This window comes from Nicotiana tomentosiformis, chromosome 4 (genome assembly GCF_000390325.3).
Source record: "Nicotiana tomentosiformis chromosome 4, ASM39032v3, whole genome shotgun sequence".
NCBI classification, from domain to species: Eukaryota; Viridiplantae; Streptophyta; class Magnoliopsida; order Solanales; family Solanaceae; genus Nicotiana; species Nicotiana tomentosiformis.
The window spans coordinates 61061317-61133405 of NC_090815.1; the positions used below are offsets into that span (position 1 = coordinate 61061317).

Here is a 72089-nt window from a genome sequence, read left to right on the forward strand (position 1 = left end):
GGTGCGCAAGGTCTGCTGTTAAGTGGGTTTCGCAAAAAAGAGGTTTTATCCGAAAAAGCGGGAGTGCAGGTGCGAGCCCAGGCTTCGCAGGTGCGGCAATGCCTGGGCAGTGTTTAAATTCAAAGGTTTCCGATATTTTTATCATTTTTGGACATTTGAAGCTTGGTTGGAGACGATTTTTGAGAGGAATTTCACTAGATTTCTTGAGGTAACTCACTTTTGATCATTTTTACTCAATAATATTGAATACCCATTGATATTCCTCCATAGATTTGGTGTTTTTGAATTGAAAAATTGGGGATTTTGACCCATGTATTGGAGAGTGAAAATTGGAGGTTTAAGTGGCGATTTGGTGTCGGAATTTGGTAATTTTGGTATAGATGGACTCGTGGTTGAATGGGTGTTCGAATTTTATAACTTTTGTTAGATTTTGAGATGTGGGATCGGGTTGACGTTTTGAGTTGACTTTTTGACTTTTGATTAAGAACTTAGCATTTTCATATGGAATTGATTCCGATAGCCTGTGTTGATTGTATCGAGTTGTTTATCGTTAGATTCATGGCTTTCGGAGGCTGATTCGTGAGGCAAGGGCTTGCTAGCGAAGTGATTCGATTTGCTTGAGGTAAGTATCGTATTTAAACCCGGTTGAGGCACCAGTTGCCTGAATTGTTGTGATAGCCACGTGCTATTGGGTGCGCACATGCATGGGGATGAGCCCATGTGCAAGTACCGAGGTCATATATTCCTGTTCAGCTTTAAGTTATGATATCTCACATGTTGTAACAACTTATGTGATCTATTTGAGCCATGATGAGGCTACATAGAGGTTTAATCCCTGAACGAACTTGATAAATGCTTTTTCAGTGATGAAATTACCGATTTGAGCTACGATAGCACACTTTTCACATGCCTACATTTTAGCATGTCATTTATACCATTCCAGGAGCATGAGAATCTTATTTCATTCACCATATACATGTATACTTGTTTAATTTCTTTTGTATGATATGTTTGGACTGGAGGCCTGTGACTATGCTGGGCGGATTATGTTATTGGTATGTGAGTTGTCCATGCAGTACGTGAGTTGCCCATGCGGATCCATATATAGATATTATTGGCACGTGAGTTGTCCGTGCGGATTCATATATTGATATTATTGACACTTGAGTTGTCCGTGTCGCACGTGAGTTGTCCGTGCAGGTTCTATTGTTAGCATGTGAGTTGTCTGTGCAACATGTTGAATTTGCATTCTCTTGATCATTTATCTGATTTAATTGTTTCCTTCCTCTACATGCCATGATATTGTCTGAGCAGGGTATTTTAGAAACTGTGCACTTGCACACACGGGTATTCTTCTCACGAAACTTGATGAGTTAGTTTTAAATATTGTTCTGTGCTAGTTTAAAAAGGCAAAACTGCACCAGAATAGATAGTATCCTCAATAATTTAAGCTTCTCTTACCTTGCCTTGTTGATTTACGATACTTATTGAGTTGGTTGTACTCACACTACACTCTGCACCTCGTGTGCAGATTTAAGTATTTCTGGGCATGGTGGTTACTGATCTTGGAGTTTTTACCCGTTTGGAGATTATCGAGGTAGTTGCTTTGGTGTCCACAGACCTTGACTCTCTCCTCCTCTATCTCTCAGACAGTGTTTCATACTATGTTATTGTATAGATGCTCATGTACTCAGTGACATTCGGATTTTGGGAAAGTCTGTATTCGAGTCGCAGTTGCCCATTTCGGCTATTTATGAAAGTTATTGCTATTAAACATGCTTCATCTTATATTTAATAATAAAATGCCTAGTCTTATTGTGATTGTCGGCTTGCCTAGTTCTGTGATAGGCGGCATCACGACATGTTGATGCTTGGAACGTGAAAAGTTGGTATCAAAGCCTAGGTTACATAGGTCTCACGAGTCATGAGCAGGTTTAGTAGAGTCTTGCGGATCGGTACGGAGATGCCTATACTTATCCTCGAGTGGTTGCCGAATCCTTAGTAAAACTTCACATTCTTGTATTCTTGTCGTGGTAATTTGTTGATTCCATAAACTAAACTTCTGTTATTCTATTCTCACACAGATGGTGAGTACACGTTCTACCGGATCAGGCGGACGACCACCAGTACCACCAGCTAGGGCCACGAGAGGCTGGGGCTGCGGTAGAAGCAGAGGTGCAGCTTGTACAGTAGCTAGAGTAGCACCTGTAGACCCACCAATTGCTTCAGCTCAGGAGCAGGTTCCAGATATGGTTGAGTCGATGGGACCAGCTCAGGCACCAGCTGCGCCTATTGTGATTCCAGGCCTTCAGGAGGCTTTGGCCCAGATATGGACTTTTTGCACTAGCCTTACTTAGGCGGTTTCAGTTCAGGCCGCACCAGCCACTTCTCAGGCCGGAGGTACTCAGACTCCCGCAGCCCGTACTCCAGAGCAGGTAGTGCAGGGACTCCAGACATCGGGGGTACAACCAGCCCAGCCGGTTGCAGTTACTCAGGCCTAGGTGGGTCCCGTTATAAGTGATGAAGAGCAGAAGAGACTAGAGAGGTTTGGGAGGCTCAAGCCTCCAACATTCAGTGGGGCTGAGTCAGAGGATGCTCAGGACTTCTTGGATAGGTGCCAGTAGATTCTTCGCACGGCGGGTATTCTGGAGACTAGTGGGATCTCATTTACTACTTTTCAGCTGATAGGGCGGCCTTCAGATGGTGGGAGACCTATGAGCGGGGTAGGACAGCCGGTGCTGCACCACTTTCATGGCACGAGTTCTCCGTTCTCTTTTTGGAGAAGTTTGTACCACCGACCTACCGGGAGGAGTTGCATAGGAAGTTTGAGCAGCTACGCTATGAGGGTATGTTTGTGACTGAGTATGAGATGAGATTTTCAAAGTTGGCTCATCACACGATCTAGTTGGTTCCCACAGAGAGAAAAAGGATTAGGAGGTTCATTGATGGCCTCAGCTATCAGTTGCATTTTGTTATGAATTGGGAGAATGCATCAGGTGCTAGGTTTGACGAGGTGGTTGATATTGCTCGGTGACTAGAGTTAGTCCACAGTTAGGAGTGTACGGAGAGAGAGGGCAAGAGACCTCGTGGTTCGGGTGGTTCCATCGATGTTTCCTCTGGGAGTCAGTCCCACCACAGCAGGGGTCGTCCTTATAGGCCCACTCAGATGGCTCATCCAGTTCATCGTGGTGCATCAATTAGCCATGACTCTTACAGTTCTCATTCGGGTCAGTCATCATTCAGGGTATAACCAACGCGGAGTTCTTACCATGCCTCGTCTTCTCAGGTTTCTATAGGCAGTTCCTCGGATTATCAGGAGCACTAGCTCCATCAGAGGAGGGGTTGTTTCTAGTGCGGGGAATTGAGTCATCTCAAGAGGGATTGCCCTAGACTGTTAAGTGGGGTTCCACAGTAGATTTCTCGGACGATGATAACAGCACCAGCAGCTACACCACTCGCTCAGCCAGCTCGGGGTGGGGCTCAGGCAGCTAGAGGTCGCCCTAGAGGAGGAGGCTGATCAGGTGGTGGTCAAGCTCGATTCTATGCCATTCCTACCGGGCTAGAGGCCGTCACTTCAGACATAGTGATCACATGTATTGTTTTGGTGTGCCACATGGATGCTTCCACATTATTTCACCCTGGTTCTACATATTCCTATGTATCATCTTATTTTACTCATTATTTGGATATGCTCCGTGAGTCCTTAGTTTCACCTGTTCATGTATATATGCCGGTGGGCGATACTATTATTGTGGATTGTGTGTATCGATCGTGTGTGGGGACTATTAGGGGATTGGAGACTAGAGTTGATCTCTTATGGCTTAGTATGGTTGATTTCGACATGATTTTGGGTATGGATTGGTTGTCTCCATGTCATGCTATTCTGAATTGTCACGCAAAGACCGTGACGTTGGCGATGTCGAGGTTGCCGAGGATTGAGTGGAGAGGTTCTCTAGATTATGTTCCCAGTAGGGTGATTTCTTATCTGAAGGCCCAACGGATGGTTGGGAAGGAATATTTGTCGTATTTGGCTTTTTGTGAGGGATGTTGGTGCTGATACTCATACTATTGATTCTGTTCTGGTAGTGCGAGACTTTCTGGATGTGTTTCCTACAGACCTGCCGGGCATGCCACCCGACAGGGATATTGATTTTGGTATTGACTTGGTGCCAGGCACTCAGCCCATGTCTATTCCTCTGTATCGTATGGCATCAACAGAGTTGAAGGAATTGAAAGATTAGCTTTAGGAGCTTCTTGATAAGGGGTTTATTAGGCCTAGTGTGTTACCTTGGGGTGCACTGTTCTATTCATAAAGAAGAAGGATAGTACTATGCGGATGTGCATCGACTATAGGCAGTTGAATAAAGTTACAATCAAAACCAAATATCCTTTGCAGCGCATTGATGATCTATTTGACCAACTTCTGGGAGCGAGGGTATTCTCTAAGATTGATTTGAGGTCTGGGTATCACCAGTTGAAAATTTGGGACAAAGATAGTCTGAAGATGGCATTCAGGACCCACTACGGTCAATATGAGTTCCTTGTGATGTCAGTTAGGATGACCAACGCTTAGCGACATTCATGCATCTAATCAATAATGTATTTTATCCATATCTTGATTCGTTTGTCATCATATTCATTGATGATATCCTGGTGTACTCACGTAGCCAGCAGGAGCATGCCCAGTATTTGAGGATTGTACTACAGAGGTTGAGGGAGGAGAAGCTTTATTGCAAGTTCTCCAAGTGTGAGTTTTGACTCAAATCGGTGGTATTCTAGGGGCACGTGGTGTCTAGTGAGGGGATTAAGGTGGATCCAAAGAAGCTAGAGGCGGTTCAGAGTTGGCCTAGACCGTCTTCAGCTACTGAGATTCGGAGTTTTCTAGGTTGGCCGGATATTATCGCCATTGCAGCACCTTTGACCAGGTTGACCCAGAAGGGTGCGCCATTCAGGTGGTCGGATGAGTGTGAGGAGAGCTTTTAGAAGCTCAAGACTACCTTGACCACAGCTCCAGTTCTAGTTTTTCCTTAGGCATCTGGTTCGTATACAGTGTATTGTGATGCTTTTCAGATTGGTATTGGGTGTGTCTTGATGAAGGAGGGTAGAGTAATAGATTATGGTTCGTGCCAGTTGAAGCCCCATGAGAAGAACTACCATGTTCATGATTTGGAGTGGGTAACCATCGTTCATACATTGAAGATTTGGAAGCATTATCTCTACGGTGTGTCTTGTGAGGTATTTACGGATCATCGAAGTATCCAGCACTTATTCAAACAAAAGGATCTAAATTTGAGGAAGCGAAGATGGTTGGAGCTGCTAAAGGACTATGATATTACCATTATGTATCATCTCGGGAAGGCCAATATGGTGGATGATGCCTTGAGTAAGAAGGCGGTGAGTATGGGAAGTCTTGCATTTATTCTGGCAGGTGAGAGACCGCTTGCATCAGATATTCAGGCCTTGACCAATCCGTTCGGGAGATTAGATGTTTCGGAGCCCAGTCGGGTTCTAGCTTGTGTGGTATCTCAGTCTTCCTTATATGATCGAATCAGAGGCTGTCAGTATGATGATCCCCATTTGCTTGTCCTTAAGGACACGGTTCAGCACAGTGATGCCAAGGATGGTATTATTGGAGATGATACGGAGTTGCGGATGTAGGGTCGGATTTGTGTGCCCAATGTGGATGGGCTACGTGAGTTGATTCTTCAAGAGGCCCACAGTTTGTGGTTTTCCATTCATCCGGGTGCCGCAAAGATGTATTAGGACTTGAGGCAACACTATTGGTGGAGGATGAAGAAGGATATAGTGGATTTTGTAGCTCGGTGCCGAAATTATCAGCAGGTGAAGTATGAGTATTAGAGATCGGCCGGACTACTTCAGAGGCTTGAGATTCCAGAGTGAAAATGGGAGCGTATCACCATGGATTTTATAGTTGGGCTCCCACGGACTTCGAGGAAGTTTGATGTTATTTGGGTGATTGTGGATCGGTTGACCAAGTCTCCGCATTCCATCCCAGTTGGGACTACTTATTCTTCGGAGCGGTTGGCTGAGATCTACATCTGTGAGATTGTTCTCCTTCACGGTATGCCGTTGTCAATCATTTCAGATCAGGGCACATAGTTTACAATGCAGGTTTGGAGAGCAGTGCAGTGAGAGTTAGGCACACGGGATGAGTTGAGTACAGCATTCCACCCTCAGACGGACGAACAGTCCAAGCGCACTATTCAGATATTGGAGGATATGTTATGCGCTTGTGTCATAGATTTCGGGGGTTCTTGGGATTAATTTTTACCGCTTGCAGAGTTTGCCTACAACAACAACTACCAATCAAGTATTCAGATGGCTCTGTATGAGGCTTTGTATGAGAGACGGTGTCGGTCTCTGGTGGGTTGGTTTGAGCTGGGTGAGGCTAGGCTATTGGGTACTGATTTGGTTCAGGATACTTTGGACAAGTTTAAATTGATTCGGGATTGGCTTCACACGGCGCATTCTGGACAGAAGAGTTATACCTGTCAAAAGGTTCGTGATGTTGCTTACATGGTGGAGGAGAAGGTACTACTCAGAGTTTCACCCATGAAGGGTGTCATGAGGTTCGGGAAGAAGGGAAAGTTGAGCCCTCGTTATATTGGGCTTTTAAGGTACTTGAGAGGATTGGGGAGGTGGCTTACAAGCTTGCATTTTCGCCTAGTCTATCGAGTGTTCACTAGTATTTCATGTTTCCATGCTTCGGAAGTACATCGGCGATCCATCTCATTTTTTGGATTTCAGCACGGTTCAGTTGGATGGCGATTTGACTTATGATGTAGAGCCGGTGGCCATTTTGGATCAGCAGGTTCGAAAGTTGAGGTCAAAGAACATAGCTTCAGTAAAGGTGCAGTGGAGAGGTCAGCCAGTCGAGGAGGCTACTTGGGAGACTGAGCAGGAGATGCGGAGCAGATATCCATGCCTATTTGAGACTCCATGTATGATTCTAGACCCGTTCGAGTACGAACATTTGTTTGGGAGGGGGGGGATGTAACGACCCGGCCATTTGTTTTGATTGTTATAGCTTTGTTCCCTCATTTACTACTTATTCCATGCTCAATTGTTGTTATATGACTCGCCATGGTGGTTGGTTTGGTTCCCGGGATATTTCAGAATGAATTGGGATACTTAGTCCCATGGTTGGAAGTCTAAGTTGAAAGAGTTGACCGGATGTTGACTTATGTGTAAATGGCTTCGAAATAGAGTTTTGACGGTTCCGATAACTCCATAGGGTTATTTGTTACTTAGGAATGTGTCCAGATAGTGATTTGGCGGTTCGTAGGTGATTTTGACTTGAAATGGCGAAAGCTGGAAATTAGAAGTTTAGAGAGTTGAGAAGTTTAACCGAGAGTTGACTTTGTGATTACCGGGCTTGAATTTTTATTTCAAAAGTTAGATAGGTCTATGTTGTGATTTATGACTTGTGTGCAAAGTTTGAGGTTAATCGGAGTTGATTTGATAGGTTTCGGCATCGATTGTGGAAGTTGGAATTCACTAGTTTTCATTAGGCTTGAATTGGGGTGCGATTCATATTTTTGATACTGTTTGATGTGATTTAAGGCCTTGACTAAGTTCGTATCGTGTTTTAGGACCTATTGGTATGTTTGGTTGAGGTCCCAGGGGCCTCGGGTGGATTTTAAATGGTTAAAGGATCGAATTTGGCTCAAGTGTTATACTGAGGTGCTTCATATCTGGTGTCATCGCACCTGCGGTGGGATTAGCGGCAGGTGCGGAGCCGCAGAAGTAGCTAAGTTTGCGCAGCTGCAAAGAGGAGGAAGGAAACTGGGGGTCGCAGGTATGGAAGGGTTTTCGCAGATGCGGATGCGCATCTATGCATGATCAACCGTAGAAGCGGATTTGGGCAGGCAGCGTTGGAGTCGCAGAAGCGAGGGGTGGTTCGCAGATGCGGTCCCACAGGTTCGAAGCTGTGGGTTTCGTAGAAGCGACGGTTTCTCCGCATAAGCGGGAGCGCAGGTGCGAGCCCAGGCTTCGCTAGTGCGGAAATGCCTGGGCAGTGTTTAAATTCGAGGGTTCCGAGATTTTTATCATTTTTGGACTTTTGAAGCTCGGTTAGAGACAATTTTTGAGAGGTATTTCATGATATTTTCTTGAGGTAAGCCACCTTTGATTATTTTTACTCGATAATATTGAATACCCATTGAATTTCCCTCATAGATTTGGTGTTTTTGAAGTGAAAAATTGGGGATTTTGACCCATGTATTAGAGAGTGAAAATTGGAGGTTTGAGTGGCGATTTGGAGTTGGAATTTGGTAATTTTGGTATGGTTGGACTCGTGGTTCAATGGGTGTTCGGATTTTGTAACTTTTGTTGGATTTTGAGACATGGGCTCGGGGTTAACTTTTTGAGTTGACTTTTTGACTTTTGATTAAGAACTTAGCATTTTCATATGGAATTGATTCCGATAGCTTGTGTTGATTGTATCGAGTTATTTGTGGTTAGATTCGAGGCGTTCAGAGGCCGATTCGCGAGGCAAGGGCTTGCTAGAGGAGTAATGCGATTTGCTTGAGGTAAGTATCGTATTTAAACCCGGTTGAGTCACCAGTTTCCTGAATTGTTGTGATAGCCATGTGCTATATTGGGTGCGCACATGCGTGGGGATGAGCCCATGTGCGGTCATCGGGGTTATATTTTCATGTTCGGGTTGTGCTCGGGCTCTTATAAGCGTAGCATTGGCTGTTAAGCTTTAAGCTATGATATCTCACATGTTGTTACAGTTTATGTGATCTATTTGAGCCATGCTGAGGCTAAATAGAGGTTTAATCCCTGAACGAACTAGATAAATGCTTTTTCAGTGATGAAATTGCCGATTTAAGCTACGATAGCATACTTTGCATATGCCTATACTTTAGCATGTCATTTATACTAGTCTAGGAGTATGAGAATCTTATTTCATTCACCATATACATGTATACTTGTTTAATTGCTTCTGTATGATATGTTTGGACTGGAGGCCTGTGACTATGCCGGGCGGATTATGTTATTGGCACATGAAACATTGACACTTGCACTAATAAGTCGAACCTTAGGAGAAGCAGAAACTAGATATCCAAACTTAGAAACATTGACACTTGCACTAATAAGCGCTTCTAGAAAGTTAAGACGGTACTTTAAATGTCACCCAGAATGCGTATTAACCACTTACCCACTTCGTAATATTTTGTACAAGCCCGAACTGTCGGGCTGATTGGCCAATTGCGCCGTCGAACTTAGTGGGTACGACATCGAATATCAACCCCGGACGGCCATCAAGTCTCAAATTTTAGCGGACTTTGTGGCCGATTTCACGCCAACCCTCGTACCCGAATTTGAAAAGGAAATATTGTTAAAATCGGGTACGTCATCGGGGGTATGGACCCTTTTCACAAACGGTGCTTCAAATGTGAAGGGGTCCGGGCTAGGCATCGTTTTGAAGGTGCCCACGGGTAGCACTATTAGGCAATCTATCAAAACTTCTAGGTTGACTAACAATGAGGCCGAGTACGAGGCCATGATTGCAGGTCACGAGCTAGATAAAATCTTAGGGAAAGAAGTCATTGAAGCCAAGTGTAACTCTTTACTGGTGGTGAACCAAGTAAACAAAACCTTCGAAATTCGAGAGAATAGAATGCAAAGGTATTTGGACAAGCTGCATGTAACTTTGCACCGTTTCAAGGAATGGACTTCACTATATGTACCTCGAGAACAAAACAGTGAGGCCGATGCACTTGCAAACTTGGGGTCATCGGTCGAGGAATATGAGGTCAGCTCGGGGACTGTCATTCAACTCTCGAGATCTGTGATCGAGGAAGGTCATGCCGAGATAAACTCTACAAGCTTAACCTGGGATAGGAGGAATAAATATATTGAATACTTGAAGAATGGAAAGCTCCCATCGGACCCTAAAGAGTCGAGGACCCTACGACCCAAAGTTGCTCGATTCACATTGGTTGAAGATGGAACATTATGCAGAAGAACATTCGATGGACCATTGGCAGTGTGCTTAGGACCAGGAGGCACCGATTATGTTTTACGAGAGGTCCATGAAGGCACTTGTGGGAACCACTCCGGCGCCGAATCACTGATTCACAAAATCATTAGAACAGGATATTACTGGGATAGCATAGAAAAAGATACTAAGGAGTTTGTTCGAAAATGTGATAAATGTCAAAGGTTTGCACCGTTGATCCATCATCCCGGAGAACAACTTCATTCAATCCTATCCTCATGGCCATTCATGAAATGGGGGATGGATATCGTCGGCCCTCTTCCATCGGCCCCAGGTAAAGCTAAGTTCATTTTATTTATGACTGACAATTTCTCTAAATGGGTTGAAGCACAGGCGTTCGAGAAAGTGAGAGAAAAAGAGGTTATAGACTTCATTTGGGATCACATCGTGTGTCGATTTGGGATACCCGCAGAAATAGTATGTGACAATGGTAAACAATTTATCGGCAGTAAAGTGACAAAATTTCTCGAAGACCATAAAATAAAAAGGATATTATCAACACTGTATCACCCTAGTGGGAACGGACAGGCCGAATCGACGAACAAGACTATCATCCAAAACCTGAAGAAAAGGTTGAACGAAGCTAAAGGGAAATGGAGAGAAATTCTACCCGAAGTCCTTTGGGCATATCAAACAACATCGAAGTCCAGTACAGGGGAAACTCCGTTTTCCTTAGTGTATGGCTCTGAAGCCTTAATTCCAGTCGAAGTCGGAGTACCCAGCGCAAGGTTTTGACATGCATCGGATGAATCGAACCACGAGGATATAAATACTAGCCTCGAATTATTAGATGAAAAATGAGAAGCGACACTCGTTTGAATGGTTTCACAAAAGCAACGAATCGAAAGGTACTACAATAGAAGAACCAACCTTCGCCACTTCAAGGTTGGGAACTTGGTCCTAAGGAAGGTCACCATCAACACTCGAGATCCTAATGAAGGGAAGCTCGGCCCGAATTGGGAAGGACCCTATCAAGTCCTTGATATAGTCGGAAAAGGGTCTTATAAATTCGGAACGATGGACGGCGAACCACTGCCAAACAACTGGAACATATCACTTCTCAAACGATATTATTATTAAGTATGACTTTCTCTCTTTTTCGTTTATATATATTCGACGCTAACTCATTGCAGGAGTTCGACCAAAGACATCGAGACCTCAGGTTTTAAAGTACATGTTGCACTCTACCTGAGGACAATTCAATAGTATCGAAGGCTTCTTTGCAATCAACCTCGAATATTGGAGGGCATCACCCTCGGATAATGTATTCTCGAGAATAGTATTTCATATCAAAGGGCCTCTATATGGAAGCTTTGTAATAGGCCAAATGGTCAAGTAAACAGTGTCCATATAGATTACTCGAGCCCCGATGGCAAAACATGTGCGCATGTATAAATTATTCAAAGAAGCATTCTCTCTTCATTAAACATTTCGTGTCTCGAAGAACATTTTCTACTATACAAACCTCATGCCTATGATATTGTGAGAAACGGCTCAAGAGCCAAAGTGCAAATATATACTCGGGGACTGCCATCGATGATAGGCATATTCGAGTTATCTAAACTCAAAGTCATATGACCTCAAAGAGGCACCCCTTGATCTATAGGCCAAGGCCACCATTCTTGGGGACTGACATTTCAAACAAATTCGAAATGTTATTGGGAAATAAGCCCAAGAGGCATACCCGAAGGCTACGGCCAAACTAAAGGCTACGGCCAAAATACATACCTAAAGGCTACGACCAAACTAAAGGCTACGGCCTAAATAACGCGGCTCAGAGATGTCCGAATTCCTCAATAATGATAGGCCTTCAAATTCTATGAAAAACCGGTTTAAAAAGGCTACCCTACCTCGGCAAATAATCAAAAGGGTTTCGATAAAAATAGCCCTCGAAAAACCTTAAGAGGTATCAAATTATCTTAACACAAACATGCTAAGGCACAAAAAGAAAAAGGGTTTCAACCAACATCGAACCCTCAAAAAACCCAATGGGTAAAAAGGCATAAAGAAATTTTTACTATGTCTTTTAAGCCGAAAGGGAGAAATAATAGCCATCTTTTAGAGGCCATATGGGCCCAACCTAAAAGGGCCTAAGGGCCAATACATTTAGAGTTCGAGACCTTATTCTCACTCAACTCGGACCTAAGGGTTCCACGATTCCAAGTTCAAATAAAGCTGACTTGAATTTAGCTCAAAGATCCGCCATAAAACCTTAAGGGATATGTTACTGTAAGTTCGAAAATTACCCATTATTTGATAAAAACCCTAAGGGTTTGTTCTATTCTAAGTTTGAAACTTACTCAAACTTAGATATAAAAATAGTGCAGTCATGGCATCGATCAAGCCATCCGAAATCTCGAACATATTATTGAGCTCGGGGACTCGCCCTTGCGTGTCTAAAAAACCTAATGGTTTGTTTTAAGTTCGAGTTAGTGTTCACTCGATTACAGAGGCTGCAACAACAAAATTTTCACAAGGCAAAAGCACAAAATATGTTTGAACATAAAACTGAGAAGACATGCAAAAGAAGTTTTTCTATTATATATTGGTAAAAAGGGTTATGTACAAGAGACCGATCAAGGTCTTACAAAAAGAGAAACTAAGTCCTAACTACGGCCGGTTTCGACCTCTTCTCCGGGAGCAACTTCTCCTTCAGACCCCTCATCGGATCTACCTCGACTGCCTTCTTTATCATCGTCTTTGTCATCAAAGGAGGCAAGATGCCTGGCTTCAGCTTCAAGCACCTTGGCTCGGGCTATCTCCTTGGAGAGGTCAAAACCTCGAGCATGGATTTCCTCGAGGGTTTCCCTCAGGGATTAACACTTTGCCGAGTCAATAATCAATCGCTCTCAGTTAGAAGCCTCCCAAGCTGCATTTGAGTAGCCTTAGCATCGGCCTGGTACATGGCAATGGACTTGTCCGCCAAGACCTTTGTCTTTTCGATCTACGCCTTGGCCTCAACAAGCCCGGTTTCAAGCTCATCGATCCTCTTGGCTTGGGCCGAACTTTTCTCTTTGATGCCCCGAAGTTGAACGTCGGCCGATGACAGTTTGGCCAAGGTAGTTTCTTTTTCCGCAGCCAGGCGGTCCATATTCTCCTTCCACCGATCACAATCGGCCTTGACCTGATCGACTTCTCCCCGAAGCAGCTTAGTCCTTTCGACCTTTTGCTGCAGCTGAGATAGTGAAGTATTAGCCTCCACAGTTGGGTCGAGTCCATACTCTATCAAAAGGATGGTTACCTGTTTATCTAGCTCGGCCTCTTCCTCACAAACCTTGGCCAAATCCGCTTGAAAGTCCTTTATAGTTTCGTCATTTTGGCCACAAAGAAGCTTCAGAGCGTTCCTCTCCTCCGAGACCTTTTGGAGCTCGGTTTCACACTGGCTAAGGTCAGCTCGAAACTTGGCGAAGTCCTGTACAAAAAAAGGAAAACAAAATTCAGATTTAGAGAAAAAAGAGTACAGAAAAGAAGTACAGTAACTGATTCTTACCCGAGATAAGAGACATTGGGCCTCTTCTAAAAGAATAGAAGCGTCACTGATATCAGACGCATCATCGACTCCAGTAAAGCAATCCCAAAAGGTATCCCCTACACTAGAGCCTCCGCCTATATCAGGGGTCTTCAACTCTCGAGCCTACCTTAGTGCCTCCTCAGAAAAAGTTGAAAGAGAAGGCAAGTGACATATTGTCATGGTCCCGAGCAAGTCCCTCGGGATGCTCTGATCGATCTTCGGGGTCTCAGAACCAGCTCCACCCGGTGTAGTTGCAGATGGCCAAGAAATGATCTCGACCTCTGATGATTCAGCATCCTCACCCGATTTCTTTTTGGAAGCCTCCTCGACACGAGGCTTGATTTTAGCAGCCGTTGTCGGCTCAGAAGGTTTGGTGACCTCGACGGCTTTCCTAGGTCGGACCGTCATTGCCGAGGCATTTTTCTTTTCTTCTTCTTCTTCGTCTCTCAGTCTTTGGACCGAGTCCATCGTGAGAGCGATTACTTTCCTCCTCACCCTTCGAGGTTTGGGCTTGGGATCCTCAGACTGCGCGGCACTCTTCCGCTTCTTGTCTTTCCCTGGCTTCGGAATCGTGGACCTGGTTTCTTCCTCTCCACTCAAGGGCCTCAAAATGGCATCCTTGGTTAGGCCTGCATAAAAGAAAATTAGTGATGAATGAAGTACAAAAAGTTTTTCAGAACATGAAAAAGGAGATCCTTATCGTGGTTCTTGACCTCCCATCTGCCCCTTGCCAAATCACGCCATGCGCGTTCGGCATAAGTGGAAGTTGAGGCTAACATCCGAACCCAATCTTTGAGGTCAGGCACCGCTTGAGGTATCCAAGGAATAGCTGCATGTCGAAAGGGGATATTAGGCGAAGTCGAAGAAGGTACGAAGAAAAAAGTTTAAAACATCACTTACGGTCGAAGTTCCACTCCTCAGGGAACGACATCTTCTCCTCCGGGATAATGTCGCGGGTCCTCACCTGTATAAAATGGCTCATCCAACTCCGATCCTTGTCATCATCGATGCTCGAGAACAAGGCCTTCGTTGCACGGCGTTGGAGCCTAACTAGTCCTCGATAGATTCGAGGCCGCTACAACCGCATGAGGTGATTTAAAGTAAACTCCAGCCCCTCGGCCTTGCTAGAAAAAAAAGCGCATTATGATTACTATGCGCCATAGAGAAGGGTGGATTTGGCCGAGGGTGACCTGATATCTTTTACAGAGATCAATAATCACTGGGTCGAGGGGACCCAATGTGAAGGGGTAAGTGTAAACACTTAGGAACCCCTCCATATAAGCGGTGATGCTCTCTTCGGGAGCAGGAATTTGCACCACGACCTCGGGACCCCAGTTGCAGTACCTCTTCATGGCCTCGAGGTGGCTTTTCGTTATCGAGCACATGTACATCGACACATACTTGCATCAGCCCGAGATCGATGAAGGGTTTTCGACCTTAAAGTCGGATTTTAGACTGCACGGGCCGGGAACGTACTCGTGGGGGAGCGGCTCCACCGGCGCCTTATCGCCGGACGGCCGGGAAGAGGAGCAAGAAGCTTTCTCCTTCTACGGTACGGTCTTTGAGGTTTTTGCCATTGGTATAAGTAAAGAAGGGCAAAGGAAGATGAAAAACTGGTGGTTTCGGTGCTAATAAAGGTGGCTCTACAGACGGCAAAAAGGAGGAGACGAAAAGAGAGAAGACTTAGAGGTTTGATTAGAGCAAAAGTAAAGTTTGATTCAATGAAGGAGCGGGTATTTATAGGCTCACGGCGACGGTTCGGTGGCGCTAGTGGCCGACCGCTAACTAACAGGCATTAATGATTTGGAGAACTGAACCGACAGGACATTTCGGTCACATCCGTCGCTTACGTCATGAGGACGATGTCATGATCGAGGTTTCAGAAAATCGAGGCTCAAACCATTTTTTTTCATTTTATTCCAAGAAACGCGGGGACTATCTGTATACGGTCGAAATTGAGCATGTCCAATTTTATAGGCACGAGGAGCTGCCTCGAGAGTAAGCTCGTAATAGACCAGGCTCGAGCTCAATGGCAGAGTATGGAGCATGAAGATCGAAGTGCTCGCTGAAGATCGAGACCGAGCATAGTAACGGAATGGCGAGATATTAGCAACAGACCGAAGATCTCGACGAAAATTCCGGAACAGATCGAATCAAGCGGTTATTGATACCAATCATGGGATTTGAATAACGTACCTTATTTAGGATTCCTCTACTATATAAAGAGGGACCCCATTCATTTGTAAGGGGGGAGTTTTGACTGATAAGAAAATACACAAATGTTGCTCTCTATTTCACTTACTATCCATTACGGTTCATCATTGTTTATTTTATGTTCTTTACTGTTCTTGTTATCCAACCTCGAGACCATCTCAAATCGAGGTCGAAAGCACTGCTAGAACACTGGTTTGATTTATTTTACTATTCAAATTATTTATTCAATTCCTTGTTTATCAATTGGTATTGGATTAAATCACGTATCCTTAAAATAACTAAATAAGTTTAATTGTTACTCGAATTTCGGGGTAAACAACCATCATGGCCAATTAATGCCGCAGGTAAAAGAAAATGAGAAGTAACGAAGTATTACATGTAAATGAGAAACCACCTTATGCATGTTGCATATCACATATTCCAAACTTTGAAATATCTGTGAAGCCAATTGGCTTATATAAAGATGGATTCGAGAATTTAAATCAGTTAAAATGAAATAGCAATAAAGCCCACTACTTCTGCTGGAAATTGGTCTTAATTGTTGAACACTAATAATATCGGCTGAATGCCATTGCATGCGTTTATCGGTGTCCATTTACATGAGTATGACTTAATAGTACGCTCTCTTATGGTTTTAATTGGATGACATCAAGTGTAGTTAGATATCTACTTTTATATACTTGAACATATGTGTTTTTATGTACTTGATCCATATTGTTTGAATTTGTAATAGATTTCCTATTTAGGAAAATTATTGCTTATCCATATGTAACATAGTTTATAATGAGATTCATTGTGTAACTTGGCTAAGATTATTGCGCTTGATAGTGTAACTTGACCACTAATAAGCGTTGCTACAGTTGAATAATCTAGAGAGAAAGAGCAATCTTTCAACTAAATCAGACTTTTACTTATTTTTTTAATTACCTTACTTCCTAACATTGGAATGAATATTATCTAAATTGACAACCTCTTTCTAGGGGATTAGAACGATGAGATTAAAAATTATAAAGACAATAAGCTAGACTCGGGATTAACACTAAAAGGAAGGAAATGGGTTAAAGAAAATGCTAAAACGGGGCAGATGGCAGCTTCTTATTGGCCAAGAATTGCCTAACTAGTTGTAGAGCTTGCTTTGGCTTGAATGTGGGAACTTGATGTCCAGCTCCTCTTACTGTCACAAAGGATAGTCCATCATAGCCAACTGTCCATCCACCAACCTATTAAGATTTCCCACGTTTAGATTAGTTCTCAATGTTAAGTACAATGTAAATTTAAAGTAAAATGTATACCTGCTTATTGTTAGTGTACCAAGGAGTCCAATCTTCATTGATTTTCAATCCAAGTTTTCTCAAAGTTAATCTTGTAGCAGTAACTGGGATTCTACCATCGGTATCTCCACTGATAAAAATAGATAGAGAAATATAAGATTTTTAAATATTGGTCTTTTACTCTTTTTCCCTCAATTGAAAATCTTCAAAAGAAAATTACATGTATCTATTATCACTTACCTATACACCCAAACGCGCAGACCACCATCGATAAGTTTCTTGATGGTAGGAAGCATAGAAGATGGTGCGTCACTCCAAAACGTAATATTGTCGCTGCAAAATAAGAAGATTATTAGTTACATATAAGATAATAAACCTAATATACACGGAAATTATGAAAATTTTAATTTTACTGTCTATGTAATTTTTCAGGTAACTAGTTCCAGTTATTACAAGCAAAGTTAAACTCATTACATAGAAATGGCAAGTGATTTTTGGAAAACGAAATACTCCAATAAAAAGAAGTTAAAATAACAAAGGGCATTTTGCTGACCTGCAATGAGTCCATCGATAAGGAATTTTAGTGACATTTGCATGGAGTGCAGCTTGAACATCTGGTCTATTCATATACATTTCTGTGTAATCGGACAGACAAGGATCGTACCCTGTTGGTCTTTTGTGCCATCCTTCCTGCATGTTACAATTTTGTATCTTTAGGCCTGAAAATAAAATAAAAAATCCCTCCTATTCCTGTATATAGTAATAAAGCATTGCAAGTATTTTTTTTGCCAATTAAGTAAAAGAGGAGCTAGCAATGATTTCTTAAACGACAAATCTCTCAACTCTTTTTTGGTAGGGAAAAATGTAAAGAAGATGGGAAAATTGAGGGGTAGTTCAGTATCACTTAGCCATAGTTATTTATATACATTCTCACCTCAATATTATCAGTTAGCTAGAGGTAACTAATTCGGCTTGGTGTAATTAAACACCGCGTGTGGCCACATTTTTTCCTGATGAGGAAAGACTTAGCGATACTAGTAATTTGTACACCAACAATATATACATACGTGACATGCATGCCTCTATATAATTTATCACTTAATCATGATTGAAGAATATATCAATTTAACTTAATGTATCACTTAATCATGCTAAACTTATGCGGCTTGATATAAATATCGTTTTACTTACAATTCTGGAGAGGGACTTGGGGGCAACTCCACGAATAGTTGGAAGGAGTCTGGTGCTGCTGCTACTGAAGTTGCTGTTAACACATGTAGGGACATAAAGGCTGTACATGTCTACGATTTTGTAAACAGCAAAGTACTGATTAAGAAGATCGTCGCAGTCATCGCCAGGATGTTCCAAGCTGAAATTGCAAACTCTCTTAATGGAATGGTACAAATGATCTGATATTACCGCATGATCCCACGCATAGTCTATCATTCCCTTTTGGTCTGTCTCGTCGTCCATCAATGCATTGCCTACCTGCAATTTTTCATATTTTCATAATAAAATTAACTCATCATATGAAATAATAACGTTTTTGATAAATTCGAATACAGAATTTACTGGATGGATTAGGATTTAACTTGTGATATTGTACTCCCTCTTTGCCAATTTTTGTGATACTTTTTGCTTTTCGAGATTCAAACTTGTTACTTTTGACTGTGTATTGGAACATAGAATTTGTAAGTTTTTGAATTGGAAACTATGTAAAAAGTATTATAAGTTTCAATACTTAATAATTCAAAATACTTAAAAGACATATGAAAAAAATGATCAAAGAATAATTCGTTTGATTCTAGAAATCCGAAAACTGCCACATAAATTAGGATCGAGAAAGTATCATTTATCTCACTACATGAAATAAAAAAAATAATACTTGTGAGCAGCGGAATTCGTCACAAATTCCGGTGTTGCAAAAATTTTGTGACATGAGGATAAAAATTTCATAAATTGATGATTTTGTCATAAAATCGTCACAAATCCATCACAATTTTGTGACGTACCTGTCCATTAAATATAAGTAATTAGTCACAAATGAGAGCATCTCTTATAGTGTCATTAAATATAAGTGTTTACCCGAAAAATCGGATAATGTTAAATTTAGATATGGTTCTAAGGGTATGCAAATTTCTTTGATACAAAATGACAATACGGGTATTTTTGCTATAAATGGGAATGATGGACGGGAAGACTGAAATGAGTTAGAAAAACAAGCACAATGAAATCTTAATATATCTTGGAGGACCTCCGTCTATTGCAGTCTATCCCCCTTTTTATAGTAGAGGGTCACTGCTTTATCTATAACAACATAATAAAATAATTCATATAGTGGAGGACCCATGATGGTTTGTCTCTTCCTTGATTCTCGCCAAGATTCTCTCCCTCGGTGCGGTTGTAACGGCTCTTGTCTGCGAGCTCGGCACTGGCTCGAGCTCGGTGTTAGATCGAACCCCCAGTCTAGGTTCGAGCTCGGTTCTGCTTTGGGGCATCGATATTCGGGGCATGTGTCGATCGGTGTTGCCCCATAGTCCGATTCGGACACGGGCTTGATAATGATATCGAGTTTTGACGTTGATTGGTCTTATAGCTCGAAGCTCGACGTCCCTACTTCGGAATTCGTCCGAGCTTGTCATGTGGATACCCTTCGATTGAAACGTCATTGTCTCGACCGGTCTTTATGACTGAGAATCGATTTTGACCGTACACAGATAGTCCCCTCGTTTCTCGGAAAGGATGTGGCGAGGAACGATATGATTTCCATGCGGCTCGATCAAATTTATGCTGACGTTTCTATCGAACCCGATCTTGACGTATGTGATAGCTGTCCCATCGGCTCGATTTTACCGAAGCATTTAATGTGTGTCAGATGGTGGTCCGCCACCGCTGATACCGAACCATCATGCCTTAGTCTATAAATAGTCTTTCCATATAACCTTTACCACTTTTGCGCCTTCTCTTCTTCCAAACTTTCTTATTTATCCTCTCTATTTCGCTGCTACGGGGCCGCCCATACCAGAATTTTGGTGTTGTCTATTTCTTCACCTTCCTTTGCACTCTTTCCTTTCATATCAATGGTGAAAACTTCCAAAACCGTACCTCAGAAGGAGAAAGCTTCTTCCTCACGGCCGTCTGATGATAAGGCGCCGGTGGAGCCGTCAGTTCATGACTATGTTCCTGGCCCGTGCATTTTGAAGACCGATTTTAAGGTGGAGAATCCTTCCTTTGTTCCGGGTCGATATGAACACGTATCGATGTATACGTGCTCTATAATGGAGGATCACCTCGAGGCCGTCAGAAAAGACTGCAACTGGGGTTCCGAGGTCGTGTTGCAAATTCCATCTTCCGATGAGAGTGCTACCACTTACGTGGAGGGGTTTTTAAGTGTTTATACTTATCCCTTCACACTGGGACGCGTCGACCCGGTGATTATTAATTTCTGCAAAAGGTATCAAATCACCCTAGGCCAAATTCATCCCTCTTTATGGCGTATAGTGGTCTTATTGCGCTTCTTCTCTATCAAAGCCGGGGGTTGGATTTTTCTCTAAACCACCTCATATGACTGTATCGGCCTCAGATGTTTCGAGGACTAATCAGACTTCATCGTCGGGCATCGAAGGCTTTGATGTCGAGCATCGAATACAATGATCGGGGTTGGATGGGTCGTTATATTCGAGTGAGGACCCGTGATCTCATTCCGGAGGAGAAGATGTCGTTCCCTGAAGAATGGAATTTTGACCGTAAGTGATTTTTGTTCACTTTTCATGTCCTTTTCCGATTTTTTCTGATATCCTTTCCTGATGTTCAGCTGTCCCTTGGATGCCACAAGCGGTGCCTGACCTCGAGGACTGGGTTCGGAAGTTAGCCTCGACCTCCTCTTACGCCGAGCGCGTTTGGCGTGATTTGGCAAAAGGTAGATGGGAGGCCAAGAACCATGGTGAGGTTTGCTTCTTGTTTCCTTCGAAGTATTCTTTGCGTTCTATTCGTTACCGATTTCCTTTTGTGCAGGCGTAACCAGGGATGCCGCTTTGAGACCTTCGAGCGGTGAAGAAAGAAACAAGTCCCTAGTCCCTAAACGTGGGGAAGATAATAAGTGAAGAGCTTCCTCTCGGTCAGAGGACCCCAAGCCCAAAACTCGAAGGGTGAGGAGAAAAGCAATTGCCCTTTCGATTGACTCGGTCCAACGACTGAGAGAAGAAGAAGAAGAAGAAGAAAATAGCTCCTCGGCTTTGGTAGTCCGATCTACGGAGGCCATCGAGGTTGCCAGAGCTCCCGAGCCGATGGCGGCTATGCCTGTCGGGGTTGTTTCCGAAGACCTGAGTCTCGACCGGAGTACTCCGAGTGATTTGCTCGGGGCTATGACAATGGGTCATTCGCCTTCTCTTCCATCTTTTTCTGAGGAGACATTGAAGGAAGCTCGAGATTTGAAGACTCCCGATATCGGCGCAGGCTCTGGTGCAGGGGATCCTTTTAGGGATTGTTTTACTGGAGTCGATGATGGTTTCGATATCGGTGACGCTTCTCTTTTATTAGAGGAGGCTCAGCTTTTCATTACTCGGGTAATGATTCTTCCATACTTGGTTTCTTTGTTCTTTTCCATACTTGACTCGTGTTTCTTACTGTGCAGGCCATTAGTAGGTTTCGAGTCGATCTTAGCAAGTGTGAGGCCGAGCTCCGTAAGGTCTCAGGTGAGAGAGATGCCCTACGGCTTCTTTGCAGCCAAAAGGACGGGGCTATAAAAGACCTCCAAGCGGATTTGGCTAAGGTCCGTGAAGAAGGGGTCGAGCTCGATAAGCAGGTAAGCCTCGTTCTGTTAAAGTATGGGTCTGACTCAACCGTGAAAGTTAACCCTTCGTTGTCTCAGTTGCAGCAAAAGATCGAAAAGATCGGGTTACTTCGAGAAGAAGTCGATCAAATCCGAGCTGAATGCAATCGGTGGAAGGAGACCCTTAACCGCCTGGCAGCGGAAAAAGAAACCATCTTAACAAAATTATTATCGGCTGACGTTCAACTTCGAAGTGTCAAGCAAAAGGGGTCGGTTCAAGCTAAGAAGATCGAGGAGCTTGAAACATGACTTGCTGAGGCTAAGGCGAAGGTTGAGTCGTCGAAAGTCTTGGCGGATAAGTCCATTGCTGTATATCGGGCTGATGTTGAGGCTGCTCAGATGGAGGCCCGGGAAGCGGCGAAGACCGCCGATACTCAAGCTCATTGGGTTGCCGAACTTGCTAAGTATAGGTCTCGGAGGGAGACCCTCGAGGAGATACACGCTCGAGGTTTCGACCTTACCGAAGAGGTAAAAAAAGGCAAAAGAGCTCGAAGCGGAAGCTGAAGCCTTGGCTTCTGATGATGATGATGATGAATATGGTAGCAAAAGCGGATTCGGAGACGGGGAAGAGCTCGACCAGGAAGCTTAGTTTCTAGTTCTTCATGTTTGTACATTAATCACGTAGGCAATTTTTGTATATATATGTATAATCAGGTCGACTTGTTTTTGTTTTGTGAAGACTTTTAATCGAATGTTGACCTTGTAGTCTCTCTGATCGATCAGATTTGTAGCCCCTGGGTTTGCTTGTTGAGTCGATGATTCAAACTTTGAAGGAACATAATCCGTAGGTGTAATGTAATGGTTGAGTTAATGTAAACTCAGAGTAAAAGTAGCTTATTAGCTGTCGAGTGAATGTTTTGAACTTGAAATATTGTAGCCCGTAGGCGTAATGGTCGAGTGAGTGCTTGTTCGAACTCGGAATAACAGTAGCCCGTAGGCTTAATAGTCGAGTGAATATTTCGAACTCAAGATAATGTGGCCCGTAGGCTTAATAGTCGAGTGAAGAACTCGAGATAATGTGGCCCGTAGGCGCAATGGTCGAGTGAGTGTTTCGAACTCGATATAAAGGTAGCCCGTAGGCTTAATATTCGAGTGATTATTTTGAACTCGGAATGAAAGTAGCCCGTAGGCTTAATATTCGAGTGATTATTTCGAATTCGGAATGTAAGTAGCCCGTAGGCTTAATGGTCGAGTGAGTGCTTGCTCGAACTCGGAATAACAGTAGCCCGTAGGCTTAATAGTCGACTGAATGTTTCGAACTCGAGATAATGTGGCCCGTAGGCTTAATGGTCGAGTGCTTGCTTGCTCGAACTCGGAATAATAGTAGCCCGTAGGCTTAATATTCGAGTGATTATTTCGAACTCGGAATGTAAGTAGCCCATAGGATTAATAGTTGAGTGAATCTTAATTTTGGTTGCACAATAAATCTCAAGTCATTGCACATGTGTTTATGTTTGGGCCAATCTATATGAGCAAGGTTCATTTTGACCATTTGGCTCTTACAATTTTTCCTGTTGAAACCCTATTGTTGTGAGATGACTTTCTTGCATCTGAACTCGATGTATTTGAGGGCCCTGATGCCCCCCGGTATTCGAGGTTGGTTGGAAAGAGGCCTCGGATATTGTTAAAAGTGCAGCACGATCGGTGGTTGCCTCGTTAAATACCTTGCCGAAAAACCCATTTGGGAGAAAACCGGTCTAAGGGAAAAAGAGTGCAACGCGTGCTTTTAATCGAAAGATCTTCTTCAGCTCTTGTTCGGACTTCTGCATGGGTCAGTTAGATGAATATGAAAAGGTCGTACCTTAGCAATAGTATTGTTTTAGATGTGATACATTCCAACAGCTTGATAGTTGTTTGCCGTTTATGATGCCGAGCCTGTATGATCCTTTTCCAACGTTCTCGAGCACCTGGTATGGTCCTTCCCAATTTGGTCCTAATTTTTCTTCGTTTGGATTCCGAGTATTGATGGTGACTTTTCTTAACACTAAGTCCCCGGGCTTGAAATGGCGAAGTTTAGTTCTTCGATTATAATACCTTTCGATTCGTTGCTTTTGGGCGGCCAATCGGATGAGGACAGCTTCTCGTCTTTCGTCCGATAATTCAAGGCTGGTGTTCATAGCCTCGTTATTTGATTCTTCCGTCATGAATCGAAATCTGGGACTAGGTTCACCGACTTCGACTGGTATCAATGCTTCGGAACCATATACTAAGGAGAATGGGGTCGCCCCCGTACTGGATTTTGACGTTGTTCGGTATGCCCAAAGGACTTCGGGCAGGTTTTCTCTCCATTTTCCCTTCACGTCGTTCAATCTCTTCTTCAGGTTTCGAAGAATAGTCTTGTTCGTTGATTCAGCCTGATCGTTCCCACTGGGGTGGTATGGTGTTGATAATATCCTTCTTATTTTGTGATCTTCGAAGAATTTTGTGATTTTGCTGCCAACGAATTGCTTCCCATTGTCGCATACTATTTCGGCGGGTATCCCGAATCGGCATATGATATGATCCCAAATAAAGTCTATAACTTCTTTCTCTCTTATTTTCTCGAACGCCTGCGCTTCAACCCACTTAGAAAAATAGTCAGTCATAAATAAAATAAATTTGGCTTTACCTGGGGTCGATGGCAGAGGGCCGACGATGTCCATTCCTCATTTCATGAATGGCCATGGGGATAGGACCGAGTGAAGTTGCTCTCCGGTCATTGGCGCAAACCTTTGACATTTATCACACTTACGAACAAATTCTTTTGCATCTTTGCCCATATCGATCCAATAATAGCCCGCTCTGATCACTTTTCGAACTAATATGTCGGCACTGGAGTGATTGCCACAAGTGCCCTCATGTACTTCCCGGAGGATGTAATTGGTATCTCCCGGACCCACGCATACCACCATCGGTCCATCGAATATTCTTCAATATAGTGTTCCGTCCGCAGCCAACGTAAATCGAGAAGCTTTAGTCCGCAGGGCCCTGGAATCTTTAGGGTCTGAAGGGAGCTTTCCGTTTTTAAGTATTCAATATACTTGTTTCTCCAATCCCAGGTTAAGCTAGTAGAATTTATTTTGGCGTGCCCATCTTCGATTACCGATCTTGAAAGTTGAACGACAGTCTCCAAGCTCAAATCATCTACCTCGACCGACGATCCCAAATTTGCAAGAGCATCGGCCTCATTATTCCGTTCTCGTGGAACATGCCGTAGGGTCCATTGTTTGAAATGGTGTAAAGTGATAATCAGTTTGTCCAAATACCTTTGCATCCTACCTTCTCGGACTTCGAAGGTTTTGTTTACTTGACTCACCACCAGTAAAGAGTCACAATGCGCCTCAATGACTTCTGCTCCTAAGTTTCTAGCTAGTTCGAGACCTGCAATCATGGCTTCATACTCGGCCTCGTTGTTAGTTAACCTGATAGTTTTAATAGCTTGCCTAATAATGTTACCCGTGGGAGGTTTCAAAACTATGCCTAACCTGGACCCCTTTATATTCGAAGCACCGTCCGTAAAAAGGATCCATACCCCGGACGATATACCTGATTTCAAAAGGAGTTCCTTTTTGACTTCGGGTATGAGGGTTGGTGTGAAGTCGGCCACAAAGTCTGCTAAAATTTGAGACTTGATGGCCGTACGGGGTTAATATTTGATATCGTACCCACTGAGTTCGATGGCCCATTTGGCCAATCGGCCTGATAGTTCGGGCCTATGTAAAATATTACGGAGTGGGCAGGTGGTTAATACGCTTATGGGGTGACATTGAAAGTACGGCCTTAACTTTCTAGATGCGCTTACTAGCGCAAGTGCCAATTTTTCTAAGTGCGAATACCTAGTTTTCGCTTCTCCTAAGGTCCTACTTACGTAATAAACGGGAAATTGCGTACCTTGCTCTTCTCGAACTAGGACACTGCTTACGGCGACTTCCGATACCGCCAAGTACAAGTATAGTTTTTCGTCGATTTTTGGAGTGTGAAGTAGTGGTGGGCTCGATAGATATCGTTTCAATTCCTGTAACGCTTGTTGGCATTCCGGTGTCCATGCGAAGTCGTTCTTCTTTTTGAGTAGGGAGAAAAATTTGTCACTTCGATCTAATGATCTTGAAATGAACCGGCCTAAGGCTGCAATTCTTCCCGTTAACCTTTGTACAGCTTTCACGCTATCCACGATGGTGATGTCTTCGATGGCCTTGATTTTGTCGGGGTTGATCTCAATTCTCCGATTTGACACCATGAAGCCGAGGAACTTGCCCGAACCGACCCCGAAAGCACATCTTTCGGGGTTGAGCTTCATGTTGTATTTCCTCATAATCTCGAATGTTTCCTGCAAATGGGCTAAATGGTCCTCTGTGCGCAGGGACTTAACTAGCATGTCATCAATATAGACTTCCATTGTTTTACCTATTTGTTCTTCGAACATTCTGTTTACTAGGCGTTGATAAGTAGCTCCTGCATTTTTTAGCCCGAAGGGCATTATGTTATAACAATATGTTCCATATCGGGTCACAAATGAAGTCTTTTCCCGATCGTCCGGGTTCATCTGAATTTGATTATACCCGGAATAGGCATTGAGAAAGGTGAGGATCTCATGGCCGGCCGTGGCATCGATCATGCGATCGATGTTGGGCAGTGGAAAGGAATCTTTGGGGCATGCTTTGTTCAAATCCTTATAGTCCACACACATTTTAAGTTTGTTCCCTTTTTTAGGTACTACAACCACATTGGCTAACCATTCGGGGTATTTTACCTCCCGAATGGACCCTATCTTGAGAAGTTTGGTTACCTCGTCCTTTATGAATGCGTGCTTTTCCTCGGACTAGGGCCTTCTTTTTTGCTTCATCGGTTTGAACCTAGGGTTCAAGCTTAGCTGGTGCACCGTTATGTCCGGCGAGATCCCTGTTATATCTAGATGGGACCAGGCAAAATAGTCGATGTTATTGATAAGAAATTGAATGAGTTTCTTCTTGAGTTCAGGGCTCAAACCCGTTCCCAGGTATACCTTTCGTTCGGGCCAGTGTTCGATCAGTATGATTTGCTCCAGTTCCTCAATTGTTGATTTGGTGGCATCGAAATCATCGGGGGTTACAAAGGATCGAGGGATCCATCGATCATCATCATCTTCTTCAATGTTCTGCTTACCTGGCTAGGTCGAAGCCGATGTCTGTGATTGCTATTTGGCGCTCTGCTCTCCGATTGTGTCTCCTTCTGAACCTGATCCTTTTATCGGCGAAGACGAGGATATTGATTTTTCTTCTTCGACGGAGAACATTTCCTTTGCGGCCGGTTGTTCTCCGTACACTATTTTGACACCTCCCGATGTTGGGAATTTGAGGACCTGGTGTAGGGTCGAGGGTACGGCTCTCATGCTGTGGATCCACGGCCTTCCGAAAAGGGCGTTATATCTCATATCACCTTCGATCACGTGAAACTTCATTTCCTGGATGGTTCCGGCCACGTTTATCGGTAGGGTAATCTTGCCTTTGGTGGTTTCACATGCTATATTGAATCCGTTTAGAACCAGAGTTGCGGGTACGACCTGATCTTGCAGACCAAGCTGTTATACAACCCTCGATCTGATGATATTGGCCGAGCTACCTGGATCAACTAACACACGCTTAATCTTAGTTTTATTCATGAGTACGGATATTACTAGTGCATCGTTATGGGGTTGGATGATTCCCTCTGTATCTTCATCACTGAAGGACAAAGTCCCTATGGGTGTATAATCTTGAGTTCGAGATCGCTTTTCCCTCACAATCGATGTTTTAGTGCGTTTAAGCATCGATCCCTGAGGGGCATCGACGCCGCCGATGATCATGTGAATGACATGTCGCGGTTCTTCTGGCTCGTTTTGCTTGCCGAATTCCTTGTTCCTAAAATGCTTCTTCACCCTATCACTCAGAAATTCCCGAAGGTGTCCTTTGTTAAATAAGCAAGCCACTTCCTCTCTTAGTTGCCTGCAATCTTCCGTTCTGTGGCCATGGGTGCCATGATATTCGCACATTTGATTGGGATTCCTTTGGGCAGGATCAGTCTGCATGGGTCGAGGCCATCTGGTATCTTTGATGCGTCTGATGGCCGATACGATGGCGGATGTATCAATGTTGAAGTTATACTCCGATAATCGAGGGACTTCTATAGGATCGACATATTTATCAAAGCCGTTCTTGCTCATAAGTCCTCGAGAATTTTGCCCCCAATCAGTCCTTCGGTTGTTCCGAACCGCATCACGTGCTGAATCGTTATTCATCCGATCTGTGTCGTACGGCTGGTATCGATCTCTGTTCGACCTTTGTTCTCTGTTGATTTCCCTCTGATTTTTAGTGGTTGTGTGGTTCTGACGTACGGGCCCATACGGAGCTCCCAATTGATCATCTTCGACCCTGATTTTTGATTGATACCGGTTGTGTACATCTGCCCAAGTTATTGCTGGATACTCGATCAAATTTTGTTTCAGCCGATGTGATACTGTCGAACTTAGCCCGTTCAGTCCTTGGGTGAAAGCTTGTACGGCCCAATCATCTGTGACCGGTGGCAAGTCCATACGTTCCATTTGAAATCGGGATACGAATTCCCTCAGCATTTTGTTACCTCTTTGTTTTACTTTGAAGAGGTCTGATTTCCTTTTTGCAACCTTTATGGCACCAGCATGTGCTTTTACGAACGAATCTGTTAACATGGCAAAAGAATCAATGGAATTTGGTGGTAAGTTGTGATACCAGATCATTGCTCCCTTTGCGAGGGTCTCTCCGAACTTTTTCAACAACACGGATCCGATCTCATCATCCTCCAAATCGTTGCCTTTGATGGCACATGTGTAGGAGGTGACGTGTTTGTTAGGATCGGTCGTACCGTTATATTTGGGAATTTCGGGCATACGAAATTTTTTGGGGATTGGTTTTAGGGCCGCGCTCGAGGGAAAATGCTTTTGTATGAATTTTTTCGAATCGAGCCCTTTTATCATTGGCCTCCCCCAGGGATTTGATCGAACCTAGCGTTATACGTTTTCACTTTTTTGTCGTTGGCTTCGACTCGTTTTGTGAGTTTCTCGAGCAATTTAGCAATTTCAGGAGCGGTCCCCGATTCCTGCTCGCTTGATTTCACTACGGCGGGCTCCGTTCTGGGGATGACTTCTCGAAGAAACGGATTGGAGTTCGGCCCGCTTTGCATATGAGTTCGGCTCTGCAACTGAGCTATCGCTGCTTGTTGGGCTTGTAACATTTCGAAAATCATACGCAAGCTGACCCCGATTTCCCCCGTGCTGTAGGTGTCTCGGGCTATGGGTCGAGCACCGCCCTGAACGCTTCTTTCCGGTTCAGAACGCTGATTCGCTTCTAGAGCTATTTGTGAATTGATATCCAATGGTACTTCGGCTCGAATTTCGGGTTCTTCGATTCGAGCCTCGTTGCCGTCGTCAGGTAGCCTTCTGGCCCCGGGCGTCAAGTTGTTGGTTTCATCTTGAAGGCCGGCTTCGAGGTCGATAGGTAGAGCCATTACTGATTTGAAGTTGTAAGCTGGAGTGTACTGTATATTTATATCAAACAAACACTGTTACCCTTAGCCCCACGGTGGGCGCCAAACGGTTTACCCAAAAAATCAGATAACGTTAAATTTAGATATGGTTCTAAGGGTATGCAAATTCCTTTGATACAAAATGACAATACAGGTATTTTTGCTATAAAATGGGAATGATGGACGGGAAGACGGAAATGAGTTAGAAAAACAAGTATAATGAAATCTTAATATATCTTGGAGTACCTCCGTCTATTGCAGTCTATCCCCCTTTTTATAGTAGAGGGTCACTGCTTTATCTATAACAACATAATAAAATAATTCATATAGTGGAGGACCCATGATGGTTTGTCTCTTCCTTGATTCTCGCCAAGATTCTCTCCCTCGGTGCGGTTGTAACGGCTCTTGTCTGCGAGCTCGGCACTGGCTCGAGCTCGGTGTTAGATCGAACCCCCAGTATAGGTTCGAGCTCGGTTCTGCCTTGGGGCATCGATATTCGGGGCATGTGTCGATCGGTGTTGCCCCGTAGTCCGATTCGGACACGGGCTTGATAATGATATCGAGTTTTGCCGTTGATTGGTCTTATAGCTCGAAGCTCGACGTCCCTACTTCGGAATTCGTCCGAGTTTGTCATGTGGATACCCTTCGATTGAAACGTCATTGTCTTGACCGGTTTTTATGACTGAGAATCGGTTTTGACCGTACACAATAAGAAGAGACGAATTCAAAATCTAAAGTCAATGAGTTTACAAGGAATATGATTTTTATATGTATGTATTTCAGATAATAAATTCAGCTAAACTTTCGTAAATGATCCTAAATCCGCCTTTGACTTTAAGATGTTAATTTGCTGCAGTAATGGTCGAGATCGAGTTGGTAAACACGTACCATAATTCCTTTGAGATTTATGTAGTCCTCTTTTATGACTTTTTTATTGTTGTCAAAGATCTGCTCTGCTAGCTGGGGAACATAGTGCCCTGAAAAAATGAATCGTGTATTAGCCACATATATGATCAGTTGATTATATACAAAAAGGAAATTAGTTGACAAAAAGAGATAATCCACATGTTGGGTGTTGGGTGTTTGTGTTTTTTTTCTTTACCAGCGTAGCTTTCGCCAGCTATGTAGAATTCATGGGTCTTGAACTGTGGAAATCGTCGAAACCAATTGACCAGAAATTTATATGAATCTTGGGCTGATAAATAAAAAGAAATGATGAGCAGAGATAAATTTAAGAAGTTAGCATTTGTGAGGAAAAAAATTGAAATAATAATCACGAATATTAAATTCGTAGAATAACCAATTATTTACCTGTAACAGTATCTCCAAGCTCTGTGATATCACTAGAGGTGTTTGTGTATGAAAATCCAACACCAACAGGGGATTCCAAGAACAATAAGTTTGCAGCTGGAAATATTAATATACACAGTTATTAGTACTACGAAAAAGATATTTTTATTTCTAATTGTTTGATGAAGGTCTGCAAGTACTAGGATAAAATCAGATGTCTAAAAAGAAAAGGAAATATGAGCTAACAAAAATATTTTTCTCGAAAAAATGATCTAATTTCAAGCTGGGTTGTTATTTTAAATGATCAATCGTTTTAAGGCAAAAACTTTAGAAGGCTCTACATTAACGCAGAAAATTACTTATAATGTTGATTAATTAGAGTAGATATTTGGTTACATAAGGAAGATTATTTTCTTCTATGAAATTGATAATTTTATAGTCAATTTCACCTGACAAGTATTTATGCTCAACAAAAAACGAAAATAAAACTTAAATCAAAATGTAAGTAACTTTTTATCCAATAATTTCAGCAATCTTTTTATTTTTCCTCTTTACCTTTATTCCATGAGAAATTGTTGAACTTGAGCTCTGGCTTATTTTTCTGTGTGAAGAAAGGCCCTAACTCTTCTGCTTCACCGTAGCCAATTGATGAGCATCCTGGGCCTGAAATGTCAATGACAAAGTTCAGCTTAAGCCAGTTCTGTAAATTCAGCCCGGAAACATTGAATTTATGCTGAAGAAATTCAAAAATAGTTAAATTTACAAGTGACAATTGAAAAATAGTCACAGTTTTAAAAGTAATCAAAATTTAGCTATTTTTCATAAAAGATAAATCTGAACGAAAATACTGTTCAAAATTAGAAAAATATTCTAGCATAATATACTGGAGTTCGAATTTTTTATATGTGAACTTCCAGCATAATATGCTGGCAGGGGCGACTCAATACTACGGGGGGCTAAAGCAAACTTTAATGAGAGACCTTAAAAAAATTTCTCAAAAAAAAAAGGATATATATATATATATATATATATATATATATATATATATGTGAAGTCTATTTTTCTAACTTTTTGGGATGCAAAGTTATGAATAATTGTTTTATAATCTATTTCTTTTAATATTTCTTTTTCAATTGATAAACTATAGCTTTTCTAGAATAATATTGTGAGATGACTTTCTTGGAAGAACTAAGAAAATATAATTGCAATGCATTGTACTGTATAATTGTAACTTTGTGAGAAATATATAAAAAGAGAGATCTCAGTATTGTAAAATGTAAACCGAGAAGGAAGTGGAAAGGTCAAGTTGAGAGAAATTATCTAGTAAAAAGAATAATTGTGATGACTTCTTCCAAAATTTGCATTCTCAAGGTCACCTTAATTGATTTTTGGGGCCCACTTTTTTGGTCAAAGGTTCTTAGTAGTATATCTTTCCTTTTACATGCATGTATGCAGTACTGTTTTTAAAGGAAACCTCATATTGTTTTTCTAAAAATGCTCCCTCCGTCTATTTTTACTTGGCATGTATACCAAAAATAAATTTTTATTTTTACTTATCACTTTACGCATATCAAGAGAAGACAAAAAAAAATTTTCTGTTATACCCACAGTATTTATTACTCATTTCAAATTATTTTCTCAAATCCAATAAAATATACATCAATTAATATGAGTATCATGATAAATTATGCACTTCATTTATTATTTCTTAAGGAGCGTGAAAAGTCAAAACGTGTCAAGTAAAAGTGAACGGAGGGAGTATAAGCTTATGATCCTATTGGTACAAAAAAAAAAATTAGGGGCTTAAAACCTAGGCTTTATTGGCTTTACCCAATAGCCGTCCCTGTATACTGGAGTTCCATCATAATATTTTAAAAGTTCATACACAAGTGTTCCAAACTCCAGTATATTATGTTGGAATTTTTCGTGTGCAGGAGTTCCAGCATAATATGCTGGAAGTTCATACACAGATTCGGCAATCTCCAGTATATTATGCTAGAACTTTCTGTGTGCTGGAGTTCCAGTATAATATGTTGGAAGTTCATACACAAGTGCACCAATCTCCAGTATATTATGTTGGAACTTTCCGTATTGCATTAAAATAGTGGCTATTTTTTAATGACTTTACAAACGCTGACTATTTTTCAATTATCAGTCCAAAAACTGGTTAGCCCGTGCTATTTTAGCAATTTATGCTTCAATTGGTGGCTCAAAAAATGAGGGCATTAAAAGGGTGGCCCCCAAACTGCTAGCCACATTATCTCTCAAGTTTAAATCTCAAAGGGGTCTGTTGGTTCGAAACAAGGATTTAAACCCGCGATAGATAATAAGTAAGGATTTTGGTACCAAATTTATATTGATACTAGTTAATCCAATAACCAAACACGAGATAAATGTAATTTCAAATTTTATACCAGGACCCCAAACGGTTTAGGAATACGAGTTTGACATTCAACGAATCTACTTATTAAAGGTTCAAGGAGGAAGTATTTTTCTATGCATTTATGACATTCATACTTGAGACATAAGTTGTAGGAAATGAGACATTTTTACGTGTATACTTGGGCTCAAGGTCCAAAATAGCAGAAAGCGGTGAAAATAGCACAGGTTAGTCAATTTTCGCACTGATAATTGAAAAATAGACAGCGTTTGCAAAGTCATTGAAAAATAGCCACTATTTTGTCTGCAATACGGAAAGTTCCAGCATAATATACTAGAGATTGGTGCACCTGTGTATGAACTTCCAGCATATTATGCTGGAACTCCAACACACGAAAAGTTCCAGCATAATATACTGGAGATTGGAGCACATGTATATGAACTTCCAACATATTATGCTGGACTAGTAAATTATGCTGGAACTCCAGTATATTAAACTGAAAGTCTAGTATATTATACTAGAACTCCTGTATTTTATGCTGGAATATTTTTCGGATTTTGAACAGTGTTTTCGTTCAAATTTATACTTACATAAAAAGTGGCTAAATTTCGATTACTTTTGAAACTGTGACTATTTTTTAATTACCACTTGTAAATTTGACTATTTTTGAATTTGAAAATGGGATTTTGATTTTCATACTTGGGCTTATTATCCATAAGTTGTACAAAAAGGGCCATCTGTTTCGGGAGAGAATCATAAATTTTAAGCTTCAATCATCCTTTCCTTCAGTTCAAAGAGAAAAAAGTGAGTGAATCATTACATTTATTTACCTTTTCAGGCCAAAAGTTTTCGTTTTCTTCGTTTCTTTTGTCCTTTTTTTTTACTATGTAATATTGTTTCATTTTCCACCCTTGAAACAAAAATTAATTCAATAAATAATATTTCTTTATTTTTAATCTACGTGGGGAAGAGGGTTAAAGCTCTCCTTTTTTTCTCAAATGACAAAAAAAAAAAAAAAAAAAAAAGTATACCATAGGCAACTCCTTGGTTTTATACATTTTTTTCCTACTATCCATCTCCACCCTCGACTAAAAGGAAAATAAAACAAAAATGTCATTTGTAATTATACCTAGAGTGAATTTATTAATTAGAGAAAAAAAGAGGAAAATGAGATGATGAAAGTTAATTCGTTAGGTGCCATAAAAATCCAGAAAGTCTTGCACATGTTTTTCTTCTTTGTTTTATGGTATGATTCTAATTACTTGTCTTTGCTTTTAAGCATAGCTCGACATTATGACATATCATAATTTAAAGCTGCCCATTCATTTCGAATGTCTTAAGGTATTATTTCAATAGAAAATTTGTATACATATATGTTGTATGTACATTACCTAAGGTCCAATTGTTTTGAAACAAAAATATATGTGATGATCCGAAAGAGCATCTAGAGTTTTAAACCTTAAATCTATGTTTCGAACCCTCTGATAGCTCCTTTAAGCATTCCTCGATTTCAGTGCGCAGTCCGGATATTTTTTCGAAAGGTTTTTATGTTAAAAATTGAAAAATATGAAATTTTGCCTTAAAAATCCATTTGAGGTGACTTTGATCAATATTTTGAGCAAACGGATCCGGATCTATATTTTGACGGTTTCTGTGGGTCCGTATCGTGATTTAGAATTTGGGCGTATGCCCAGAATCGAATTCGGAGGTCCCTAGCTTGAGTTATCGCAATTTGTTGAAAATTTGAAGTTTAAAGGTTTAAAGAATTTATAAATTGGACTGATGTTTGACTTTGTTGATACAGGGTCCGAATTTTAGCTTCGGAACTTGGTATAAGTCCATTACGATATTTATGACTTGTCTGCAAAATTTGGTATAAAACAGAAGTGATTTGACGTGATTCGGATGTCCGGTTGTTAAAATAGAAATTTTAAAGTTTTCTTGAAATTTTCATTTGATTTGGTGCCCAATTCATAGTTCTAGGCATTATTTTGGTGTTTTGATCGCGCGAGCGAGTTCGTATAAGGTTTTTGTACTTGTGCGCATATTTGGTTTGGATCCCCCAGGGGCTCGGATGAGTTTCGGATAGCCTACGGACCTTTTGAACCTATGAAGTTTGCTGGTTTTTCACTTCTGCTGATTTCTGGTGTTTCCTTCTTCGCGGTCGCGAATATACTCCCATGTTTGCGAAGGGTAAAATGGGCTGGGGGAGATTTTGTTTTGCGCGAACGCAAAACCTTGGCCGCGAGCGCGAAACATTGGGGGGCCTGCTCTACGCGAACGCGACCAGTCACACGCGAACGCGTAGCGTTAGATAGGCTGGGCAGGGGAGTTGAGGTAACTCTACGCGAATGCGAACGCGAACCCAGTCTCGCGAATGCGGAGGTGAGGCGGGTTAGACCTTCGCGAACGCGTGGAGTTACTCGTGATCGCGTAAGCCAGTTAGGCCATGCTCTTCGCGAACGCGTCAGGTTTCACGCGAACGCGATGAACACCTGACGCCAGTGATTTAAAACAGTCCCAAAACGGGATTTCTTCCATTTTTCATAAACTCTTCATTAGAGCTCGGCCTAGAGGCGATTTTGAAGGAAAAACTCAACACCAATTCATAGGTTTGTACACTTTAATTCATTTTCTTCCATTTCTAACTTCACCCATTAATTTCTAGCCCCAATCTTTGTTCTTCCATGGTAGAAAACTAGGAATTTAGGAAGAATTGAGGATTTTTGCGACTTAAGGATTTAGACCACAAATTGAGGTCGGATTTCAAAATTAATTACATAATTGGGCTCGGGGGTGAATGAGAAAATAGATTTTGGCCCGAACCTCAGGTTTTGACCAAACGGACCTAGGGTCGATTTTTGACTTTTTGGGAAACAATGTGAAAACCCCAAATTTATGCATTGTAATTGATTCCTTTAGCAATATTTGACATTATTGAGTCAATTGTGATTAGATACGAGTGGTTGGGAGACGGATTCTAGGGGAAAGGCTCAGGTAGAGCTTTGAGTCGACTTTTGGAGCGAGGTAAGTATCGTGGTTAACCTTGACTCGATGGATTAGAACTTGTTTGCTTATTTGCTACTTGTCTAAATGTTGGATACAACGTATATGTGAGGTGACGAGTACTTATGCGTTGTTGTTGGGTTAAAGCATACGGGTGGGACTTATTCCTTGTAATTTCTTTCTTTCTTTCTTTGATCTTAATATCCACGCTTAGACTAGTTAATTACTAAATTGATTGTTCTTTCCGCACTTATGGACTATCTGTGATAATTGAGCATTGTTTCTGAAGTAGAGATTGGTATAGTAGAACCATTGTTGACATAAGACTTGATCTTGCTTATTCTACCTCCCTGTTGTTATATGTTCATTGTGCCATGGCAAGGGAGAGTGTTAATGCATGAAGGGTGATGCCGTGCCGTATTTGAGTGTTAATGCACGAAGGGTGATACCGTGCCATATTTGAGAGTTAATGCACGAAGGGTGATGTCGTGCCGTATCTATTGTTCATGATGAAATTGAGAGTAAAAGCACGAAGGGTGATGTCGTGCCATATTTATCATTTTATGGTGAGATTGAGAGTAAAAGCACGAAGGGTGATGTCGTGCCCTTATTACTGTTTCATGGTGAGGCTGAGAGTAAAAGCACGAAAGGTGATGTCATGCAGTTTTATTCATTATGCTTGTTCATTTTGTTGATTGAAGGCTTATTGACTAATTCTGGTTATTATTCCCTATTGCAGTTACCTTATCTTGTACCCCTCTCGCACGTCCCCTTCCCACCAGTACTTGTTAATTCTTTATTTGTTGTTATTTTGTACGTATTTTACTGTCTGTACAGGTTTATTTACGTGGGTGTCCTATCATAGCCTCGTCACTACTTCGTCGAGGTTAGGCTCGACACTTACGGAGTACAATAGATCGGTTGTACTCATACTATACTCTGCACTTCTTGTGCAGAATTTGGTACTGGTCCCAGCTGTCCGTGAGGCGTATCAGCTCGGATTGGCATTCAGAGATTCGAGGTAGATCTGCTGGCGTCCGCAGACCTTGAAGTCCCCTTCCAATTCCCCTATCTACTGTTCTTTTCATTCGAGACAGCTGTATTTATTTCAAACCCTATTTTGTAGAGATTCTAGAAGCTCGTGAACTTGTGACTCCAGATCGGGTTGTACTTAGGTATTATTGATTTTATGTCATTTGTATTCCGTTTTAGTTTCTCTTCGGCTTAATTGGTATTACTTAATTGAATTGATTAAATATTGACTTAAAAATCCTCTAACGTTGGCTTGCCTACCAAGTGAAATGTTAGGCTGTCATCACGGTCCTAAAGGTGAAAAATTCCGGATCGTGACAATATACTTGCTCATAGACGGTCATGGTTTCAACATGACAGCGATTGGGCAAAGCCTGAACAATAATAAATTCCAATACTTATAAATAAAAAAAAAAAAAAAACCCGGCCATCCTTGTAAAGTTGGGTGTCTATTCAAGATTCATATTATCCACAAAATTTATAGGAAGGAAATCAATCAATTCATCTTGTCCACAAAACTATAAATATGGTTATAAGCTAGACGTAATAATGGTAGCAACATAATAATTGCCGGCATTAAGTATGAAAATGTGATAATGAGTTGAATTCTGACAGAGAATTGTCTAATTACCAAATCTTATTAATAAATAACAGAAATATGCTATATATATATATATATATATATATATATATATATATATATATATATATATATATATATTGTCTTGCTTAAGCAAGAGAAAATTCTAATTTATATAGTACTTACTACAAGAATGATTGGTTTCTAAAAGACTAAAAAAATAACAAAGCCCTCAAACATATGATACAATTAACTAGACAAAACAGAAAATTATATAGAAAATTACTAAGCATTTTTGTTTTGTAATTTTGGTTACTTTTACCTTTGCAAAATAATAATCTAATCAATTTTAGTGATCAGTTCATTTCGCTCATAGTTAATAGGAGACTATCTTATATTTTGATAAATGAATAATGATAAAAAAAAATTTGTGAAAGAAATTCACATCAACGGCCAATAACACATATCCAACAGCTAGCCTATAATGTCAAATTTTACAGTGCAGTTGTACGTTGTAATTGTATATATGTATAAATAACTCAGACTATAGATCATCAAATGTTATTATTTTCATATTATCCACGGCTAGTCTTTAAGCTAGACTGTGAAATATATGAAATTCACGGAATTCAATGCATAACTATAAGATAGCAACATGTCAAGGTTGTAGTACATAAAGAAATAAATTGTATTACGGGACAGGGAAAACAAATAGTAACTAGCATAAACTTTAATTTTGGGTGGAGTCTAACTTCGACACTATGGCATCAAAAGGTAGATGCTACTAACCGAAAAACCGGATAACTTCGATAGTTTCAACCTTTAAATTTTAGCATTAAATTTATTGTGTTTTCACAATTATGGGCTCAAAATATAAGTATTTCATTTTAGTGCTTTTACATATATCTTATTTTTCGTGTCGAAAATATTGAGTTCGATTGAAACATAGCTAATAAGCTACATCCATCACTATGTATAACTAGGGGTGGCAAATGGGCAGTCGGGTCGGATATGGGATGGGTCGAAAACGAGTAATGAAAAAACGAATAAATTATCTGGCCCGAGCCATATTTAATATGAATAAAAAACGGGTTAACCGGCGGATAATATGGTTACCCATATTATCCATGGCTTCTTGAATATAATCACTTTTGGGAGAATTCCTATTCTCCCAAACTTGAGGAACTGGAATATACCGATAATATTATTGAGAATGACAATTTGTGTGAATTAAAATATATTTATGTGTTGTTTGGTACTTACCTCCATTGAGCCATAAGAGAAGTGGTTTCTTCTCAGGATTGGTAGTGGCCTCAAAAAACCAATAGAAAAGTGCTCTTCCATGAGTCTCGTTGACAGTAACATATCCAGCATATTGCTTGAAACTCACCGGCGGCTGACCGGGTAATCGGTTAACTCGGTCTGCTTCTTGTTGAGCCAAAGCTTTTTCGCTAATGTGACTTCTCGCTAGTACTCCAAAATTCAGAACAAGAAGAAGATGAATATAAAAATATTGAAACATTCTACTATATATTTTAGAGTATATCTTTCTTTTCTCTCTACTTGAGTTTTTAGCGGGACAGAGGACTGTGTGTGGTTTATATAGTAGTGAGACAGATAAGAAGTGATCTGTCACACTCTGTTATTATTTCCTTCAAATAATTGGTTTCATTTATAATAATATAGGATTTGGATTTGGATTATAAGCACTGATTGAAAAAGAATTTTACACCATCAGCATAGAGGTTTAATTGTTGCACCAGGTCACCTGATATGGTTTGCAAATTGCAGGTAACCAGTTCATTTTCGCTATGGAAAATAATCTGTAATTAGTTTTTAATATTACAAAGTTCTTTGGGCTGTCAATGTTTATAAATTCAAATTTAATATAGTATATGATTTGATATAATGAAGCTTCTGAATTCTCTACTTTGTAACCATCTAATTTAATGTTAAACATGTTGGTATTGTCACACCAGCCACACAAGGTTTTGCTTTAGAAAACGGCAAACCAAAAATAAAGATAAAATAAAGTTAATTATTAGGTCAATTGCTTGGGATTCAAATGTTTGAAAGGCGAAAGCTGTTAGAGTTAAGATCCAAGACTTTTTCGTGTTCAAGATACAGATTTTAATTACATTTAGGATTGTAATCTCCGTACACTATCCCTTAAACCATGCTGAAGAACTGTAAGATCAGAAGATCAGAAAACCGGACTTGCATGTTATTATTTTCCTTTATTATATCTTTAATTTTTCTCCAATTTGCTCGCTAAAAGTTGGAAAATGTTTGTAATAACAAATATAGGACTTTGAATTTTTTGCCAATGATACATCGTAAATGATAGTCCTAGAGCAAAGAAAATGATAATGTCGCAAGAAAAAGTATTTATAAAATAATCTTAAACAGGAGAATACATTTTCTTGCAAACTAAAAGGGGATTGCCTTATATTGTTCATATTTGCAAAGCAGTCCACAAATTGATCAAGAACTCTACTGACACTATTATTGTTCAGACTTAAATTATTTTTTCATGATGTTTATAATATATTTTCTAAAGAGTTGAAATAATATCCATGGATGTGGTGTAAAGAATTTTTAAAATATCATACTGATTTAACTTTTGTAGAAGGTAATCTTTTTTACTTATTTTTAAGATTGCAAATTTCAATAGTGTGTAAAAGTATGTTGTAATATAAATTCCTTTTTATATATGATCTCTGAATATGCAAGTCATTTTTTTAAAAAGGTAAATGCTTGAATGCATACCACAGACTCTTTTCTTTTCCGGATCATACATAGAGAACAAAATCATCGAAGTTCCTTTTAGTTTCTTTTGCAGAAAAACCATAAATGAAATGTGACTTGCAATCAAATCTTGCAAGTTGTGAAATTATTCTATATATGCACACGCAAGTAGCATTCGATTGGGGCTTTTACACTGATTTAGAATGCCATATGCCATATTAAAATCACACGGCCCAAAGAATTCTTAGCAATCTTTAATTCTACACTATTATTTATTTCGAATATCCAAATCTCACTCATAAATGCAATTGTTTAAACATATGTTACTTCTCATATAACTTATAAGGGAAGGAAATTACCAGCTAGATTATACACCGACCAAAATATTAAGAAAAACTTATTGTTGGGCTAAATCTAAGTTATACTAAAATGAATAGAGAAGAACAGATATAAGATTGCTTAAATCAACCTTAAATTTATTTACTTCCATATACATTTGCAATCAAGTAAAACTAATACAAACAGTGTCTAAGTATCAATACAGAAAAAAAAAAAAAAACATAGAAGGAGAGACAAGGTCTGCGAACGCCGACAGCTACCTCGTAGTCTCCGGTACTCGATCGCGTACGAACTCAACGACCTCCGTGATCAAACACACCTGGATTTGTACATGAAGTGCAGGGTATAGCATGAGTACAACCAACTCAGCAAGTAACAGAAATAAATAAGGAACTGAGAAGGTAGTGACGAGCTATACAAATACAGTTTATTTTCAATAATTCCAGCACAGAATAGACATGCTTTCAATCTGGCAGTTCAAGTCCAATCAGTTTATACAGTTACAGTGCAGGTAATCCAGATATAGAGTCTTTCAGAGATTTCACAACAATGACAGATAGCAACTAAGTGCATCAACAAATGAAAAACAAGTACAGCCTCTCAGGGCAACAGACACTCAACTCGTCACAACAGCTCAAACACTCGGCTCTCAGCCTTCAGTACTCACACTCAATAGGTACCTGCGCTCACTGGGGGTGTGCAGACTCCGGAGGGGCTCCTTTCAGCCCAAGCGCTAAATCTGCACGGACAACTCACGTGTTGCACGGATAACTCACGTGTTATAGTATCAATATGTAGAACCGCACGGACAACTCACTTGCCATAGTATCAATATGTGGAACCGCACAGACAACTCACGTGCTGCACGGACAACTCACATGCCATAGTATCAATACCTCGCAGACAGGCCCTCGGCCTCACTCAGTCATCAACCTCTCTAATCTCTCGGGCTCTCGGAAATCACAAAGATCGGCCCAAACAAAGATAACATAGTGTATCAACAAGAATCAAGAAGAAGCTGAGATATGATATGCAAGTAAAACCATGACTGAGTACAAGACAACAATCAGCAAGTAATTCAACAAGTACGCGACCTCTGCGGGTCCCAACAGTACCATCACATAGCCTAAGCATGATTTCTAACATGATTTGCAGCCAAATTTCTATAACACAGGGAGAGCATATAGCTAGCAACAAGTTATTCAACTTTATAGTTTCACGGAATGGACTAAGTCCCAATTCCTACGGTGCATGCCCATACGCCCGTCACCTAGCAGGTGCGTCACCTCCAAAAATACTCACATAATCCAATAATCCGAGGTTTCATACCCTCAGGACCAGATTTAAAACTGTTACTTACCTAAAATCGCGCAAAATCCTACTCCGCAATGCCTTTGCCCCTCGAATAAATCTCCAAACGCTCCGAATCTAGCCACAAGTAGTACAATATAATTAATATAGGCCAAAAGAATTAATTCCACAAGAAAAATACGAAATTATAAGCCAAAATCCGAAATCGGCTCAAACCCGACCCCCGGGCGCACGTCTCGAAATCCAATAAAAGTCACAAAGCCCGAAAGCCCATTCGCTCACGAGTCTAACCATACTGAATTCATCAAAATCCGACATCATTTGGTCCTCCAAATTCCTAAAATCCACTCTCCAATTCTCAAGCTCTAAACCCCTAAATTTCACTTCAAAATCTCGCTAATTAGGTGGGGAAATCAGAGGGGAATCAAGATTTATGATAAAACAACGAGTACAAGAAGCTTACCTCAATAATCCCCTCGAAAAGTTTCTCCAAAATCACCTAAGTCCGAGTCTCAAATGGTGAAATAAGATTAAAATCGTGAACCCTTGCTTCTTAAACCTTCTGCCCAGACTCTTCGCATATGCGGCCCTATTTCCGTACCTGCGCAAAAACATCCGCACCTGCAGAACCCACTAAAAACACTGGACTCACACCTGCGCTCCATATCTCGCACCTGCGGAGTCGCTCCTGTGGCCCTTTGTCCGCTTCTGCGGAAATGCCAAACTTTTCCTTTTTTGCATCTGCGGCCCATCCTCGCATCTGCGACTTTCTCCCACCTGCGTCCCCTGCCCTTCCTGGCCTTGCCCACATCTGTGGCCTCCTCTTCGCTTCTGCGTGTCTGCACCTGCAGTTCCCCACTCGCAGGTGCGATTACACCAGCAGGAACAACACTTCAACTATCCTTCAATATCAAACTTTGATCCGTTAACCACCCGAAGTTGACCCGAGGTCCCCGGGACCTCAACCAAACATACCAACAAGTCTTATAACCCGCTACAAACTTAGTCAAATCCTCTAATCACTTCGAACAATACCAAAAATATGAATTACATACGGATTCAAGCCTAATGAACTTTAAAATTTCCAAATTTTACAAATGACGCCAAAACCTATCAAATCACATCCGATTGATCCCAAATTTTGCACACAAGTCATAAATAACACCACGAACCTACTCCAACTTTCGGAATTCTAATCCGACCCCGATATCAAAAAGTCAACCCCCCGGTCAAACTTCCCAAAAATTCGACTTTCACCATTTCAAGCCTAAATTAGCTACGGACCTCAAATTCAAAGTTTGTACACGCTCCTAAGTCAAAAATCACCCAACGGAGCTAACCGAACTGACAGAACTCCATTCTAGAGTCGTCTTCACCAAATTCCGACTACGGTCAAAATCTTAAGACTTAAGCTTCTGTTTTATGGACTAAGTATCCCAAAACACTTCGAAACCAAAAATAAGACCTCCAGGCAAGTCACAAAAGCAGGAACAGATACGGGGAAAGCAGTAAATAGGGGATCGAGGCTATTACTCTTAAAATGGCCGACCGGGTCATTACATCCTCCCCCTCCTCGAACGAGCATAGAGACATACTTGAAGTGGTGAAAAGATGAGGATAACGGCTGCACATATCATGCTCGGTCTCCCAAGCTGCCTCCTCGACCGGCTGATCCCTCCACTGAACCTTCACAGAATCAATATTCTTTGACCTCAACTTCCAAACCTGCCTATCCAAGATCGCCACCGGCTCCTTAACATAAGACAAATCCTTGTCCAACTGGACTGAGCTAAAATCCAACACGTGAGACGGATCGCCATGATACTTTTGGAGCATAGAAACATAGAATACTAGATGAACTCCTGCTAGACTAGGAGCCAAGGCAAGCTCATAAGCAGCCTGCCCAACACATCGCAATACCTCAAATGGACCGATAAACCTCGAGCTCAGCTTGGCCTTCTTTCCGAACCTCATAATACCCTTCATGGGTGACACCCGGAGTGAGACTCGCTCTCCAACCATAAATACAATATCGCGAACCTTCCGATCCGCATAATTCTTCTGTCTGGACTGGGCTATGCGTAGTCAATCCTGAATCACCTTAACCTTCTTCAGAGCATCCTGAACCAAGTCTGTACCCAATAATCTAGCCTCGCCCGGCTCAAACTAACCCACCGAAGACCTACACCACCTACCATACAAAGCCTCATGCGGTGCCATCTGGATGCTCGACTGATAACTGTTGTTGTAGGCAAACTCCGCTAGTGGCAAGAACTGATCCTAGGAATCCCCAAACTCCATCACACACGCACGGAGCATATCCTCTAATATCTGAATAGTGCGCTCGGACTGTCCGTCCATTTGAGGGTGAAATGTTGTGCTCAACTCCACTCGAGTACCCAACTCATGCTGTACTGCCCTCCAGAACCGTGATGTAAACTGCGTACCTTGGTTAGAAATGATAGATACCGGTTCGCCATGAAGCCTGACGATCTCGTGGATATACACTCGAGCTAGCTGCTCGGAAGAATAGGTAGTCATCGCAGGAATGAAATGAGCTGACTTGGTCAGCCGGTCCACAATCACCCAAACTGCATCAAACTTCCGCTGAGTCCGTGGAAGCCCAGCAACAAAATCCATAGTGATCCGCTCCCATTTCCACTCCGGAATCTCTAACTTCTGAAGCAACCCTCCTGGTCACTGATGCTCATACTTCACCTGCTGGCAATTTAGGCACCGAGCTACATACTTCACTATGTCCTTCTTCATTCTCCTCCACTATTAATGTTGTCTCAAGTCCTGATACATCTTCGCGACACCTGAATGTATAGAATACCGCAAACTGTGAGCCTCCTGGAGAATCAACTCACGCAAACCATCTACATTGGGCACACATAGCATGACTTGCATCCTCAATGCACCATCATCCCCAATAGCGACCTCCTTAGCATCACCGTGCTGGACAGTGTCCTTAAGGACAATTAGATGGGGGTCGTCATACTGACGCTCCCTGATACGATCATAAAGAGAAGACCGAGAGACCACACAAGCCAATACTCGACTCGACTTAGAAACATCCAATCTAACAAACTAGCTAGCTAAGGCCTGAACATCCAATGCTAATGGCCTCTCTGCTGCTGGAAGATATGCTAAGCTCCCCAAACTCTTCGCCTGGTGACTCAAGGCATCGGCTACCACATTGGCCTTCCAGGGATGGTACAAAATGGTGATATCATAGTCCTTAAGAAGCTCCAACCACCTCCACTGATGCACCTTAAGATCTTTCTGTTTGAACAAATGCTGCAAACTCCGATGATCAGTGTAAATCTCACAATGGACACCGTACAAGCAGTGCCGCCAGATCTTCAAGGCATGAACAATAGCTGCTAACTCAAGGTCGTGGACATGATAGTTCTTCTCATGGGGCTTCAACTGGTGCGAAGCATAAGTAATCACTCTATGCTCCTGCATCAGAACATACCCAATACCGATTCGAGAGGCATCGTAATACATTATGTAAGAACCAGAAGCTGATGGTAGAACTAGAACTGGAGCCGTAGTCAAAGCAGTCTTGATCTTCTGAAAGCTCTCCTCGCACTCATCCAACCACCTGAAAGGAGCACCCTTCTGGGTCAATTTAGTCAAGGGTGATGCAATAGATGAGAAACCCTCCACAAAACGACGGTAATAGCCCGCCAACCCAAGAAAGCTCCGAATCTCCGTGGCTGAGGATGGCCTGAGCCAACTCTGCACCGCTTCTATCTTCTTCGGATCCACCTGAATACCCTCACTAGACACCATGTGCCCCAAGAACGCCACTGAACTGAGCCAAAACTCACACTTGGAGAACTTTGCATAAAGCTTCTCCTCCCTCAATCGCTGTAACACAATCCTCAGATGTTGAGCGTGCTCCTCCTAGATACGAGAGTACACCAGGATGTCATCAATGAATACAATAATGAACGAGTCAAGATAAAGCTGAAACACACTGTTCATCAAATGCATGAACGTTGCTAGGGCATTGGTCAGCCCAAAAGACATCACAAGGAACTCATAATGACCATATCAGGTCCTGAAAATTGTCTTAAGAATATCTGAGTCCCGAATCTTCAGTTGGTGATACCCTGACCTCAAATCAATCTTGGAGAACACCATCGCTCCCTGAATCTGGTCAAACAAATCATCAATACACGGCAAAGGATACTTGTTCTTGATTGTGACCTTGTTCAACTGTCTGTAATCATGCACATTCTCATAGTACCATCCTTCTTCTTCACAAATAGAACTAGTGCACCCCAAGGTGACACGCTAGGCCGAATAAATCCCTTATCAAGGAGTTCCTGAAGCTGCTCCTTCAACTCCTTCAACTCAGCCGGAGCCATACGGTACGGTGGAATAGAAATGGGCTAAGTGCCCGACACCAAATCAATATCGAAATCAATATCCCTGTCAGGAAGCATGCCCGGCAGGTCTGCAGGAAACACATCCGGAAAATCACACACCACAGGAACAGAATCAATAGCAGGGACCTCTGCACTAACAGCCTTCACAAAAACCAAATAGGATAGACAACCCTTCTCAACCATCTACTGAGCCTTCAAGTACTCTGTTGGGAACATAGTCTATAGAGCCACTCTACTCAATCCTCGCCAACCCCGGCATCGCCAATGTCACAGTCTTAATGTGATAATCTAGAACAACATGACATGGAGACAATCAATCCATACCCAAAATCACGTCAAAATCGACCATACTAAGCAACAAGAGGTCCACTCTAGTCTCCAGACTCCCAATAGTCACCACACATGACCGATATACACGGTCCACAATAATAGTATCGCCCACTGGAGTGGATACATGAACAAATGAAACTAGGGACTCACGGGGGCATATCTAGAAAATGAGCGAAATACGAAGACACATATGAATAAGAGGAACCAGGGTCAAATAATACAGAGGCATCTCTGGGGCAAACTGAGACAATACCTATAATCACAGCATCTGAAGCAATGGCATCTGGTCTGGCAGAAAGAGCATAGAAACGGGCTTGGCCGCCGCCTGATCGGCCTCCCCCTCTAGGGCGATCTCTAGCTGACTGAACCCCACCCCTAATTGGCTGGGTGGGTGGTAGAGCTACTGGTGCTGGTGCCATCGGCCGAGTACTCTTCTGTGGAGCCCCACTCAACAACCTAGGGCAATCTCTCTTAATGTGACCAAAATCTCCGCACTCAAAACAACACCTCCTCTGACGGAACTGCTGCTCCTGATGCCACGAAGAACTACCCGTAGACACCTGAGCTGACGAAGCAGGGTGAGAACTCTGCGCTGGTAGTGCACTGAATAAATACTGACCTTGCTGATAGCTGTATGAACCCTGGCCAGATGATGCACCACGGTGAACTGGGCGAGCCATCTGAGCATGTCTGAAAGGACGACCCACACCGCGGTGGAACTGCCCCCAAAAGGAACACCGCTGAAGCCACTCTGGCCACGAGGCCTCTTGGCCGCCCTCTCGACCCACTCCTGGCTGCGAACCATCTCAATCTGACGGGCAATATCGACAACCTCATCAAAAGTGGCACCAGACACTCTCTCTCTAGTCATAAGCAATCGCAGCTAAAAAGTGAGGCCATTTATGAACCTCCTGATCCTCTCCCTGTCTGTGGGAACCAACCAGATAGCATGACAGGCCAACTCTGAAAATCTCATTTCATACTGCGTCACAGACATATCACCCTGACGAAGTTGCTCAAACTGTCTGCGCAACTCTTTTCTGCAGGACTGAGGCACGAACTTCTGCAGAAAGAGAACGGAGAACTGCTTCCAGGTAAGGGGTGCTGCGCCGATTGGCCTACACCTCTCGTAAGCCTCCCACCAACTGAATGCAGCCCCAAAGAACTTAAAGGTAGTGAACGAGACCCCACTGGTCTCCAGAATACCTGCCGTACGGAGTATTCTCTGACACATGTCCTAGAAACCCTATGCATCCTCTCTCTCTGCACCACTGAAAGATGGAGGCTAGAGCCTCCCAAACCTTTCCAATCTATGCTGCTCATCCTCAAGCATAGCAGGAACGACATAATCCTGAGCAGCGACAACCGGCTGGGCTAGTGGTGCCTCCGGTGTCTGGAATCCATGTACCACCTGCTCTGGTGTGCGGGCGGTGGGAGTCTGAGCACCTCCCCCGGCCTGAGAAGTGGCTGTTGCGGCCGAAACAGAGACTGTTTGAGCAAGACTGGTAAACGCGGTCAGAATCTGAGCTAAGGCCTCCTGAAGGCCTGGAATCACAATGGGCACGGGTGGTGCCTGAGCTGGTCCCACAAGCTCATCCACAACTGGTGCCTGCTCATGAACTGGGGCAACTGGTGGGTCTGTAGGTATTTCCCCAGCTGCTGTGTGGGCTGCACCTCTACCCCTACCGTGACCTCAGCCTCTCGCGGCCCTGGCTGGAGGTACTGGTGGCTGTCCGTCCTGCCCCGTAGTACGAGTCCTCACCATCTGTTAGAGAATGAAACAACAAATGTTTAGTCACCAGAATCAACAGATTCGCACGACAAGAATATGAAGTTTTTCCTAAGGGTTCTGCAACCTCTCGAAGATAAATACAGACGTCTTTGTACCGATCCGCAAGACTCTACTAACCCCGCTCAAGACTCGTGAGACCTATGTAACCTAGGCTCTGATACCAACTTGTCACGACCCAATACTCTAACCTGTCATGATGGCGCCTATCGATGGTACTAGGCAAACCGACCTTTCAAAATACTTCAATATTTCATAAAAAGGATAATTCAAAGCTTTTTCATACTAGAAAGTTTTACAAAAATCGGAGTTGAATTCAAAATAAAATGCGGAAAGATAGCCCCAAATAGCAGGGTGTCACCAAGTCATGAGCATCTAGATATCTAGTCTAATACAAACAGTGTCTAAGTATCAATACAGAAAAGAAAGAAAACATAAAAGGAGAGACAAGGTCTGCAGACGCCGACAGCTACCTCGTAGTCTCCGGTACTCGATCGCGCACGAACTCAATGACCTCCATGATCAAACACACCTGGATCTGCACATGAAGTGCAGGGTGTAGCATGAGTACAACCAACTCAGCAAGTAACAGAAATAAATAAAGAACTGAGAAGGTAGTGATGAGCTATACAAATACAGTTCATTTTCAATAATTCCAGTGAAGAATAGACATGCTTTCAATCCGGCAGTTCAAGTCCAATCAGTTTATACTGTCACAGTGCATGTAATCCAGATATAGAATCTTTCAGAGATTTCACAACAATGACAGATAGCAACTAAGTGCATCAACAAATGAAAAACAAGTACAGCCTCTCAGGGCAACATACGCTCAACTCGTCACAACAGCTCAAACACTCGGCTCTCAGCCCTCAGTACTCACACTCAATGGGTACCTGCGCTCACTGGGGGTATGCAGACTCCGAAGGGGCTCTTTTCAGCCCAAGCGCTAAATCTGCACGGACAAATCACGTGCTGCATGGACAACTCACGTGCTATAGTATCAATATGTAGAACCGCACGGACAATTCACGTGCTGCAGTATCAATATGTGGAACCGCACAGACAACTCACGTGCTGCACGGATAACTCACATGCCATAGTATCAATACCTCACAGACAGGCACTCGTCCTCACTTAGTCATCAACCTCTCTAATATCTGGGGCTCTTGGAAATCACAAAGATCGGCCCAAACAAAGATAATATACTGTATCAATAAGAATCAAGAAGAGGCTGAGATATGATACGCAAGTAAAACCATGACTGAGTACAAGATAGAAATCAACAAGTAATTCAACAAGTACGCGACTTCTGCGGGTCCCAACAGTACCATCACATAGCCTAAGCATAATTTCTAACATGATTTGTAGCCAAATTTCTATAACACAGGGAGAGCATATAGCTAGCAACAAGTTATTCAACTTTACAGTTTCACAGAATGGACCAAGTCCCAATTCCTACGCTGCACGCCCACATGCCATCACCTAGCATGTGTGTCACCTCCAAAAATACTCACAAAATCCAATAATCTGGGGTTTCACAACCTCAGGACCAGATTTAAAACTGTTACTTACCTCAAACCGCGCAAAATCCTACTCCGCAATGCCTTTGTCCCTCGAATAAATCTCCAAACTCTCCGAATCTATCCACAAGCAGTACAATATAATAATATAGTCTAAAAGAATCAATTCCACAAGGAAAACACGAAATTATAAGCCAAAATCCGAAATCGTCTCAAACCCGACCCCCGGGCCCATATCTCGAAATCGGATAAACGTCATAAAACCCGAAAGCCCATTCATTCACGAGTCTAACCACACTAAATTAATCAAAGTCCGACATCGTTTGGTCCTCTAAATTCCCAAAATCCACTCTCCAATTCTCAAGCCCTAAACCCCCAAATTTCACTTCAAAATCGCGCTAATTAGGTGGGGAAATCAGCGGGGAATTAAGATTTATGATAAAAACGAGTATAAGAAGCTTACCTCAATAATCCCCTTGAAAATCTTCTCCAAAATCGCCTGAGTCCGAGTCTCAAATGGTGAAATAAGACTAAAATCGCGAACCCTTGCTTTTTAAACCTTCTGCTCAGACTTTTCGCACTTGCGGCCCTATTTCCGCACATGCAAAACTGCTCATGCGCAAAAACATCTGCACCTGCAGAACCTACTAAAAACACTGGGCTCGCACCTGCGCTCCAGATCTTGCACTTGCGGAGTCGCTCTTGCGGCCCTTCGTCCGCTTATGTGAAAATGCCAAACTTTTCCTTTTTCGCATCTGCGGCCCATCCTCGAATCTGCAGACTCGCAGATACGCATCCTTTCTCGCACCTACGCCCCCTGCCCTTGGCCTTGCCCGCATCTGCGGCCTCCTCTTCACTTCTGTGTGTCCGCACCTGCGGTTCCCCACTCGCAGGTACGATTACACCAGCAGGAACAACACTACAGCTATCCTTCAACATCAAACTTTGATACGTTAACCACCCAAATTCGATCCGAGGTGTCCGGGACCTCAACCAAACATACCAACAAGTCTTATAACCTGCTACGAACTTAGTCAAATCCTCTAATCACTTTGAACAATACCAAAAACATGAATTACACACGGATTGAAGCCTAATAAACTTTGAAATTTCTAAATTCTACAAACGACGCCAAAACCTATCAAATCCTGTCCAATTGATCCCAAATTTTGCACACAAGTCATAAATGACACCACGAACCTACTCCAACTTCCGAAATTCCAATCCGACACCGATATCAAAAAGTCAAACCCCCACTCAAACTTTCCAAAAAATCGACTTTCGCCAATTCAAGCCTAAATTAGCTACGGACCTCAAATTCACAGTCTGGACACGCTCCTAAGTCCAAAATCACTCAACAGAGCTAACGGAACTGACGAAACTCCATTTCGGAGTCGCCTTCACCAAATTCCGACTACGGTCAAAATCTTAAGACTTAAGCTTCCATTTTATGGACTAAGTGTCCCATAACACTCCGAAACCAAAAACAAGACCTCCTGGCAAGTCACATAAGCAGGAACAGATACGGAGAAAGCAGTAAATATGGGAACGAGGCTATTACTCTTAAAATAACCGGCCGGGTCGTTACACCAGTCATGCTGGTTGATGATATAAACAACGACTCACATGAATAACTAAGATATTGGAAATACCCAATCCTTGTTAGCATAATATATATAACAGTTTTAAGTCTTTGATGAAATGCATACTGTTGCGGCCAAACGCACACACAAGTATACGCGGTCGTCAAGTAATAAAGTGACTAAAAGTCGGATGTCAAACTCATGAGGACTTGTGATTAAATATTAACTAAATTAGACTATCCTAATTATCTAAATAAGAATTAAACCTAGAAGTATATAACTTTAATCTAATTAAAATAAAAAGAAAACAAATAATGAACTCTGAACAAAGGAAGAGTAGATTTTTATGTTATCGATGTGATGAAAACGATCTAGGGTTATGGGCTATCTAACATTCCTATTGTATTCTTCAATTAAATTGACTAACTAATTTATCTAGCTTATTGGTTGACAGGGTTAATATTGCTCATAAGAATCTGTTGAGTTCTTACTCGCCTATTCAAGCTAACCTAACGCCTATATGTCTATGGAGTTAGAATCAACAAGAACGCATTTATAATTCCTGTACATCAACCAAGCAAGGCAATTAGGTATATGTCTATCCTAACCGTGAATCCATTCCCCGATGCCTAGGTTCAAGAACTTTCTCTAATCAATCCTATATGCAATCTAGAATTCCCACTTTCGAGTTCAACCCTAGATTCGTAAGTAATATTCAATTGGTGATCAATCAATCAAATAATTAAGCGCAAGATTGAATAAATACCCCAATATGATAATCAAGAAACCAAAATCAATATCCAAATAACAATAGTCATGAAAGAACCACAACCTTAGAACGTGAAGTTTAGCTCCACATAGACATGGTAGCCAAGAACAAATCATACAAAGAAACATTAAAATTAAAAAGTTTGGTGGAAGAAAAGATGAAACCCGACCTCCGCGGCGTCTCTGTGCTCTCCTTTGGTCAAACGTTATTCTCAAAAACGTCCTCTTTCCCCCAAATTAGGTTTAGGACCCCTTTTATACGAGTTGGGTGTGTGTAGGACCGAAAAAACCAAGTCCCGAGCGAAATAGGAAAAATCCCTCAGTGCAGGGTCCAGGCCAGTGCCAGGCGCTGGACTGGCACTAGATCCAGTAACGTTGTTTCCACTTAATTTCTACTTCCTTTATATCTTTGCATATTTCCATCATTGCATCATAAAGATACAATCATTAGGCCTACTATATAGTCATACCATTTTGGTCCATTTAGATAAATTCCGTAAGCAATTCACAACGAGCTCTCACTACTTCAGTGAATATATTTTCTGCATTGACTTAGTGTATTTTTCTCCACTTCTTGCCCTTTTCCTTTCAAATCATTTCTGATTGGCTCCTACACATAACAACACTAAAATTTAGTTTAATTCATTGCAATTACACATTAGAACCAATAATAATAGAGTAAGATGTGAGGCAATTCATATACAAAAAGACATATTTTTGGCCAAACATCAACATCCCACACTTAAACTCTTGCTCGTCCTCGAGTAAGCATTAAAACCACTCTCAATAAATCAAATATAGCAACACCACTTCGGTTGATAATAACAATTAGGCCCTATAGCAACTCAAACCATCAGATATACAATTCCTGATCATCGTGCAAGATACACAAGTCACAAACAAACAACAAACTTCTAACCTCCTAACCTCAGAGAGGGACTCTAACTCACCAAATTTAAGCTCGCTCACCTACTCTTTCAAATAAAGCTAATAACATCATCTATATATCATGAAACAAGTGCCCTCACAAGAATAAATAGTCCATACACTCAAATCAAAAAATAAATATAATTTAAGGACTTAGCATCAAAGCACAACTCTCTCACTCACAAAAGAATTCACATGTATGCACAAACGGACACACAATCCGAGCGCACTATTCAGATATTAGAGGATATGCTTCCCGCCTGCGTTATGAATTTCGGAGGTGCTTGGGATCAATTCTTGCCACTTCCTTTGCTTAATACTTGCGTTGATTGTCATTAGCCAATAGTATAGATTATTAGTTAAATTTAGTTTGAATCACATAAACCTAAATTGTTGATCATCTTGGATAGCAATCTAGCTACAAACTACGATACTACTGTTTAACTCCAATCCCTGTGGATATGATATTTTAATTTACTATATTCGACTAGTGAGCATATTTTAGTGTGTGTTTTGCGCTCATCGAATTTGGCGCCGTTGCCGGGGATTGGCAATTAGTAGTGTTTGAAATAGTTTGTAGTGCTAATTCAGGAATTTTTCTTTTTCTTTTATTTTATTTTTCCCTTTTTACGTTTGGTATTCTTTAACTATGCGCAGGCTACAGGTTAGATTTGTACATGACTCAATCTTCTCGTAAGGAATTGCAACCATACGAACTAGAAATCGAGAAACAACTGCAACAGTTGAGGAAGGAAAGAAATCTCGCCTAGAAAGTAGATAAGGTTGGGCAATCCGCAACCAAGGAAGACATGGTTGGAGATTATGATAATGTTGATTTGGCTGCGAAAGAGGCAGCCCAATTCAGAGAGAAAGCTGCAGGGGATGCTTAAGAAGCAGCACTTAGAGATGCACAAATTGCTTATGAGGAGGAGAGGGCTCGAAGAATGGCTCAGAATCATCCTGTGGGTGCAGACCAGTTCGGAAACATAGCTCCCCGGCCAAGGGATACCACTTGGTGATTATGCTAGACCAATCTACAACCAAGGCCTGTCAAGTGTGAGGCCAACTCTAGTTGCAACGAACAATTTCGAATTGAAGCAAGGGTTGCTCCAAACTCTTCAAAACAATTGTGTTTTCAGAGGAAAGATGAACGAAGATCCAAACAATCATCTAATGGACTTCGAAAAGATTATGAAAACCTTTCAATACAATGGTGTGTCACAAGATGCAGTTTACTTAAGGGAATTCCCCTTCACACTTATATATGATGCAAAGCACTAGCTTCATTTAACGAGCGCAAAACACACACTTAAATATGCTAGCTAGTTTAATATAGTAAATTAAAATATCGTATCCACAAGGATTTGAGTTAAACAGTAGTATCATATTTTGTCGATAGATTGCTATCCAAGATGATCAACAATTTTGGTTTATGTGATTAAAACTAAATTAAACTAAGAATCTATACTATTGGCTAATGATAATCAACGTAAGTATTAAGCAAAGGAAGTTATCAATTGGGAGAGGATAGGATTGATAGGATAGGTGCAAGATAAATGTTTTGGATTTAACACTAGATAATTCACTTCTAATGTTCAAGTGAGCCTCTCGAATTCACTTGGTTATTAGTTCAATTGATTAGTAGAAACTCTTCTCTCGATTAAGTCTCAACCTTACAAGATGAACCAATTTTAAGCACGTGAAGATATGCAAGAATTCGTAGTGGATTGGTATTTAGAAGAACCTCTCTCGATTATCCTCCTAACTAAGTTTAATCAACAATTCAACTAGCCTCTTCCGATTGCCAAAAAGAATTAATGACTTCAACCAACGAAATATAATGCAACAATATCACAAGTTATGCCTCTCTCAATTACACAAACAAGTGAATATAGATGCAATAATTAAAACAACCAAAACGATTCAATACATAAAACTAGACTTAATTATCCACAAACAAGTATCAATACACCAAATCCATCAAACCCTAAAGAGAACTACTCCATGGATATGGAGTAATTCATCATAACAATGTTTAAGTTAAAGGAAAACATAAAACAATCCAACCCCTTGTCTTGAGTGAGGATTGAATGATGAAATCCTTGAGCTATTGCTTCTCCACCTCTTCTTGGCTTACTTGTGTCTAAGATGTGTAAAAAGTCCTTAAAATAAAGTTTTTTCATGTATTTATACTAAGTAGGGTCAGGCCCAGATGAAAACATCTTTTCCTGCGCGAACTGGATAATAACTCTGTAAATATTGCACAGGCACGCCGCATGGGGCGACGCACCACGCAGGGCGGTTTTGGGAAAGTTCAGAGAGTTAAAATTTGTCAGGCAGCCCCGTTGCAGGTGTGTTATTTTCTCAGAGTCCAGATTTTTCTTGACTTTTTGATATCCTGACGTGGTTCTCGACCCCCGAACGCGATCCCGGATTAATCCCTTTGGCTTTTACTCAGACTTCATAGCTCAAAATAGCTCAAATTCATTCTGTAATATCTACATAGCTCGTAATCCTCCTACAATGCATAAAACACACAATTAGTGCAAAACACTAGCGCTTAAAGCTCAAACTCAATTAAAGTACAGTAAATTAAAGTGTAATAAGCGACTAAAACACGTAATTATAGCCTACCATCAATACCCCACACTTAAACCATTGCTCGTCATCGAGCAATCAAACCACACTTTATATAGATACAAGCTTTTAAAATAATTCTCGTAACTCTTCATACCAAGAATATTTAAAATAGACTAAGCACAATAGTGTAACATCCTAGCCTCAAGATTTGACTCACAAGTACCACGCATTATTTATAACTCGCTCACTTACTCTAGCTTAGAGGTCAACGACATTACCTTTCCTTCATGAATCACGTGCCCTCACAACCAAAAGAGAGTAGTTCCATACACCATCAAATTTAACAACAATCAGGAACTCAATATAGAAAGAATCTACTCACTCTAAGAAATAACATTCATATGCCACAAAAGATGAACCATAGGCTTGCCCGTAGTGTACTACTCAACTAATCGAGCTCATTCAGTCAAGGAGCAAATAGGAATTTAATTGGTTATAATGTAGGCTGCGGGATGGGTAGGATACATTTAGATATAAGAGTGACTACACCTCCATAAGCACTTTAATACATATAATTTAACATTTAAAACCCCACACTTATGTCAAACCATTCTCCACCTTAACATCATTATACATTAACTCCCACTTCTTTAAATATAATTACAGCAAGAGTCACCACTTATTAATGAATATGTTTCATAACAATACAATTATTTTTTTCTTCCTCTTTCAATTCAAGTGGCTCTTAATTATTCAAAATAGTATCCTTTCTCCTTATTTTATTAGTTTCACTCAAAAGCCAAACCAATCATCCCATACTTCAACTTTTACAAAGTTCATAACAAATTTAAGTGCTCACGAGAGGTACAGGGTCCGAATAGATGGTCAATTCAATCAAATGTGTAAGGCTTGTAATGTGGTTGCCAAAGAAACATGATTACAGGATCAACGGGGTTAATTAAGATACATAATAATTAGGTGGGTAATAACCTATAATTGGCTCAACAATGAAACGCCCATATCACTTCCAAGACTCAAAAAAACTACTATTTCACATTGCAAACACACGGGGCAAGTTCTAGACATCAAATGCAATGCAAAGAGTACACAAAACCTCACACACACATGGCACATAACTCACTCCAGATTGGATTATCAAGACGCTCTAGTCAAGCAGTTAAGCAAAGTTAAAATCATACAATTTAAGGTGTTTATCCAAGAGTCAAAAATTGAGCCTAAGCGTCACAACTAAAATACTCACTATTCTCAAGGCATAATAAAAGTCAAGAAACATTGCTTTCAATTCAATACACAGCACAAGGTTCCCTGCCACTAACAAAAATAAAACTAACTACACCCGGTTCAAACAAAACCCTTGGAAAAGAACCGCGACACAAATAAAAACCAAGGGGGAATAATTACACTAACTACAAAAGAAAATCTTTTTGTCTTTTCCTTTTGACTATAATCCCTCAAGAAACCCGTCGAATGACATCCATCATCGGGGAAAGTCGAAATTGTTTAAATATTTATGGTTATTTCTCATTTTTTTTATCTCTAACTACTAAAACAACAAAACTAAATTACTAATACAGATACATACAACATACAATTTTCTCCACCCCACACTTTATGTTGTGGAATATCCCCATGACACACAATTAAAAAGCATACGGTAGAGGAAACTTCCCTGAGTTTTCAGTCGGGGTCTGAGTCGAAGTCGGGCTCCATTCCACGCACCCGAACCAATGCACACATCTATGCAGACAACTTCTTCTCAGCCTTCTAGGGATATACCCCAAACTTGTCTTTCTCAATCACTGGGACCTTCTCATTCGTGCTTTTCACTCTCCACTCAACACTTGCAGCTGTCTTCTCCTTTTTCACTCCAATTGCTACATTCATCTCAAACGTCACCGTCTCCTCACCCACTCTAAACATGAGTTTTTGTCACGCCCCAAAACCGTGGAGCGCGACCGGCGCTCAACCGAGTGAACCGGACCGAGCAAGCCTGTTAGATTTCTTCTACCTAAACTCATTCATGAATAAAGAGAATATATGTTTTCCTTAATTAAACAATAAAGTGGTCGTGTTTGCAATTACCAATTTCTTACCATAAGTTTCACTATCTTTAAAGTATCAAATGGACAAGTAATACAACCACAACATAGCATAGTTTGTCTTTCCCAATACCAATACACAACCCACACTATGTCTACAAAGCCTCTATAGATAAAGAAGAGTACAATGATAATGTCGGCAATAAGGCCCCGGCTATACCTCAACCATAATACATAAAGAACAAAAGATACATGACCCCAGGATGAAGTGGGGCTCACCAAGTCAGCTGTGAAGAAGGTGTACTGCTATCACTTATCAATGTCTCTTGCTGTGGAACCACCTACATCCATTTAAAGATGCAGAGCCCCCGGCAAAAGGGACGTTAGTACCGTCGAATAGTACTAGTGTGAAACTAAAAACCAATTTAAGAATTTAGAAATACAAGATAATTATGATGAACCAGTGCGGCAATAGAATAATATAGATAACCGTCTCAACCATAGCAATCTTATTAAAAGCTATCAACAACATTTATAGGATTTAAGATGAGATCCTCTATAACTATCTTCACACAAAGCGGCCCCTCCGCCTCACCCGATGTATGCAGGTGGAGGTGTACGTACAATACCACAACTCTAATCAAGCGGCCCTGCTGCCTCACCTCAATGTATGCGGGTAGATGTATAACCACAGTACCAAGAACCTACACAAAGCAGCTATGCCGCCTCACCCCAATGTATGCGGGTAGAAATGCATCAACGATACCAATACTAACACAAAGCGGCTATGCCGCCTCACCCCAATGTATGCGGGTGGTGGTTCCACAACAATACCAAAACCATACAGAAAGCGGTCGTACCGCCTCATCCCAATGTAAGCGGGTGGAGGTGCAGTCCCAAAATATCATAATCCATACACATAGCGGTCATGCCGCCTCACCCCAATATATATGCGGGTGGAGATGTGTCACAATCACAATCTCTATACCATAATCCCCACACAAAGCGGTCATGCCGCCTCACCCCAATGTATGCGGGTGGAAGTGTATCTCAATCACAATGTCTACACAACTTGGCATAATACCTTTCACATAAATCACGACTAGAAATTATAACATGTGGATACGTAATCCATAGTTTGGGACACATTCTCAATTTATAATGCAATATGATAAGAGCATTTGAAATACGAATTGAACATATATCTTCATCACAAAACTTATCGGATTACTCGATTTATAATCAACATCTTGGAACTTACAAGGATAATGAGAATTCCAACTCTTAAAGAAAAGTTTAACCAACATACCTCAATTGAGCTTCCTTAAACTCTAAAATGTTCCGGATATCTTAGAAACTTCAATATATTTTAGAAATATAACAAATGGAACCACAATTAGGAAGATGATTACGGTTCTAGCTCATTTGATCATTTTATCAAATACTAGGTGTGCATTAAGCTTTCAAGGCCCTTTTTTATGGAGGATTCCATCATCCCACAACCCAATCTTTACCATTTTTAACTCAATAATCTTCCTACATCCTTTGATAACACATGCATGTAAGATAACCAATCCTCTTGCCCAGAAATTATCTTGCTTATTATCCATTTCTACACAAAATTCGAATTTGAGGGTTAGGGTGTAGAATCTTACCTCTGGGATGAAGACCTAGTGAGTTTCCCTTCTTAATCTTCCAAAACTTGGGCAAGAATTGAAGGACAAATATTGGAGAACACCTTCTCACTCTAGGGCACCCTCTCTCACTCTAAAATGTCAGATAATAGCTTAAAAATGACCCAAAGAGTGTATTTAATGAAATAGGGTCGGGTTTTAAAAATCCAAAAATAGAGCTCCGCAACAAGGTATGCGATCGCATAATCGATATGCGGACCGCATATCGGTCGCATAGTTGGTTACAAAATACCCAAAAGAACTGTCTGTGTATGCGGTCACTATGTGGTTCGCATAACCGTTATGTGGTCGCGTAATGCACCACATAACAGTTATACGGTCGCATAGTCAACCGCATAATTGCTTCCAATTGGCCCAATTAACTGCCTCACTCTGCGGCCATTATGCGGTCCGCAGAGTGATTCTGCGGTCACATAATGAACCGCAAAAATGCACTTTTTCGCCAAAAAAATTTCTTTACTTTCCGGTGCATTGTTCAACCCAAAAAGTCCGAGCATTTCCCATTTCCATATTGGAATTTCTATGTTCTGTACCAACCCACCGGGCCTTTGGTGTTCGGCCTTCACTTGCTGACAGTTCGGACATCTTGCTACAAAGTCCGCGGACTTCATATCATTCCACCAATAGACTTCCTTTAGATCATGATACTTTTTTGTAGAACCTGGGTGTACAGAATACCTAGAAGTGTGAGATTTAGTCAAAATTCTTTCACGGAGGCCATCCACATTTGGAACACATAGTCGCCCTTGGCACCTTAGTATACCATCATCCATGCCAAGAGAAAAGCTCATGGTCTTATGTTTATGAATCCCCTCTTTCAATTGCACCAACAATGGATCGTTGTATTGCTTCTCTTTAACTTCCACAATAAGCGATGATTCAGCCCTATTTTGCACAATTACCCCTCCTTCACTAGAGTCCGTAAGATGAACTCCCAAACTAGCCAATCGGTGAACTTCCTTGGCTAACAATGGATCGTTGTATGATGTGGATGGCCTCCGTGAAAGAATTTTGACTAAATCTCACTCTTCCTTGGCCTCTGATATGCCTCCAAGTGAGCCAAACTACCCATAGATTTCCGTCTAAGAGCATCAGCCACAACATTGGCCTTTCCCGGATGATATAGAATATCAATGTCGTAGTCCTTGAGTAACTCAAGCCATCTTTTCTGCCTCAGATTCAATTCCTTTTGCTTGAAAATATATTGAAGGCTCTTATTGTCCGTGAATATATCAACATGGACCCCATATAAATAATGACGCCATATTTTTAATGCAAATACCACTGCCGCAAGTTCTAAATCATGGGTTGGATAGTTCTTTTCATGATTTTTTAGTTGCCTAGAAGCATAAGCTATCACCTTCCCATGTTGCATTAATACACACCCAAGCCCAATTCTTGAAGCATCACAATATACCACAAATCCATCCATACCCTCTAGTAGAGTCAACACCGGCGCCGTAGCCAGTCTTGCTTTCAATTCATGGAAACTCTTTTCACAAGCATATGACCATTGAAACTTAATTGCCTTCTGTGTCAATTTAGTCAATGGAGGGGCAATAGTAGAAAACCCCTCCACAAACTTTCTGTAATATCCAGCTAAGCCTAAGAAACTGTGAATCTCTGTTGGAGTTGTAGGTCTCGGCCAATTCTTCACAGCCGCAATTTTCTGAGGATCAACCTTAATCCCCAACACTAGAGACAACATGACCCAAGAATGTGACAAACTCGAACCAAAATTCACATTTCGAAAATTTCGCATACAACTGGTGTGTTGATACAGAGTCTGCAACACTGCCCTGAGGTGACCGACATGGTCCTCTCGATTTCGTGAATATACAAGAATATCGTCAATAAACACTATCACAAAAGAATCGAGGAATGGCTTGAAAATGCGATTCATAAGATCCATGAAGGCCACTGGGGCATTTGTTAGCCCAAAAGACATCACCAGAAATTCAAAATGCCCATACCGGGTTCTAAAAATTGTGTTTGGAATATCCCACTCCCTGATCTTCAATTGGTGATACCCGGATCTTAAATCAATCTTGGAGAAGTACCTGACACCTTGTAATTGATCAAATAAGTCATCTATCCTTGGCAGTGGGTACTTATTCTTGATTGTGACCTTATTAAGTTGCCAATAGTCAATACACATTCTCAGTGACCCATCTTTCTTTCTTACAAAAAGGACCGTTGCGCCCCAAGGCGACACACTCGGTCGGATAAAATCCTTTTTTAACAAATCTCTCAATTGTTCCTTTAGCTCCTTCAATTATGCCGGTGCCATTCTGTAGGGTGGAATATATATAGGATGTGTGTCTGGTATCTCATCAATCCCAAAATTAATCTCCCTGTCTGGTGGGATCCCGGGGAGTTCATCCGGAAAGACTCCTAGAAATTCATTCACAACAGGCACGGACTCAAGTGTAGGTGCCTCAGCATCGGTGTCCGTAACCCGGACCATATGGTAAATACATCCCTTGTTTATCATCTTTGTGGCCTTAAGGCAGGAAATAAACCTACCCTTTGGCACTACATCATCACCCTTCTACTCAATAATTGGCTCATTTGGAAATTCGAACCTAATAGTCCTGGTTCGGCAATCAAGCTTGGCAAAACAAGAATAAAGCCAATCCATCCCCATTATCACATCAAAATCGACAATTCTCAATTCAATAAGATCGGCCACGGTGTCTCGACCACGCAATGTGACAACATCTGGAGAAGCCTCTGATTCCCGACGTCTTCGCATAGCATAAACTCTGTTGTGTCCTCCCGAATTTTGTGCACCACCTCTAGCTGCACCACGCTTTGCGGGTGCTGGGGTGCCTCGAGCTGGAGGTACTGTGGATGTAGTAGCTACAGAATTAGCTGGTTGTGCCATGCCTCTACCCATATTTTGGCGGTATGAGCGGCAATCTCTCTGAATGTGACCTCGCAAACCACACCCATAGCATACTGGTAGGTCCATGAAACAGGACCCAAAGTACATCCTCCCATACTTAGGGCATGGAATCCTCCGCTGCTGAAACCTTCTGTCAGGCCGACCCTGCTGGTAGGGTCCCCTGTTGCCCTGACTGGGTCCAGATGACTGTGCACCTATCGAAGACTGGGCGAATGATTGGGATGGTGCTGATGACCCTCCCCTGAATGTCGACCTACCACCACTACCACCACCGGAAGAACCACCAAAGTTGCCCGCGGACTGGGCCTTGCTTCTACTCTGATGCTCCATTCTGTTCTTCAATTTGCGGGTCTCGGTGGCTTGAGCAAATGCCACTATCTTACCATAGTTCATATCAAAATTTAAGGCAGCTGTAGAGGCCTTATTTATAACCAAGGGGCTAAGGTCTTGTACAAACCGGCGCACTCTAGCCTCCATAGTAGGCAACATGTGAATAGCGTACTTGGACAGGGGCACAAACTCCATATGGTACTCCCATACATTCATACTACCCTGCTTCAGGCTTTCAAACTCAACGGCATGAGCTGCCTTAGTTTCGGCAGGCAAGAAATGATCCATAAAGGACACTATGAACTCACCCCACCTTGCCGGAGGGCTTCCCTCCTCACGAGATTCCTCCCACAACTCAAACCAAGAATAGGCAACCCCTTTCAGGCGGTAAGAGGCCAACTCTACTCCCTCCGTCTCTGTAGCATGCATAACCCGAAGAGTTTTGTGCATCTCATCAATGACGTCCTGGGGGTCCTCCTTGGGATCAGTACCCGTAAACGCTGGAGGATCTAACTGAAGAAACTTGTTCACCCTGGAACTAGTGGATTCTCCTGGATGACTGGAAGGAATAGGCCCAACACTCGATCTCTGGGCCTGAGAAGCCACTATTTGTGTCAACATTTGTATGGCTCCCCTAATATCAATATCAGACACACCAGAATCGGAAGCTGGAGCTGGAGGTGGAACTAGAATATCAGTTGGAGGAACTGTTGCACCTTCTGTAGGTGTAGGGACATGTGCGGCCTGATCAGTTGTAGTAGAGTCAGGTAGTGTAGTAGCTGGAGGAATATTCTCAATCCTCGGGTGCTCACCCGCATCATCAATTATAGGGTCAACTGTCACTCCTGGGGTGACATTGGGTCTTTGGCCAGTTCTTGTCTTCTTCTTAGGTGCCATGTACTAAAAATTAGAGCAATGCAGGAGTTAAAGGAGGAACAGTCTTACAACCAGTTTTATCGCACGATTGAGAACATGAAAGAAGGTTATTATTCCTAAATGCCCATGTAGCATCCTTATTATAGGTGTGGTCGACAACACACCGATAATAAGGACTCTACTAGACACGGCTTCGAGACATCCTAGGACACTTTAAAACCATAGGCTGTGATACAAAGTTTGTCATGCCCCAAAACCGTGGAGCGCGACCGACGCTCAATGAAGTGAACCCGACCGAGCAAGCCTGTTATATTTCTTCTACCCAAACTCATTCATGAATAAAGAGACTATATGCTTTCCTTAATTAAACAATAAAGTGGCCGTGTCTGCAATTACCAATTTCTTACCATAAGTTTCACCATCTTTAAAGTCTCAAATGGACAAGTAATACAATCACACCATAGCATAGTTTGTCTTTCCCAGTACCAATACACAACCCACACTATGTCTACGGAGCCTCTATAGATAAAGAAGACTATAATGATAATACCGGCAATAAGGGCCCGGCTATACCTCAACCATAATACATAAAGAATAAAAGATACATAACCCCGGGATGAAGTGGGGCTCACTAAGTCAGTTGGGAAGAAGGTGTACTGCTATCACTGATCAATGTCTCCTGCTGTGGAACTACCTGCATCCATTTAAAGATGCAGCGCCCCCCGCAAAAGGGACGTTAGTATCGTCGAATAGTACTACTATGAAACTAAACACCAATTTAAGAATTTAGAAATAAAAGATAATTATGATAAACCAGTGCGGCAATAGAATAATATAGATAACCGTCTCAACCATATCAAGCTTAATAAAAGCTATCAACAACATTTATAGGATTTAAGATGAGATCCTCTATAAACATCTTCACACAAAGCGGCCCCGCCGCCTCGCCCGATGTATGCAGGTGGAGGTGTACGTACAATACCACAACTCTAATCAAGCGGCCCTGCCGCCTCACCTCAATGTATGCGGGTGGATGTATAACCATAGTACCAAGAACCTACACAAAGCGGCTATGCCGCCTCACCCCAATGTATGCGGGTGGAAATGCATCAACGATACCAATACCAACACAAAGAGGCTATGCCGCCTCACCCCAATGTATGCGGGTGGTGGTGCCACAACAATACCAAAACCATACACAAAGCGGTAGTACCGCCTCACCCCAATGTAAGCGGGTGGAGGTGCAGTCCCATAATATCATAATCCCTACAGAAAACGGTCATGCCGCCTCACCCCAATATATATGCGGGTAGAGGTGTGTCACAATCACGATCTCTATACCATAATCCCCACACAAAGCGGTCATGCCGCCTCACCCCAATGTATGCGAGTGGAGATTTATCACAATCACAATCTCTACACAACTTGGCATAATACCTTTCACATAAATCACGACTAGAAATTATAACATATGGATACGTAATCCATAGTTTGGGACACATCCTCAATTTATAATGCAATATGATAAGAGCATTTGAAATACGAATTGAACATATATCTTCATTACAAAACTTATCAGATTACTCGATTTATAATCAACATCTCGGAACTTACAAGGATAATGAGAATTCCAACTCTTAAAGAAGAGTTTAGCCAACATACCTCAATTGAGCTTCCTTAAACTCTAAAACGTTCTGAAATTCTTAGAAACTTCAATCTTTTTTAGAAATGTAACAAATTGAACCACAATTAGGAAGATAATTACGGTTCTAGCTCATTTGAGCATTTTATCAAACACTAGGTGTGCATTAAGGTTTCAAGGCCCTTTTTTTATAGAGGATTCCATTATCCCACAACCCAATCTTTACCATATTTTGATCAACAATCTTCCTACATCCTTTGATAACACATGCATGTAAGATAACTAATCCTCTTGCCCAGAAATTATCTTGCTTACTATCCATTTCTACACAAAATTCGAATTTAAGGGTTAGGGTGTAGAATCTTACCTCTAGGGTGAAGACCTAGTGAGTTTCCCTTTTTGATCTTCCAAAACTTGGGCAAGAATTTAAGGACAAATAGTGGAGAACACCTTCTCACTCTAGGGCACCCTCTTTCACTCTAAAATGTCAGATAATAGCTAAAAAATGACCCAAAGAGTGTATTTAATGAAATAGGGTCGGGTTTTAAAAATCCAAAAATGGAGCTCCGGAACAAGGTATGCGATCACATAACCGATATGCGGATCGCATATTAGCCGCATAGTTGGTTACAAAATAGCCAAAAGAACTATTTGTGTATGCGGTCACTATGCGGTCCGTATAACTGTTATGCGGTCGCATAATGCACCGCATAACAGTTTTGCGATCGCATAGTCGACCGCATAATTGCTTCCAATTGGCCCAATTAACTGCCTCACTCTGCGGCCATTATGCGGTCCGCAGAGTGATTCTACGGTCGCATAATGGACCACAGAAATGCACTTTTCCACCAAAAATATTTCTTTACTTTTTGGTGCATTGTTCAACCCAAAAAGTCCGAGCCGCGGCTCGCAAGCTCGGTGAACTAAGACTGATCCCTCAACCCTCAAACACGTAAGCCTATTCCGACACCATGAAATATTATTTTCTTTTCAAAAATTACCGGGCTTACCACTTAAGTACTTTGAAATTTTTTGGGGTGTTACAGTTTTCTATCATGTATATCCAATATAGCTCTACCCGTTGCTAAAAATGGTCTTCCTAGGATGAGGGGGTCCTCCTTGTTCTCCTCCATATTTACCACTATGAAATCTATAGGAAATACAAACTTATCTACCTAAACTAAGACATTTTCAACTATCCCCTCGGGTATTATAGTTGTTTGGTCTGCCAGCTCCAAAGATATTGGTGCAGACCTTATCTCTCCAAGCTCATTCTTCTGCTTCCTATAAATAGACAAAAGTCATTAACTTAATTGATGCACCCGAATCACATAAAGATTTATCAAAACTAAGAGTGCCTAACGAGTAAGGTATAGGAAAACACCCTGGAACTCCTCACTTTTGTGGGAGTCTGTTTTGCCAGATTGCGTTGCAATGCTCTGTGAACTTGCCCAGTGAGGTCTCTTCTATCTTCCTCTTCTTTGTAAGGATCTCATTTAAGAATTTGGCATAAGCTGGCATTTGTGAGAGAACTTCTGTGAATGGAAAATTTATATTAACCTGTCTCAGCATATCTAGAAATCTCTCAAACTGTTTGTCCAGCTTTTCTCTATAAAACTTTTGGGGAAAAAGTAAAGCAGGCATGTGCTTGCTCTTTTCAGATTCATCCCTTCTTGAATTCTCTTCCTTCTTCTATTTCTCACTTCCCTTTTTACCTTTCTTCTTCTTATCAAATTCATTTTTCAGCTGCTCCCCACTTTCTTTTTTAGGTACCACCTCTTTTTGTATAGGGGTGGGATCTTTCAACACTTGCCCGCTTCTCAGAGTTACAACATTCACCGTTTCCTTGGTGTTTCTTTCAGTATCAACTGGCAAAGTACCTAGGATCCTTTCAGATAATATGGTGGCAATTTGTCCCACTTGTTTCTCCAAGTTTCGCAGCCATGTGCCAAGTTCCTTGATAGCTACACCATGAGCATCTAACCTCTCATCTGTCTTGACAATAAAGGACTTTATCAAATCTTCTAGCCAGGCTGATTGGATTGTTGAGGTTCAAACTGCTGCCTTTGCTGATTTTGGAAGCCTGGAGTTCCTTGTCCAAGGAATCTTGAGTTGTTTTGTTGCCATGCATTTGCAGTACCTCCAGGTGAACTCCATGAAACACTGGGATGCTTCTGACCCATTTCATTGGAGTTATAATTCCCAAAAGCATTAGCTTCTTCTATTGAGTTTTGACACTCATGAGTAGGGTGCCCTCTTCCACATATATTACAAGTTACGTGAGGCTCATTATGTATCGAAGTTAAGGTCAGCTTCCTTATTTCTTTGGCCATGGTATCAACCTGTACCTGCACCGATGTGTTAGCATCAATCTGGTGAACACCATTCGACCTTCTTCTTTCAGCAATTTCAGAGGGCCACTACTTTGTACCTTCAGATAATTCATCGAGAATAGTGACTATCTCCTCTGGTGTCTTTTTCATCAACGGACCTCCAATTGCATTGCTCAATGTTCTATGTGAAGCCGGTGTCAATCCATCCCAAAAGTCCTGGAGTTGCATCCAGAGTTAAATTATGTTATGTTAACACTTTCATACTATCTCCTTAAATCTCTCCCAAGCTTCAAACACAGTTTTAGTCTCATTCTAACAGAAGTTATGGATTTCTCTTCTAAACTTTCCCGTTTTACCTGAGGAGAAATATTTACCAAGAAATTTTCTGGTCATCTCCTCCCATGTTCTAATTGATCCCTGGGGCAAGCTTCGAAGCCAGTGCTTTGCATCATCTTTAAGTGTAAAGGGGAATGCCCTTAGGTAAACTGCATCTTGTGACACACCATTGTATTGAAAGGTGTTCATTATCTCCTCGAAGTCTATCAGATGATTGTTTGGATCTTCATTTATCTTTCGTCTGAAGACACAACTGTTTTGGAGGGTTAGGAGCAACCCTTGCTTCAATTCAAAATTGTTGGCTGCAACTGGAGGTGGTCTCACACTCGATAAGCCTTGCTTATAGACCGGTCTAGCATAATCACTAAGTGTTCTCCATTGACCGGGAGCTATGTTTCTGAACTGGTCTGCACCCACGGGCTGATTCTGAGCCATTTTTTGAGCCCTCTCCTCCTAATAAGCAATTTGTGCATCTCTAAGTGCTGCTTCTTTACCATCCCTTACAGTATCTCCAGCAATGGCGCAAAAATTTGACGAGCGCAAAACACACACTAAAATATGCTTTCTAGTCACAAGCTGCGTGATTCTCACTCTTTATTGAAACTAAGGTCACCTTCCTTATCTCTTTCTCCATGTCATCACGCTATACCTGCACAGATGTGTTAGCATCAACCTGGTGAACACCAGTTGATCTTCTTCTTTCAGCAATTTTAGAGGGCTACTAATTTGCATCTTCAGATAATTCATCGAGAATAGTGACTATCTCCTCTGGTGTCTTTTTCATCAACGGACCTCCAGCTGCATTGCTCAATGTTCTACATGAGGCAAGTGTCAATCCATCCCAAAAGTCCTGGAGTTGCATCCAGAGTTCAATTCTGCTATGTTGACACTTTTGCACTATCTCCTTAAACCTCTCCCATGCTTCAAACAAAATTTCATTCTCGTTCTGACAGATGTTATGGATTTTTCTTCTAAACTTTCCCGTTTTAGCTGAGGAGAAATATTTAGCAAGAAATTTTCTGGTCATCTCATCCCATGTTCTAATCGATCCCTGGGGAAAGCTTCGAAGCCAATGCTTTGCATCATCTTTAAGTGTGAAGGGGAATGCCCTTAAGTATACTGCTTATGAGTGTCAAGCCTCAATGAAGAGGGAACCCTACTCGCGAGTGTCAAGCCTTGATGGAGGACATTAATGCTATTGGGAATTATAACTTCAATGCAATGGGTCAGAAGCACCCCGGTTTTTCATGGAGTTCACCTGGGGGTACTGCAAATGCATGGCAACAAAACAACTACATATTCCATGGACAAGGAGCTCCAGGTTTCCAAAATCAACAAAGGCAGTAGTATCAACCTCAACAATCCAATTAGTCTGGGCTAGAAGATCTGATAAAGTCCTTTATTGTCAAGACATATGAGAGGGTAGATGCTCATGGTGCAGCTATCAAGGAACTTGGCATAGGGTTGCGAAACTTGGGGAAACATGGGGGACAAATTGCCACCATATTGTCTGAAAGGATCCCAGGTACTTTGCCAGCTAATAATGAAAGAAACCCCAAGGAAATAGTAAATGTTGTAACTTTGAGAAGCGGGCAAGTGTTGAAAGATCCCACCCCCTATCAAAAAAGAGGTGGTACCTGAAAAAGAAAGTGGGGAAAGGCTGAAAAATGAAGTTGATAAGAAGAAGAATGGAAAGAAGGAAACTGAGAAAAAGAAGAAGGAAGAGAATTCAAGAAGGGATGAATCTGAAGAGAGCAAGCACATGCTCGCTTTACCTTTTCCCCAAAAGCTATATAGAAAAAAGCTGGACAAGCAGTTTGAGAGATTTCTAGATATGTTAAGACAGGTTAATGTAAATTTGCCATTAACCGAAGTTCTCTCACAAATTCCAGCTTATGCCAAATTTTTGAAGGAGATTCTTACGAAGAGGAAGATAGAGGAGACCTCAGTGGTCAAGCTCACAGAGCATTGCAATGTAATCTTGCAAAACAAACTCCCACAAAAGTGTGGATATCCAGGGAGTTTTACTCTACCTTGCTCATTAGGCACTCTTAGTTTTGACAAATCTTTATGTGATTCGGGGGCCTCAATTAATTTAATGCCTTTGTCTATTTACAGGATGATGGAGAATGAGCTTGGAGAGATAAGGTCTACACCAATATCTTTGCAACTGGTAGACCAAACAACTATAATACCCGAGGGGATAGTGAAAAATGTCTTAGTTCGGGTTGATAAGTTTGTATTTCCTATAGATTTCATAGTGGTAAATATGGAGGAGAACAAGGAGGTCCCCCTCATCCTAGGAAGCCCATTTTTAGCAACGGGTATAGCTATACTAGATATACATGATAGAAAATTCATTCTTAGAGTGGGTGAGGAGATGGTGACGTTTAAGATGAATGTAGCAACTGGAGTGAAAAAGGAGAAGCCAGCTGCAAGTGTTGAGTGGAGAGTGAAAAGCGCGAATTAGAAAGTCCCAGTGATTGAGAAAGACAAGTGTGGGGTGTACCCCAAAAAGGCTGAGAAGAAGCTGTCTGCATGGATGTGTGCATTGGTTCGGGCGCGTGGAATGGAGCCCGACTTCGACTCAAACCCCGACTGAAAATTCAGGGAATTTCCTCTACCTTATGCTTTTTAATTGCGTGTCATGGGGACATTCCACAACTTAAAGTGTGGGGTGGGGAAAATTATATGTTGTATGTATCTGTGTTAGTAATTTAGTTTTGTTGTTTTAGTAGTTAGAGATAAAAAAAATGAGAAAAAACCATAAAAATTTAAACAATTTTGACTTTTCCCAACGATGGATATCATTCGACGGGTTTCATGAGGGATTAAAGTCGAAAGGAAACGACAAAAAGATTTTCTTTTGTAGTTAGTGTAATAATTCCCCTTTGATTTTTCTTTGTGCCGCGGTTCTTTTCTTAGGGTTTTGTTTGAACCGGGTATAGTTAGTTTTATGTTTGTTAGTAGTAGGGAACCTTGTGCTATGTTTTGAATTGAAAGCAATGTTTCTTGACTTTATTATGCCTTGAGAATAGTGAGTGTTTTAGTTGTGACGCTTATGATCAGTTTTTGACTCTTGGATAAGCACCTTAAATTATATGATTTACTTTGCTTAACTGCTTGACTAGAGTGTCTTGATAATCCAATCTGGAGTGAGTTATGTGCCATGTGTGTGTGAGGTTTCGTGTATTCTGTGCATTGCATTTGATGTCTAGAACTTGTCCCGCGTATTTGCTATGTGAAATAGTAGTTTTATTCAGTCTTGGAAGTGATCTAGGCGATTCTTTATTGAGCCAATTATATATTATCGGCTAGCTAATTGTTATGTATCTTAGTTAACCCCGTTGAGCCTGTAATCCTATTTTTTTGGCAACCACATTACAAGCCTTACCCATTTGTTTGAATTGACCATCTATTCGGACCTTATACCTCTCTTGAGCACTTAAATTCGTTATGAACTTTGTAAAAGTTGAAGTATGGGGTAATTGGTTTGGCTTTTGAGTGGAGCTAATGAAATAAGGAGAAAGAAAACTGTTTTGAAAAAGTAAGAACCACTTGAATTGAAAGAGAAAGAAAAAAATAATTGTATTGTTGTGAAAAATATTCATTGATAGGTGGTGTCTCTTGCTGTAATTATGTTTAAAGAAGTGGGAGTTAATGTTTATGATGTTAAGGTGGAGAATGGTTTGACATAAGTGTGGAGTTTTCAATATTAAATTATATGTATTAAAGTGCTTAGGGAGGTATAGTCACTCTTATGTCTAAATGTATCCTACCCGTCCCGCAACCTACATTACAACCAATCAAAGTCCTATTTGATCCTTGACTGAATGAGCTCGATTAGTTGAGTAGTACACTACGGGCAAGCCTATGGTTCATCTTTTGTGGCATATGAATGTTATTTTTGAGAGTGAGTGAATTCTTTCTATATTAAGTTCCTGATTGTTGTTAAATTTGATGGTGTATGGAA

General features: G+C 41.5%; 2 protein-coding genes across 2 annotated transcripts; both read right to left on the reverse strand.

Annotated features, from left to right (window-relative positions):
* Positions 1–12974: 12974 nt before the first annotated feature.
* Positions 12975–14472, reverse strand: LOC138909779 (uncharacterized). Its single transcript, XM_070200994.1, has 3 exons — positions 14442–14472; positions 13677–14170; positions 12975–13442 (listed from the first exon to the last, which is right to left on the reverse strand). Exons 1-3 carry the CDS (start codon positions 14470–14472, stop codon positions 12975–12977), a joined length of 993 nt encoding a protein of 330 aa, XP_070057095.1.
* A 2171-nt stretch (positions 14473–16643) lies between these two features.
* Positions 16644–39485, reverse strand: LOC104106862 (serine carboxypeptidase-like 34). Its single transcript, XM_070199822.1, has 10 exons — positions 38903–39485; positions 31197–31304; positions 30663–30758; positions 30454–30546; positions 30240–30328; positions 18218–18514; positions 17580–17716; positions 17267–17359; positions 17048–17156; positions 16644–16975 (listed from the first exon to the last, which is right to left on the reverse strand). The coding sequence occupies exons 1-10, from the start codon at positions 39159–39161 to the stop codon at positions 16826–16828; spliced, it is 1431 nt and encodes a 476-aa protein (XP_070055923.1). The 5' UTR covers positions 39162–39485; the 3' UTR covers positions 16644–16825.
* Between the last annotated feature and the right edge of the window lie 32604 nt (positions 39486–72089).

Coding starts and splice junctions, on each gene's coding strand:
- LOC138909779 (XM_070200994.1), bottom strand. CDS start 14,472: ATGTCGTTCCCTGAGGAGTGGAACTTCGACC. Junction 14,171..14,441: donor TGAGGAGTGGAACTTCGACC/GTAAGTGATGTT, acceptor TCTTTTATGCAG/GCCTAACCAAGGATGCCATT. Junction 13,443..13,676: donor TTTCAACTTTTTCTGAGGAG/GCACTAAGGTAG, acceptor TTTTTTGTACAG/GACTTCGCCAAGTTTCGAGC.
- LOC104106862 (XM_070199822.1), bottom strand. CDS start 39,161: ATGTTTCAATATTTTTATATTCATCTTCTTCTTGTTCTGAATTTTGGA. Junction 30,759..31,196: donor CAATTTCTCATGGAATAAAG/GTAAAGAGGAAA, acceptor TAATATTTCCAG/CTGCAAACTTATTGTTCTTG. Junction 17,360..17,579: donor TATCGATGGACTCATTGCAG/GTCAGCAAAATG, acceptor CTTATTTTGCAG/CGACAATATTACGTTTTGGA.